The sequence below is a fragment of the Opisthocomus hoazin genome, chromosome 32 (assembly GCF_030867145.1).
Source record: "Opisthocomus hoazin isolate bOpiHoa1 chromosome 32, bOpiHoa1.hap1, whole genome shotgun sequence".
Lineage (NCBI taxonomy): Eukaryota > Metazoa > Chordata > Aves > Opisthocomiformes > Opisthocomidae > Opisthocomus > Opisthocomus hoazin.
Window position 1 is genome coordinate 4452840 of NC_134445.1, and position 57520 is coordinate 4510359.

The 57520-nt window shown below is 69.2% G+C and overlaps 5 protein-coding genes across 5 annotated transcripts in view; 3 read left to right on the forward strand and 2 right to left on the reverse strand.

Moving 5' to 3' along the window:
- Window positions 1–1181, reverse strand: part of DGKA (diacylglycerol kinase alpha) — a 6121-nt gene extending 4940 nt beyond the window's left edge. The window contains 2 exon segments of the mRNA XM_075445730.1: window positions 743–883; window positions 1170–1181. Of these exon segments, the coding sequence (XP_075301845.1) occupies window positions 743–883; window positions 1170–1181 (153 nt within the window).
- A 126-nt stretch (window positions 1182–1307) lies between these two features.
- PYM1 (PYM1 exon junction complex associated factor) lies at window positions 1308–3931 on the forward strand. The gene is made up of 3 exons (XM_075445731.1): window positions 1308–1440; window positions 2179–2272; window positions 3394–3931. Exons 1-3 carry the CDS (start codon window positions 1341–1343, stop codon window positions 3929–3931), a joined length of 732 nt encoding a protein of 243 aa, XP_075301846.1. The 5' UTR covers window positions 1308–1340.
- Window positions 3932–6024: 2093 nt separating this feature from the next.
- DNAJC14 (DnaJ heat shock protein family (Hsp40) member C14) lies at window positions 6025–7791 on the forward strand (the record flags this gene model as incomplete). The annotated part of the gene is made up of 6 exons (XM_075445732.1): window positions 6025–6273; window positions 6353–6459; window positions 6878–6997; window positions 7071–7231; window positions 7319–7421; window positions 7505–7791. Coding segments are annotated over 6 exons (960 nt in total), but the record flags the coding sequence as incomplete, so codon positions are not given.
- Window positions 7792–9364: 1573 nt separating this feature from the next.
- Window positions 9365–37257, forward strand: SARNP (SAP domain containing ribonucleoprotein). Its single transcript, XM_075445736.1, has 11 exons — window positions 9365–9454; window positions 9774–9873; window positions 10072–10118; window positions 11094–11161; window positions 12489–12540; window positions 15059–15132; window positions 15706–15734; window positions 16298–16323; window positions 17996–18064; window positions 35447–35536; window positions 37017–37257. Exons 1-11 carry the CDS (start codon window positions 9419–9421, stop codon window positions 37056–37058), a joined length of 633 nt encoding a protein of 210 aa, XP_075301851.1. The 5' UTR covers window positions 9365–9418; the 3' UTR covers window positions 37059–37257.
- Window positions 37258–48584: 11327 nt separating this feature from the next.
- Window positions 48585–55458, reverse strand: GDF11 (growth differentiation factor 11). The gene is given in 4 exon segments (XM_075445640.1): window positions 48585–49673; window positions 50738–51111; window positions 55017–55314; window positions 55317–55458. Coding segments are annotated over 4 exon segments (1125 nt in total). The 5' UTR covers window positions 55389–55458; the 3' UTR covers window positions 48585–49292.
- Between the last annotated feature and the right edge of the window lie 2062 nt (window positions 55459–57520).

Genomic DNA, 57520 nt, shown 5'->3' on the forward strand with positions numbered 1-57520 from the left:
ACGCCCCCCCCGCCCCCCCCTTTCCCACCTCCCCCCCCCCCGCCGTAGTCTCGTTCGCATCCGGGCTGAGCTTTGAACTCCGGATGGGGAGCGGCACCCACGGGTGACAGTGACGCCCCGGGGTGACCGCGGGGAACGGACCCCCCCCCTTTACCCCCACCCCCAGATTGGGGGGGGGACACACACAACAAGGGACCCCTCCCCATTCTGCACCCCAGATGTAGGGGGGGGGGGGGGAGTCAGGGGCTGCCGCCACCCCACGGGGGGGTGAATGCCGCGGTGGGGGGGGAACACGGCACCCCACGGGGGGGGAGCACCCCGGGGGGGGGGGAATAGCCCAATGGGTGGGGGGAACGCCCCACGGGTGGGGAATTGGGGGGGGGGGCGGGGGAAGCGGGATGTACCCCCCCCCCCCCCGTGGGGAACCCACGGGGCTGAGTCACGCAGGGAGCGGCACCCGCCCGAGGGGGGGGGACACCGGGACACCACCCCCACCCCCACCCCCTCACGGGACATCCCCCCCCTCCCCGCCCCGGTGCCTCCCCCCCGGACCGGGCCACACGGGGACCCCCACGGGAGCGGCACCGGGGCATCCCCGGGGCTTCTTCCTTCCCCTTCCCGGTCCCGCCCGGTCCCGGTGTCCCCCCCCTGGTCCCGGTGTCGCCCCCCTCGGTCCCAGTGTTCCCCCCCTCGGTCCCGGGACCCCCACCCCCCGGTGCCGGTGCCCCCGCCCGGGCCGTACCTGGCGGCTCCCGCGGCTGCTCGCGGCCCGGCCCCGTGACGTCACGGCCCGGCGGGGCGGGGGCGGCACCGAGCGCACGTGCCGCCGGGGAGGGGGGTGTGTGTGGGGGTGTCCCCCCTCCCCGGAAATCCCCGGTGGCGGCTGCGGGGGGGGGGGGGGGGCCGCGGGGTGCCCGGCTCAGCGGGGGGGGTGTGGCGGGGCCCGGCGGGGGGGAGAGGGGGACACGGACCCGCGTCGGGGGGGGGCGGGACACGGCCCTCGAGCGGCGCCGGACCCGGGTCCGGGGGGGGGTCCCGGGCTGGGGGGTGCCCGGGGGCCGCGCTCCCCCCGCGCCGGCGCCGCTTCCCTGCCCCCCCCGCGGTCTCCCGGACAGCGGCTCGGGGGTCCCCGCTGCTCCCCCCGGGGGGTCCCCAGGGCCGGGGGACACCGCGATCGCCATGGCGATGGGACGGGGGGGGGGGGGGGGGGGAGGGGGCGGGGCCAAGTCGGGGGCGTGGCCCAGCCCGATCCGCCCCGCCCCGCCCCGCGGCACCGGGCAGGGCCCACCCGCGCGCCCCCAGCCCCGCGTCGCCATGGCAACCGCTCCCCTCAAAACAAAATGGCCGCCCAGCCACGCCCCCACTTCCGGGGCGGGGCCAGGAGGCCGGAAGTGTGTCGCGCTCGCAAGATGGCGACTCCCTATGTGACTGACGAGACCGGTGAGTGCGGCCCGGCCCGGCCCGGCGGCGCGGGGCGGGCGGCTCCGGCGGGGCAGGGCCCGGCCCCCGGCCTGCTGCGGCCCTCGGGCGGCGCCGGGCCCGCTCCCTGAGGCGCTCTCTGGGCCCCGTCCATCCCCCCGTGCCGGTCGCCGTGGGGCTGGGCCCGCCTCGGTCCCGCGCCCCGGTGTCTGTGGCGTCCCGCGGCCCGCACCCAGCTCCTGGCGTGGGGAGGGCCCCGTGGGGTGGTGGGGGTGTCCTGGGCCCCCCCACCCGTGGGGTGTCCTGGGCTCCCCGGGGGGTGTCTGGCGTGTTCTGGGGTTCCCGTGGGGTGCGTGGGATGTTCTGGGGCCCCGTGGGTGTCTCGGAGCCCTTTTGGGGTACGTGGGGTGTCCCGGGGTCCCCATGGGGCGTATGGGGTGTCCTGGGCCCCCCTGGGGGGTGTCTGGTGTGTTCTGTGGTTCCTGTGGGTTGCGTGGGAAGTTCTGGGGCCCTGTGGGTTGTGTGTGGGGTGTTCGGGGCCCCCCCGTGGGGTGTCCCGGCCCCCCGGTGGGGTGCATGGGGAGTCGTGGGGCATACGGGGTGTCATGGTGCCTTCGTGGGGTGTCTGGCGTGTTCTGGGCTTCCTGTGGGGTGCGTGGGATGTCCTGGGGTCCCGTGGGGCTGTCCTGGAGCCCCCTTGGGGTGTCCCGGGGGTGGGGGGTCCCCCGGCCCCCCCCGACTCGCTGCGCGTGCCCGCAGGGAAGTACATCGCCTCCACGCAGCGCCCGGACGGGACGTGGCGGAAGCAGCGGCGGGTGAGGGAGGGCTACGTCCCACAGGAGGAGGTGCCGGTGTAAGTGGGGGGCTCGGGGGGGCTCTGCGTGGGGGGGAGAGGGGTGGCCGGTGCCCCCAGACCCACCCGTGGCCGGCACCAGGTCTCAGTCTCCTTCCAGGTGCCCGAGCAGCCCGGCCCCTTGCCCCCACCCCTAAGCCACGTCCAGCCGGTACGTACGGCCCCCCTGGGGCGGCCGCGCCGCGACCCCCAGCAGCGGCATCGTCTGCTGGGCACCGGGCTCGGCTGTGGGCCCTGACCCGCACCGGGGGCGGCTGCTCCGCGCGGCAGGGAGGGGAGCAGAGCTGCGGCCCCTCACCCTGGGGCTGCTCCGCGGTGGAGGGTTTGCCGGAGGCACCTGGCATCCCTGGGGTTTGGTGACGGGGTCCTGGGTCAGCACCGGGGTCCTGGGCCCAGAGCAAGACCCTTGGCCCGTGCCGGGGTCCTGGGTACCACACCGAGACCCTCGGCCCGTGCCGGGGTCCTGGGTACCGCACCGAGACCCTCGGCCCACACTGGGGTCCTGCGACCCACAGCGAGACCCTGGGCCCACACCGGGGTCCTGGGTCCCGCAGCGAGACCCTCTGCCCACACTGGGGTCCTGGGTCCCACAGCGAGACCCTGGGCCCACACTGGGGTCCTGGGTCCCACAGCGAGACCCTCGGCCCACACCGGGGTCCTGGGTCCCACAGTGAGACCCTCTGCCCGCGCCGGGGTCCTGGGTACCGCACCGAGACCCTCGGCCCGCGCTGGGGTCCTGGGTACTGCACCAAGACCCTTGGCACCGCACCGGGGTCCTGGGTCCCACAGCGAGACCCTGGGCCCGCGCCGGGGTCCTGGGTCCCACAGCGAGACCCTGGGCCCGCGCCGGGGTCCTGGGTCCCACAGCGAGACCCTGGGCCCGCGCTGGGGTCCTGGGTCCCACAGTGAGACCCTCTGCCCGCGCCGGGGTCCTGGGTACCGCACCGAGACCCTTGGCCTGTGCTGGGGTCCTGGGTACTGCACCAAGACCCTTGGCACCGCACCGGGGTCCTGGGTCCCACAGCGAGACCCTGGGCCCACACCGGGGTCCTGGGTCCCGCAGCGAGACCCTGGGCCTGCGCTGGGGCCCTGCGGACCTCACGCGCGCTCGTTCCGCGCAGGTACGAGAACAAATACGTGAAGTTCTTCCGAAGCAAACCGGAGCTGCCGCCGGGGCTGAGCCTGGAGCCCGCGGCACAGCCCGGCGCGCAGCCCGGCAGGGCGGAGGGCGGTGAGAGCGGACTGTCGAAGGCGGCCAGGAGGAACCTGAAACGCAAGGAGAAGAGGAAGCAGCAGCAGGAGAGGGGCGAGCGGGAGCCCGACGGACTGGCGCAGGCGCTGGAGAAGGTCTCGCTGGGGGGCTGCGGGGAGCCTGACCCCCCCGGGGACAGCCGGGCGGGCGCGTCGCAGCCGGCCTGCGGCCACCGAGCCCCCGCCGAGGGAGAAGCCCCCGCCGCGGGCGAAGCCCCCGCGGCCGAGCGGAGCCGGAAGGTGAAGAGCCTGCGGAAGAAGCTGCGGCAGGTGGAGGAGCTGCAGCGGCGGCTGGACGCGGGGCAGCTGGGGCAGCCGACGCCGGAGCAGCTGGAGAAGCTGGGCCGGAGGCGAGCGCTGGAGGAGGAACTGCGGGGGCTGGAGCGGGGGCTGGAGCGGGACTCGTAGGGGGGGCGGGGGGGCGTGGGCTGAGCCCCCAGCCCGGGGCGGGGGGCAGGGGGGTCTCTCGGGTGGGTTTTGTCCCCCCGGCACGGTTGTTGGCGGCGCTCGGCGTTCCCACCGGTGACTGCGCGCACCTCGGCGCTGCGGCGGGGTTTTGGGGGGGGGGGCAGGGGGGGTCCCCCCTGGGTTTTTATTTTTAAGATCCGCGTGATAATAAAGTTGCCGCCGCGACGTGGCGCCGGGGGCTCGGGTCCGCCTCTCCCTGGGTGGGGGGCTGGGTGACGGCCCCCCCTCCCCTGGGTGACGCCGCGCAGGGACTGAGCTGCAGGCCCCCCGCCCCTGGGAGCAGCCCCCAGGGGGTCCCAGCAGAGGGGGGAGCTGCTGGGGTGCGGGGTTTGGGTAGGGCCTACAAAAACACAGGCGGGGCTCTGGGGTAGGGGGGCTCCTCGGGGGCTGCCCCTGCCCCAGGGACTGCCCCCGCCCCGGGCTCTCCCCTCTGGGGGGCGGGGAGGACCCCGGGTCTGCCCGACCAGCAGGGGGCCCCCCAGCGCCCCTAGGCCCCGACCTCCTAGGCCCCTCCCGGGGGCGGGGCACACGGCTCCTCATTTCCCTATTTAAAGGGGCAGGTGCAGCATGGCCCCTAGAAGACCCTCCCCATGTCCCCCCCACTACCGGCGCAGGGTGGGCTGGGGGACTGGGGCTGCTGGGGGCACTGGGAAGTGTGGGGAGCTGCCAGGGCAGGAAGGGGGAACTGGGAGCTGCTGGAGAGAGTGAGCTGGGGGAACTGGGATTGAGGGGAGCGAGCTGGGAGCACTGGGAGGGGGAACTGGGGCTGGGGGGAGCGAGCTGGGAGCACTGGGAGGGGGAACTGGGGCTGGGGGGAGCGAGCTGGGAGCACTGGGAGGGGGAACTGGGGCTGGGGGGAGCGAGCTGGGAGCACTGGGAGGGGGAACTGGGGCTGGGGGGAGCGAGCTGGGAGCACTGGGAGGGGGAACTGGGATTGGGGGGAGCGAGCTGGAAGCACTGGGAGGGGGAACTGGGGCTGGGGGGAGCGAGCTGGGAGCACTGGGAGGGGGAACTGGGGCTGGGGGGAGCGAGCTGGGAGCACTGGGAGGGGGAACTGGGAGTCACTGGGAGAAAGTGAGCGGGGGGCGCGCGGGGGCTCGGTCCCGCCCCGGGACTCACCGCTCGCTGCCGGTCCCGGGGGGCGGGGCGAGGACGGGGGCTGCGCGCGTGGGGGGGGGGGGTGTCGCGAGGGCGCGGTCCCGGGTGGGCAGCGCCCGCCCTCTCCCCACCCCCCCCCCGAACGCGGGGCACGCGGCGGGGTCAGAGCAGGACGCGCGGGGCCCGCCGGAGGCGCTGCCCCTTTAAGGGGCGGGGCGCAGGGGTGCGCTGACGCTCCGGAGGCAGGCCCCGCCCCGGAAGTGGCAGGCGGCGGCGGGCGGAAGGCGGAAGTGAGCGGGTGAGGGACCCGGGGGTGGGGGGGCGGGAGGCGGCCGGCGACCCCCCCCCCTTCTGTCCCCCCCACCGGCACCGGCGCGGTGAGCCCCGCCCCCGCGGCCCCGCACCCCGCGCGGCCCCGCCCCGCCCCCCGGGGGGAGCCCCGCGCTGACGCCGGTGCCGCCGGCAGGGCCGGGCGCCATGGCCGTCACCTAGGCCCGGGCGGGGCCGCCGCCGCGATGGAGCAGCCCCGGCAGCGGGAGGCGGCCGCGGGAGGCGGCGGGCGGAGCCGGGAGCCCGCGGGGGACGGCGCGGCCTGGGACGGGAGCTGCCGCCGGCCGCCGGGCCCCGCCGCGGCGGAGGACGGGGAGGAGGAGGAGGAGGAAGAGGAAGAGGCGGCGGGGGGGGGGGAGCCGGCCGCCACCCCCAGCCCCGCGGCCGGGCCCCGGGAGCCCGAGGAGGCGGCGGGGAGGGGGCGGCGGGGCCGGGGGCGGCGGCAGCGGCCCCGCTCGGCGGAGGCGGCGGCGGGGGTGCGCGGGGGGCGGCGGCTGCTCCGCGCCTGCTGCCGGCGGGGGCTGCGGGCGCTGCGGGCGCTGCTCTTCCTCCTCCTCCTCCTCCTCCTGCGCGGGCTGGGGCTGGGCCGGCGGCTGGGGGCCGCGGCGCTGGGCCGGCTGGGCGGCGGCGGGGGGGCAGCCGGGCTGCGGGCGCTGCGGGAGCGGCTGCGGCGGCCGGGTCCCCCCTCGCCGCCCCCCCCGGGTCCCCCCCCCGGCGCGGGGGCGGAGGTGCGGCGGCTGCTGGCCATGGCCGAGCTGCCTGAGGAGGAGCTGGACCCCTTCGAGGTGCTGGGCCTGGAGCCGACGGCCCCGGACGCTGAGCTGCGCAGGGCCTACCGGCGGCTGGCCGTGCTGGTGCGTGGGCGCGGGGCGGGGGGGGGCCCGGCCGAGCCCCCCGCCCTGCGCTGAGCCCCCCCCCGCCCCGCCCCCCCAGGTGCACCCCGACAAGAACGAGCACCCGAGGGCCGAGGTGGCGTTCAAGGTGCTGCGGGCGGCCTGGGACATGGTCAGCAGCCCCGAGCGGAGGAAGGAGTGCGAGATGTGAGCGGGCACGGGGGGGTTGGGGGGCCGGGGCCCCCCCGGTGCAGGCTCTGACCCCCCCCCCCCCAGGCTCCAATCCCCTGGCACAGGCTCCGACCCCCCCCTCATGGGTTGTGACCCACTCACACAGGCTCTGCCCCCCCAGCACAGGCTCTGCCCCACCCCCCCACGGGCTCTGACCCCCCTTCATGGGCTCCAGCCCCCTGGCACAGGCTCTGACTCCCCGCCCCGCCCCGCCATGGGCTCTGACTCCCCAGCACAGGCTCTGCCCCACCCCCCCACGGGTTCTGACCCCCCTTCATGGGCTCCAACCCACTTGCACACACTCTGACCGCCACCCTCCTGCTGGCTTCCAACACCCCCCCGCGGGCTCCGACCCCCCCCGTGGGCTCCGACCCCCGTCTCCCCCCTCCTGCAGCAAGCGGACGGCGGCCAGCGAGCTGTCGCGGTCCATGAGCGCGTTCCTGAGCCGGCTGCAGGACGACCTGCGCGACGCCATGAACACCATGCTCTGCAGCAAGTGCCGGGGGAAGCACAGGTGGGGGCTGCGCCGGGGGGGGGGGGCCGCGGGGCGCCGAGGGGGGGGTCGCACACACCCACCCTCGCTGCAGGCGCTTCGAGATGGACCGGGAGCCGCTCAGCGCCCGGTACTGCGCCGCCTGCGGGGCCCTGCACCCCGCCGAGGAGGGCGACTTCTGGGCTGAGTCGAGCCTGCTGGGGCTGAAGATCACCTACTTCGCCATGATGGAGGGCAAGATCTACGACATCACGGGTGGGTGGCACAGCCCCCGCAGCCCCCGCGTGTCCCCACACGCGTCCCCCCGCGCCCTGACCGCCGCCCGCGCCCCTCTCTCGGCAGAGTGGGCCGGCTGCCAGCGCGTGGGCATCGCCCCCGACACCCACCGCGTCCCCTACCACATCTCCTTCGGCGCAAGGAGCGCCGCGCCCGCCGGGCGCCAGAGGTCGGTCCTGGGGGGGGGGTCCCGAGCCCCTCGCGCGGGGCTCTGAGCTCCGAGGGCCCCCCCGACACCCCCTCTCCCCCCAGGAGCGCCGCCAAGGGCAGCCCCGGCTCGGCCGCCGACCTGCAGGACTTCTTCGCCCGCGTCTTCCAGGGGAGCACGGGACCGTGGCTGGGGGGGCCCTGCCCGCCGCCCTCCGCCCCCACCACCGCTCCCGGGGGGGCCCCGAGGGCCGATGGCGCAGCCCCCCGCCCCGAGGCGAAGCCCAAGCGGCGGAAGAAGGCGCGGCGGCCGCTCCAGCGCTGAGCAGGCGCCGCTCGGCTGGGCATGAAAAGGGCTCTTTCGAATAAAAAAAATCTATTTTTCTTTTTTTTTTTAAAAAAAACCCAGAAAGCGAAGCCCTGGTTGCATTCCCGAGTGAGCGGGGGGGGTGGACAGATGGAGGGACGGACAGATGGACAGACAGACCGGCTGCCGGACCCTTCAGGGCCGCTGCCAGCGCCGGGGGGGCCGTGGCCCCCCCCTCCGCGCAGGCGCTGCTGCGGCTCCGTCGCCAGGGTTTGCGTCGCTTCTGCGCGGCTGCTTCCCCACGGCTCGTGCCGAGCCATCACCGCGGCCTCCCCGCGAACGCCAGCCGCGCGGCCGGCACCCCGCGCCGGTTTTGCTGTCCCGCGTTGCTCGAGGGACCCCGGTCCGGTCCCCGAGAGCCGGCGCCAGGAGCAGCTCCTGAATTTCCGCACAAACAGCGGCGGCGGGAGCTGGTCCCGGGGGCGGCTGAACCCCGGGGTCGCTGCGAGCGAGCGGCCGGCGCGGGGCTGCCTTTCGCCGACCTTTCCGTAGCCCCAGCCCGGGGCGGCGGGGCTTTACGCGCCGTTTCAGGGCCGCGTGCCCGGTTTTTACCACTTTTGGTCCATTCAGAGCAGGGTTCACAGGAGCCGGGCTGGTCCGTGCTGGGGGGGGGGGGGTGTGGGGCTGCTCCCAGTCAGTTTTTGGGGGGAAATCCATCAACCGGGAGGGCGGCCGAGGGGGAGGTGGGCACCGGCCCCCTGCCTCGGCCCTCAGTGTGGAGGGAACAGGAGCTGGGCCCCGGCCAGACCGCGGGGATCGAAGGAAGAACCCCCCGGGCAGGGGGGGCAAATCGCCTGCCGTGACCCCCGCCCTGGGACACGCGGGGGGACCGGGGAACGACCACGGACTCCTCCCCAGGCCCCCCGCAGCCCCCAGACCCCCCGCCCAGACCCTCACAGTCCCCGGCCCCCCCCCCCGTCCCAGCTCCCCACAGGCCCCCGCAGCCCCCAGCCCATCGCAGCCCCCAGATCCCCCGCCCAGACCCTCATAGTCCCCGGCCCCCCCCCAGTGCCAGCTCCCCGCAGGCCCCTGCAGCCCCCAGACCCTCACAGCACCCGGCCCCCCCCCCAGTCCCAGGCCCCGCTGCCCAGCCCCCCACAGCCCCCGGCCCCCCGCATCCCCCAGACCCTCATAGTCCCCGGCCCCCCACCCCCGGCCCCCCTGTAGCCCCCGGCCCCCCCCCCCCCAGTCCCAGGCCCCGCCCCGCCGCCCAGGCCCTCGCAGCCCCCGGACCCCCGCACTCCCCGGTCTCCCGGCCCCGCCGCCTCAGCCCCCCGCACTCCCCGATCCCCCGCAGCTCCCGGCCCCGCCGCCTCGGTCCCCCGGAATCCCCCCCCAGGCCCCGGCCCACCCGGCGGCTCCGCACCCGTTGCCAAGGCCCTGCCCACTCCGGGGCTCGTCTCCAGGAAGTCCACGCTCCCGCCTCCCTCTCTCCATTGGCCCTCCCCCCGCAGCGTTGCCCCTCTTCCATTGGTCTCTTCGCCCGTCGCTCGGCCCCGCCCCGCCCCTCCCGCTCCGGCAAGCCAATAGGCAGCGGAAGGCGCGCGCGGTAAGAGCCGGCCAATCGCCAGGAGCGGTGTTTTTGAGAAACGGTTCAGGAAAAGCGGAGCTGATTGGGCGGCGAGGCAGCGGGCTGCAGGGGGGGCGACAAGATGGCGGCGGAAACTGTGGAGCTCCATAAGCTGAAGGTACCGGCCGGGCCGCCGCGGCCTTTCCCTCGTACCCGCCGCCTCCTCCGCCTCACCCGGGCAGCGCAGCGGCTCCCCCCCCTCGTTGCGGGGCCGCGTCCGCGGCCCCGCAACGAGGGGGGGGAGCGGCTGCGCTGCCTGAGGCGCCTGGGCCTAGCGGGCCCCGCCGGTGGGGTTCCCCGGGGCGAAGCCTCAGGGGCAGGCGGGAGCGCGATTGCCTGGGCGTGTTTTTATGTGTGTTTTAAACTTATTTATTAAAAAAAAAAAAGGGGGTTTGTGAGGGTGCGGGCGCTGACGGGGACCCCCTTCTACCCCGCAGCTGGCAGAGCTGAAGCAGGAATGCCTGGCCCGGGGCCTGGAGGCGAAGGGCAACAAGCAGGACCTGATCAACCGGCTGCAGGCCTACCTGGAGGAGCACGGTGGGGCCGGGGGGGCTGGGTGCGCGGGGTGGGGGGGAGACCAGCTGGGCTGCGGGCTGCGCTGGCGCGGAGCTGCAGGGGTGACGGGCGCGGGGCTGAGCTCTTTGCTGCGGGTGTTGGGCTTCCCGCGCGGACTATACCCAGAGATATCGCTGAGGTGATTGGCTGCTCCGCTTACTCTGCTGTTTTGTCCTCCAGCCGAAGAAGAAGCGAATGAGGAAGATGTGCTGGGAGAAGAAATCGAGGTAAATCTCCTCCGGGCAGCGCGGTGGCCGGTGCGGGGCCTCTGGTTTGCCTGGCAGCTTGCGTCCTGGGGACTGAGCAGCACCGGGGCCGCGCCTGTTTTCAAGCACCGGTGTCATTCCTTGCTGGGTCTGAACCCGCTGTCTGGTACGGCAAAGGCTCGCAGCCGCCGCGTGAGCCTGCAGAGCACGCGGTGGAGGTTTCTGACAGGGCGTGGGTGGCTGCCGGCTTGGAGCGGGGCTGTTCTGTCCCCGTTGAGTGTGATTTGCACTGCGTTGCCCCATGTTTCTGTCACGGGCTGAGCAGCAAGCGTGGCTGGAGCGCGGTGCGGTTTGAGAGAGGAGATGTGAGAGGAGGGTGCTGGGGAGCGAGCCTCAAGCAGCAGAGTTTGCTCGGAGGAGGAGATCCGGCCTGGGAAAGCGCTCGGTGCTTAAAGCATCAGCGGGGACCGATTCCTGTGGCTTCCGGGCCTCTGCCGCCCGGCAGGCCCGAGCCCCAGGGGACGCGGCGGCGCTGTCCCAAGTCATTTGGTGAGGCGCGAGGTGGGCCGTACCGGCTCGGCGCTGGCGCCGAGCGCTGCGTCGCTCCGACATTCTCCGCTGTCGCCGCGCGCGGCCTGGAGAGCGTCTCGGGCGAGTCGCTTTCTGCGCCTTGCAGAGCGCGCGTTTTCATCCCTCGCCAGAGGCTCTGGGAAAGCAAACCAAGAGCCTGCGTCCGTCCCAGGCGGCGTTCGGGCCCTGCCGGGTGGGGCCGTGAGCGCGTGGGGTTGCTTCTGGCCGCACACCTTGCCTCAGCGGGCCGAGTTCGGCGCGTAACGCAGGGAGCTTTGGCCGTGAGCAGGCTGAGCTGTGGGCGCGTGCCTTTCGAGCCAGCGAGAGCCCCAGGGACTGGCCGATGTCCCCGCTGCGATGTTGCCCTCGTGCTCAGCCGGCCGCAGTATTCGCTGTCTGACTGCCTCCCGCCTCCTTGACTTGCAGGAAGAAGAGCAGAAGCCGGCAGAGCCGCCCGCCAAAGCAGAGGAGCCTCCTGTAAAATCGCCTGACGTGTAACTATCCGAGCAGAGCAAAGCGATGCCGCGGGGTGCGAGGGCCGGAGGCCGTGAGCTTCGCGCCGCCGCGCTGCGGAGTCTGGGCTGGGGCGGCCGCCGCTCGTGTCGGGGCCGCGCTGTGGCCGGTGCCGTGGCCCTGCGTGGTGCCGCGGTGCTCGGTCGGCCGGCGTGGCCCAGGCGCAGGGGCTGGAGCGAGCCCGGGCTGTGGCCGGCAGCGTGGTCAGGAGGGGGCGTCCGGTGCCCGCCCCGCGCCCCGGCCCCCGCAGAATTGCTTCCTGTGGAAGTGCCATTAAACCATTACTGCCTGCCGGGGCATAAAATGAGAAACCTGTCCAGGAATTGGGAACAAAAGCGCTGCGTTTCCCTAAATGGGAGGCCTTAACGAGGCCGGCTGCGACCCACTGTTTTATGGGAGTCGTTTGGAGGAGCAGGATGCGATTGCGGTTAGCCTGGGAACTTCCGAACTTTGTCTCTTCCCCTTTTGTTTCCCCCTCGAGCCTGGGCTCTATTTTCAGAGCATAAACTCCAGAGCACGCCCACTCCATTATATTTCGGTTCAATCTTTTTTTCTGGTGCCGCAGGCGTCAGCGGCGCGTTGTTCCGGCAGCGCGTGTTGGGGATGGAGCCCACCTCGGGGTGCTGCTGCTGGCCTGGGGGCCGGAGCCGCTGGCTGCCCCGTGAACTCGACCAGAGCAGCCCTCTGCGGCTGGGGGCCCGGAAGGAATAAAGCGCCCCGGGGCTCGCGGTCGAGGCTCTGGGCTGCGGGGGTTGCTGCGCAGAGCCCAAAGGCGGGCAGGGCGTTGTTCCTGGGTGCATAGGCCTCTGGCTGCCGGACCCACCCCGCGGTTTGGGACCCACCCTGCGGTTTGGGACCCACCCGCAGCCCCCGCTAAAGTGGCAGAAGGCTTCCGTCGCCTGAAACAGAGTTACTGGTTCCTGCGAGCCCGCGTAGAGAAGGGGTGAGAGTGGGGCCGCTCCCGTCGCCTTCCCGGCTTGCTTCCCGTTCGGGAGCGCTCGAGGGATCAGTTCGGCTCGCAGGGCAGCCCACGGCTGCGCCTTCGCCGGGTCGCGTGTTTCCTGCCCCCGTTACGCCCCAGACGTCGGCTGTCCGTGGTGCAGGCCTCGCGCTTCCCTGGTGCGCCCGTAGCTGGCTCTAAATGCACCCTGGAAGGGCTGCTGGGTCGCGGCCGCTCCCGTTCGAGCAGCAGGCCCTTGGCTGGGGCGGGGGGTGCTGCCAGGGCCGGGTGACCGGGGGGAGAACCCCGACGCCTGCGACGCGAGCGGGAGCGTCCTGACTCATTTCTCTCTCTCCCAACGCCTCCAGGATTACGGAGAAGAAGGTGGTGAAGATAACGTCGGAAATATCGCAGATGGAGGTAAGGTTCCTTCCGCTGCTTCGTCCCCTGGGGTCGGTTCGTTGGGCGTCTCGTGTGCGTTGCTGGGGCTGCGCTGGGTGCCCGCTGCAAACCTGCTTTGTTTTGCCTTGGGCTTACATTAACGAGCGGTCTCTGGCCGGGGGGTGGCCTGGCAGGGTGCTGGCCCACGGCTCGGGGGACGCTGGAGCTTAGGGGACGTTTCACTGCGTTGTCCGTTAACGCCCGCGTCCGTGCTGCGCGCTGCCGTTGCATTCTGCCACCGGCTGCCGTGGACCCTGGCCCGGCATTTGCAGCCCCGCAGCGCCGAGTGGGGTCGTCCCCGGGCCGTTGTCCCGCCGCAGAGGTGGGCTTTGCCCCGCCGCCCCCCCCGGCTCTGCGGGCTGACAGACCTGACCCGACCCCGCTGCGTGGATCGTGTCTCCCACTGGGGCGAACGCGAGCGGGTCCGCTGCGGGGTTCCCCGGGCCGTGGGGCCGCGTTGCTTCGGCCACGTAGAGCCGCAAAGCTTCGGGAGTGACCGGCTCGGGGGGAGCTGATAGGAGCCGGCCCGTCATCTCGTCTTTATCTTCTCCGGCTTTGTCACTTGCGTTTGCTGGGCTTCCATAAAGCAAACGCGCTCAGAAGCCGCCGATTCCACTGGGAAAACTTGGCGAAACTCTGAGTTTCAGGAATCTGATTGTGGTTCTCTAATCTCCACCCTCCCCCCCACCTCCTCGTGTTCCGTAAGAAAGAAGTCGCTGTGAAAACACGATTCCTGTCTCCCCGCTGCTCACCGCGGCTGGAGAGTTTTAATCTCCTGCTTGGGACGCGATCATTTCCACAGCAACCAGGGTGATGTCGCAAGCGGAGGATTAAGCCCTCAGTGAGGGTGGAATGAGGAGAAACACGGTACCTGGGGCGAGCGGGAGGCATCGCTGGGGGAGCTGTGTGCCCCGTGGGGCAGCGCTGCCTGGGCCCTGGCTGGGTCAGGAGCTCCGTGAGCGAACTCGCCGGAGTTCTGCTCCTGCCCTTTGTTTTTCTCCAAATTCTGCCAAGCCTGTTCGCAGGAAACCCGTGTATTTTTTTTTTTATTTCACGTAAATCAGATAAGTTTGAGCAAAATTATGCCGTAGATGGCTTTTGAAGAGAAAAGGGAATTATTTTCCCGTACAGCGCGTGACTGAACGCGGTTAACGTCGGCCGTTGCAGGTGCTGGGAGTGCAGATGAGTTCAGCGAGCGAGGAGCCAGCTTCCGTGCGGGATAAATGAATGTGAACGGGAGCACGGCCCGGCACTGGGCGTTTGCCGGGGGTTGCTTGCGCCCGGGAGGCGTGGAGGGGGCCGGAGCACCCCGCTGCCGCGGAGCGGAGCGCGTGCCCTGCCCTGGCGTGGCCTGTCCGTGCTCGGGAGCCCTCCCCGGGCGCTGCTGCCGGGGCGTCGCGCGAGGCCGCAGGCTGTGCCCCGAGCCGTGCGCTGCGCTGTCCGTGCTGGTTCTGCTCGGCGCCGTGGACGCTCCTGGGCACGGACGCCGTTAGGAGCGGTGTCCCTGATCCGTCGTCTCGAGACACTTCTGTGTTGATGCAGATGTTTATTGCGCTCCTCGCTGTGCTGTTGGCTAAAGTAAATGTTTCCCTTAAAATAGTATCTGTTTGTCTAACCCTTGAAACACCAAACGCATTTTTGGCTCTTTGTGTAATAATAAAATATTAAACCTTTCCCTTTAGCTCTCCGGGGGATTTAACACTCGTAGGTGCAAACCTTGCGCTCCCAACGTGTCCGAGCGTTCCCGTGCTCCAGGCCGGCAGCGAGGGCAGCGGGCCGAGTCCTCCACGTAGCCACATCCCCTCTTGAACCGCGCTGCGAGTGGCACGCTCGGCCTGCGCGGCAGAGCCAAGGGCCTGAACAGCGGCGGGCGCTGGTGAAAAGGCGCTTGCCAAATAAACAAGTTCCCTGAAAACACCCCCTGCCCCCCCCAGCCCCCTTCCTAGCCGATTTCTGTGGCCTTGTGCTTAGGGTGGAAGGAAAGGAAACGTTGTTTGCCCCTCTCCGTGCAAATTGGCCCAGGCTGGCTGTGCCTGCCGCTGGCCGCCTCCGGGAGCGAGCCGGGCTGCTCCCTTGTGTAGTCCCTGGCAGGAGCACCGCGCCGTCCCTGCGGCACACGGGCTGCCCCGGGCGAGGTCTGCGGTGACGCTGGCATGCCGACACGGCGCGGTGCAGCCTTGCAGCATCTCGAAGCAGGTGCCTGTCGCTGGGACCAGGGAGCTGGCAGGCTCTTCTGCCCCGTCTCCTTTCCTGGGAGCAGTGGAGGAAGGTCATGCCTTTTTTTTTTTTTTTTTTTTGTTAGCGCCTGCGGCATCTTCCTCTGCGGGCGCAGGGGCTGCTCTGCCCCTTTCCGGGCTGCGCTGCTGGCCGGGCAGGGCACACCGGGGCGGTGGCTCCTGCCCGCGGGGTCTGCCTGCCTCTCCCCGTCCGCAGAACCTCCTCCACGCCCTTCAGATCTCCGCTCTTCTCACGCAGTTCCCTCCTCTCTCCCCTCCAGCGCATGCAGAAGAGGGCCGAACGCTTCAACGTGCCCGTGAGCCTGGAGAGCAAGAAGGCAGCGCGGGCAGCTCGGTGAGTCCCCGCTCCCAGCCTGGGAGACGACCTCTGCCCACGTCTGCCGGCTGCGGCAGCGCGAGGTGGGCACGGCGCTGCGGGCGGGCGGCAGGACGCGGCGCGGGGGTCGCCTCCACCCTGAGCACGCGGCGGATGGGTTTGCGGTGGGCTCGCAGACGCGTGCTGCGTGCGCCTGCGGGAGGACCCCCGCCCAGCTGGGGCTGCAGCTGGCTGGACGCGCGCGTTGCTGGTTGCTCGGGCTCAAATCCCGGTGGAATTTCTGGCAGCGCTCAGCGTTGCTCTGGAGAGATGGGAAGGGCACAGCGGTGAGCTGCGGGGATCCGACGAGCCTTCCGGCCCTCGAGGCTGGCGCTGGGGGGAGCCGCCGGGCGCAGAGCGGGCCCAGGAGCTGCCGCAGTGATTACAGCAGCCAGTGACCTGTCCCAGTGACTCCCGCCCCGAACCAGTTTCACGCAGTACGCTCACGCACAGCGTTTGAAGGGGGGGCTCGGGCGTCAGGCTTGGCGTGTCGGCTGCGGCTGGGCTGGTCTCTGCCCAAGACGCTGACTGAGCTCTCTTTGCCTTCGGCAGGTTTGGTCTGGCCACGGTTTCCACTAAAGGTGAGGGGGTGAAGCAAAACCAATCCATGGAGTGACCTTGCCGCAAAGATTTAATTATTCCTGGGGAGAAAAAATTGCCGGTGGGACTCGCTTTGCTTTCACTTCTGTCCCTTTTCCTGACCGCGCCCAGGAGCCCCGAGTGGGAGCTGTAGAATCGGGAAGAGAAGGACCCGTGTTGTTCCCGTGGCAGTTGAGGCGCTTTTCCCAGCTCTCGTCCCTCCGAGCACAGCTGGAGGACACTGGGCAGGCTTCCCCTGGCCTCCTTGCACTGTGCCCAGCCTCCTTCGGCGGCGTGAAGTGCCGGGTTCGATGGCCGGCGCTGTCGTAGCGGGGTGGGACGGCCGCAGTTTTGCGGGTGGGGAAGCCGATTTGACAGCGGAGAGGGAACTGGGCGACTCGCTCTGTCGTGAGCCGAGGCGGCAGCTGGGGGAAGCGGGACCGGTCCTTCCCCAGGCTGCGGTGGGACGGGGCGGGGTGGGGGCTGCGCTGCTCCGGCTTTCCGACATGGTGCAGCTCCTCCTGTTTGTCCTCTAACTGGGCTTTCTTTCTCTTCCTCGTTTCAGGCCTCTCCGCAGACAGCAAACCCACGGTAAGAAATGCTGCTTCTGCTCGAGTTCGGGCTGGCCTGGCCCTCAGCGCGTGGGTGACCGGTGGGAAGGGGCTCCCGCCCGCAGGGCTGCGCCGTCGGAAGGGCACAGGCGCGACGCGCGCGGAGCCGGCACGGCCTCCTGCCTGCGCTGGGCTGGGCGGCTCCGCGTCCCTTCCTCGCAGGACAGCTCGCTCGCGTGAGCTGATTTTGGGATGAAACGCTGAAAGGGACAAAGATGGATTGTTTTTTTTATTTTCTATGTGCCTGATTTCCGTTCTGTGCCTGTCTGCATCACTGGAGATGTGCTTCAGGGCTGGAAGTGGCCAGTGACCTGTAGTAAATTGCTCTGCCTTCGACGGCCGGTGCCGCCTTGCCCGTCTGACCCCCAGGGCTGAGCAGAAGGCCCCGAAGCGCGCGTGGCCAAGCGCTGCCGCGCCGGGCAGCCGGCTCAGCGTTGGCACGCTCGGTTCGGGACGAGCGGGAGCAGAGCTCAGCCGGGAGCTGTCACCAGGCGAGGCTGTGGGTTTCACCGCTGCCAGGGGCGTAAAAGATCTCGCACGAGCATCTGCGAGGCAGAATAGCAGCAGGGTTTCCCCCGCCGAGCTACGCGCGGTGGAAGGCTCATCCTGGAACGTCTGGTCGTCCGGGATCAGTGCCACTGCGCTGGCTGGCGCTGCTCTGGGGCACGAGTCGGGCCGGGCGGCGTGCTGGGGAGCTGCTGAGGACCGGGCTGCATGTGACGCAGTGCTGGAAGGGCAAGAGTGCAGCAATGGCTGCTTAAAACCGTGGCAGTCTGGTAGCAGTGGTGGTTTTTAGGAGCGCTGGCGAGTTTATCTTCCGTCGGCGTTGGGCAGCGTGCTGCGGGGAAGGTGCCAGGGACAGCGGGCTCCCAGGAACAGCCCGAAGCAGCCGCTCCTCAGGGAGGGGGCACAGCCCCGGGGTTTGTCCTCTGGGTGGTCCGAGGGAGCGGAGGGGCCGGCCGGCAGCTCCCGGCTGCGTCGCCTGGGGCTGGCTGTGCCGGGCAGGAGCGGGTGCTGCGGCTGGCTGTGCCGCACAGCACAGAATATCACAGAATAGTAGGGGTTGGAAGGGACCTCTGTGGGTCATCTAGTCCAACCCCCTGCCGAAGCAGGGTCACCCAGAGCAGGGGGCACAGCACCGCGGCCAGGCGGGGCTGGAATATCTCCAGAGAAGGAGACTCCACAGCCTCCCTGGGCAGCCTGGGCCAGGGCTCCGGCACCCTCAGAGGGAAGAAGTTCTTCCTCGGGTTCAGCTGGAACTTCCCAGGCTTCAGTTTGTGCCCGTTGCCCCTTGTCCTGTCGCTGGGCACCACTGAACAGAGTCTGGCCCCGTCCTCCTCACCCCCACCCTGCAGATCACAGAATCACAGAATGGTCGGGGTTGGAAGGGACCTCTGTGGGTCACCCAGTCCAACCCCCCTGCCGAAGCAGGGTCACCCACAGCAGGCTGCACAGGACCTTGTCCAGGCGGGTCTTGAATATCTCCAGAGAAGGAGACTCCACAGCCTCCCTGGGCAGCCAGAGCGCTTCCCCGGGGCCGGTCGCTGTGCGCAGCTCTGTGCCGGGAGGTTGCTCCCTGTCCCCGCAGCTGGGGTGATGGCGATTTCAAAAAAAAAAAAAAAATACATCAATTGTTTCCTGTGTCTTCGTAGGTAAACATGGATAAACTGAAGGAAAGGGCTCAAAGATTCGGGCTGAACGTCTCCTCGCTCTCCAAGAAGGTAAGGTGCCTCGGCCGCAGGACCCTCCGCACCGCCGGGTTAGGCCGGTGCTGCGCCTGGTGGCGTGCCGTCACCGCTCAAAGCCTTCGTGCTGCCGAGGCTTTACACCGTGTTCTCAGCGCAGCGGCACGGGCCCCGCACCCCAGGGGGGTCCTGTCACACAATCACAGAATCACAGAACAGCAGGGGTTGGAAGGGACCTCTGTGGGTCATCTAGTCCAACCCTTCCTTCATCTTCCCCTCTGTTTCTGTGTGGGTGACTCTGGGTGTGGTTTTGGGAGCGCTGTGGCTGCCGGATGGAGGTGTTGAATTTTCAGAGCGTTTGTCCGGATTTTAACCTGGGAAGCGGCAGCGCGGCGCGGGCTGCGGCGCTGGGTTGGTTCCAGGCGTCTGGCTGGCGCTGGGGCGGGAGCCAGGCCTGCGTGGACCGAGGTGACGAGCGCTGGGAAGAGAAGGCCCAGAGCTCCCTGCTAGGAAGTCACTCTTGGACGCGCAATGGAGAGGAGCTGTGCAGGGGGATGGGTTTGGTCTTAAAGCCGTTTGTGTTTTCCAGGGGAGAAACAGAGATGAGCTGAGCGTAACCCCTCGTGTGGTCCTCGTGCCTGCGGCTGGCGTGGCTCAGCCCTCGCGTGCAGGAGCTGGCTGCCGGGGTCTGCCGGCGGGGGGGCGATGGAGCCTCGCTGCGTCTCCTGTGGGGGGGTGAGCGTGTGCCGAGAGCGGTGCCGGGGGGTGAGCGTGTGCCGAGAGCGGTGCCGGGGGGGTGAGCGTGTGCCGAGAGCGGTGCCGGGGGGGTGAGCGTGTGTCGAGAGCCGTGCCGGGGGGTGAGCGTGTGCCGAGAGCGGTGCCGGGGGGGTGAGCGTGTGCCGAGAGCGGTGCCGGGGGGGTGAGCGTGTGCCGAGAGCGGTGCTGGGGAGTGAGCGTGTGCCGAGAGCGGTGCCGGGGGGGTGAGCGTGTGCCGAGAGCGGTGTTGGGGGGTGAGCGTGTGCTGAGAGCGGTGTTGGGGGGTGAGCGTGTGCCGAGAGCGGTGCCGGGGGGTGAGCGTGTGCCGAGAGCGGTGTTGGGGGGGTGAGCGTGTGCCGAGAGCGGTGCCGGGGGGGTAATCCCTTGCCTAAAAGTGTTCTGTAGCAAATGGGGGGGAAGATGAATTCAGCGCGTTTGGGGAAACGGAAGAAAGGATAAATGCGTCGTGCGAGATGAGCACGCCACCCTGCGCGCTTCCCAAGCGCAGCCAGCCTGCTGCTCTGGGTGTCGCGACCCTCGCGCGGCGCCGCTCGGGAACGGCGCTGAGCGAAAAGGCCTCGTCCGGCTGTAAATGCTGGATGACGTCGGCACGGAGAGCTCTCGTCTCGCTGCGGCCCGGGGCCAGGGGAGGCTCGTCTGCTCGCCGTCGCTGCGAAGCGAGGCCCTCTCCTCCTCAGGGGTTGGATTTGACCTTTTTTCCTGCCTGTTTCTCACATAGGAGCGTTCTGCTTTATCCCACCGGCCCTGGGAGCTCACTGGTGTAGAAAATCCCTGGCGTTGGAGGTCGCTGTTCCCCCCCCCTTCCCTCTCCGTCCCTTTGGGGGAGGGGGAGGCGCGTTGGGGCTGGGGGATGCGGGGCGCGGGGTGAGAGGCTGCTCAAACATCATTAACCCTGTCACTGGGCGCTCCCATTTTTCAGCAGGAATATACGCCCTGTCGATCTTTATGGCCGTGGCCTTCCCCGGGCGGGGTGGGGGGGCTGCAGCTTGATGAAGCCGGGCCTTCTGGAAGGAGCGGCCTTCCCAGGCTGCGGCAAAGCCCTGAAGCCCCCGACGCGCGAGGCCGGAGCCCCCCGAGCCGCTCCCTGGCCAACGCCGCTCGCCGTGTGCTAACGAGCCGCTCGCTCCCCGTGGTGCGGCCGGTGGGCAACGCGGTTTGCTGGGGCGCGGTGGCGGGGCTGGCCGCAGCCCCCGCGTTGCCCCGCGCTGGGCTCTCGGTCCCGGCGAGCTCTGCGGAGCGGGGTCCGGCGGCGGGGCTCGCCGCGCCGCGTCGCTTGTTTGTGTGCTCCACCACGAAGCCGAGTTCGTGGGCTTGGAAGTGGCTTCTCCCGCTGAGCGGAACACGCTCCGGCGTTCCTGGGAGGAATATTCCTGGTTGCTGTAATTAGCTGGCAGGATTGTGCTTCCCACCTGGGTGTTCTTTATGGCTTTTCGTTACGGAGGAGCCTGGCAGTTGCGAGTGTTTGCGTGTGTCCTGGCAGGTTTTCATACCCTGCGCCGCAGCGGGAAGTTGACAATACGGCATTGTCTCCCCGGAGCCAGACTTCATTCCCCATCCAGACTGGCGTGGGGAGGGGCAGGGCTGGGGGGGAGGATGGTGGCTGAGGGGCATTTCAGACCCGCCGTGCGCAGGGAGCAGGCGCAGAGCTGCGCTAGTGGCTGTGAACTCATCTGTAGCTTTGAACCCCCCCTTCCCCCTCCGTTAGCCCTCTGGGGCAGAAATCTTTCAAGTTTAAAATCCTCTTCCTCGCTGCCGAAGGGGAGAGCGAGACGCGGCTCGCTGGGGAGAGCGGGCGGGCGGGCGCTCGGCTGTGCTGGAGCAGGAGAGGCAGGTGCTCATTTGTCTGCAGGCAGCACGGGGCCATCAAATTAATTTTTAAAATAAATCAAGCGAGCGTTTATCTCCCTGTAGCACTGACTCTCCCCTCCGAGGCCTCCCGCTCAAGCACACGCGTGCTGACCTGCAGCTACCATCCCTTGACTCCTGTTAGTTGTACTTAACCCCCCGCGCTCGTAAATGTTCCCTCTCTGTAGCAGCTGCTCCCTGTAGCACTCCAGCCCCCCGCGCCCCGAGGGGGGGTGTTTAGCTGCGCGTTTTACGTGCGGGGTTGGAGCTGCTGCGTCGGGGCTGGGGCTCGGGCGCGCTTCTCCGAGGGTGGTTTGCTCTTTACGGAGGAAATGGCCCGGGGAGTCTCCTGCTGAGGAAGAGCTGGCACCAAATGGGCGGCGAGAGCGCTTGGGGTAGCGCAAAAGCTCTGTTTGCCATCAAATACCGTGCCCCATCCGAACAGGTGACTGAAGAATTGGCTTTCACATCTCCTCTTCCACGCGAGGGCTCGAGCTGCCTGACGAGCCGTCGGCTGATGAGCCCTCGGCCGTGCGGAGGCTGGGAGCGGGGAGGTGGAGTGACCGCTCCGAGGTCACCGCGAGCCGGGAGTCCCCGCTCGGAGCCCTCAGCTCCCCGGCGCGTTTCCCGGAGCTGGGGCTGAGACAAAGGAGTTTTGCTGCAGGTCTCGTCCCTCCTCGCTGTCCTTTGTCCTGTCGCCAGCTCGGGGACTTCTCAGGGCAGGGGGGGTTTCTGGGTCCGCCTGTCGGCAGCGAGGCCGAGTGGGGAGCGCGACTCTCGCCCTGCGTCGCCTTGGAGAACTCCCTTTTCCCGTGCCCGGTCGCAGGCCTTCCGTCGTGCAGCCGGAGCGTCGTGGCCGCAGGACGTGCCGAGAGCCCCGTGGGGTCCTGGTCGGAGCCCGTAGCAGCCCAGGAAGCCAACATGTCCCCTCGGTCACAAGGTGCTGGCTCGCCTGGCGAGGAGGAGTTAACGCTGTGGTGTGGCCGTCAGTCAGGACTCGATTGGTGCTGGTTTAATTCCGGTTAATGAGTTACGTGGGGCAGAGGAGCGCCGCGCTGGCCTGCGATCGGCCGGCTGCGTGACGTCCGTGGGGCGGCGGAGGGGAGCAGGGGTCAGCGGACCCGCAGAAGTCTGTGTGTGTACAAAACAGCTAAATGAGGGAGAGAAAACAATTAGCTTAATTGTTCGGCTTCCAGCGAGCTGGTAGTGCCGTGCTGGGGAGGAGTCCGGTGCCCGGCTGGCTGCTCGGCAAACAGCCCCACCGGCAGCGCCGCGGAGGCAGAGGGGGCCGGGGAGCCGTGCTGGTGCGGGCAGAGGAAGGACAAGGCGTTTGTGGGCAGGGGCTGTTTCTGGTGAGCGCCGGGGACGGACGTGTCACGCGTGGTGGCACGTGCCAGCGCTTTGGAGAGGCGCGAGTGGCTGCTGCGGCCAGCTTGTCGTCAAGAAATGCCTTTTGCTGTCACTTTGAAGAGACAGCTCCTGCGTTGCTGGGGAGGGCACGTGCCCCTGAATATTGCTTTTCTTTTTTCCCAGACTTCACTTTTTCTGGCTGTCGTCGGCTCGGTGGCTTTCTGTTGCTGTCTTCTGCCCACCCCTGCTGCGGCAGCGCGGAGGGGAGCCGGCTCCGCGGGGTTGGAACCCAGCGCCTTCCCCTTCTGCGTGCTTGGTCTTCATTCCTCTTTCCCTCTTGCCTTCTCCTGTACCTTCCGTGGGGCGTTGTGGGTGGAACACGTCCAAAAGACGGCCCAGGGGAGCGCCTTCACCGCGCTGTCAGTTCTGGTGTGGCTGCATTCATCCAGAGAAGCTGATCGCTTCGGCCGTGCGTTGACGCACGTCCTTCCTCCAGCACGAGTTCTGCTTTTTGCGTGAGCTCGTGGAGCGCCTGGCGCCCTTGGATCAGCCACGGCGGGGAAGTTCTTCTCCCTCAGAGCCGCATCGCGGTGACGCGGGGCAGGGCAGAGTGCCGGCTGCGGAGGGAGCTGGGCTTGTTCAGCCTGGAGAAGAGAAGGCTGCGAGGGGACCTTATAAATGCCTACAAATATCTGCAGGGTGGGGGTCAGGAGGATGGGGCCAAGCTCTTTTCAGTGGTGCCCAGTGACAGGACAAGGGGCAATTGGCACAAACTGAGGCACAGGAAGCTCCAGCTGAACCCGAGGAAGAACTTCTTCCCTCTGAGGGTGCCGGAGCCCTGGCCCAGGCTGCCCAGGGAGGCTGTGGAGTCTCCTTCTCTGGAGATATTCCAGCCCCGCCTGGCTGCAGTGCTGTGCCCCCTGCTCTGGGTGACCCTGCTTGGGCAGGGGGTTGGGCTGGGTGACCCCCAGAGGTCCCTTCCAACCCCGACCATTCTGTGATTCTGTGGTTCTGTGCAGCAGCAGAGCGGGCAGATCCAGCTGCGAAGTGATGCGAAGGGGAAGGCGCCGGGGTCTGCGGGCGCGGGAGGCCGCGGGGCCGTGCCGACGGGCAGGGCTGGTGGACGGCTCGAAGGAGCCGAGCGGCTTCGTCCCTGGCGTTGCCTTACTGGGCAGATCGGGGCGCAGATAGGCGCCGGCGTCCGTACTGAAAGGTAAAGCTCAGCCCTGGGGAGAGAAGGGGTGGTTTTGGGGCGCTCAGCCTGAGTGCTTTTGCAGGTCAGTGCTGGATGGAGAGCTTCCAGCCGGGCCCTGTAAGGATTTAGAGAAGCCGAGCGCTAATCCTCAAGGATCTGACTGTGCTCTGCCGGGCAGGAGCCCCGTGCTCAGCTCGCTGCGTGCCGCGCCGGCTCTCGGCGTGTGCTGCCGGTGCCTCGCTGCCTCTCCTCCCGCAGCCCTGCGACGCCACGCCGCTCTTTGCCAAGCCGAGCCGCTGAAGGCAGCCCTGTTGGTTTAAGATAATGGGAAGGGACGAGGCGAGGAGTGGTGCTGGCGGTCGTGGACGTTTCGACACAGGGTGCTGTAAGCGAAGCCGCTGCCGCCCCTGCCCGCTCCGGGGTCTCCCGGGGAGGGGGTCTGTGCCGACCGAGCACCCGGCGCCCGCAGCTTCCCCGGGAGGGGCACAGTGCTGCTCTTTGCTGGCCCGATGCACTCTGGCCGAGGGCAATGCAGCAGTCTCCTCTGGGAGGAGGGATGGATTTGTGGTTTCCAGTCCCGATCCCTGGTGATCCAGCTGGCAGATGATGGGATTGTGCAAGGAGATTGAGGTCTTGCATTTCCTAGAAGGCAAATAACGAGTTTTGCCTAACCAGTCTCTTCTTGCAAATAACTCTGGAGTGGTATGTGGGGAAAAGGCACCTCGGTTTGCTGCTGGAAGCAGAAACCTCCCTGAAGCCCTGCGGGGCTCGGGGCGATGTGTGCCCGTAGGCATGAACACCCGCAGTCGCTGCGGGGAGGGGGGACCAGCAGCGCTGGCGTGTTCAACGGCCGCGTGCTGCCGGCTGCCGCGAGCCGGGCTGCGGCCCGATTCCTGTGCCGGGGGCACAGATGGGTTTGGACCGGGAGCATTGGATCGAGGCGCCTTTCGAGGCATCGTCGCCCTTTCTGGGCCGGGCAGATCTTAAAGACTTGAAATACGCCCGAGTTCCCTGGCTCCGCAGTCCCTCTGCCGCTGTCGTGGCCTGGCGCTCGCTGCTCTGCTGAGACTGGGCTCCGGCGCCCGTGGGCAGCAGCGACGTTAATGAGATGCAAAGAGGAGGTGCGAGGAGCCTTGGGGCTGTCGTGGCAAACTACAGGTTGTGCTTTTCGGATCGGAGCGTAATTTTGTGGTTTTGGGATGACCGTGTGCGTGCGGGCACGTAACCGCGCCGCAACGCCAGCGTGGCACTCCCGGGAAGCCCGTCCGGTCGCCTCGGTGGCGTCGCTGGTGCTTCCCGCTGCTCCCCTGAAACTGGGCTGTGCCGGAAGGGCTCAAGTTCAGCCGCGCCGCAGGTAACTCGCTGTGCCCGAGGGCTGGCAAGGGGCAGAGCCAGCGCCTCGGGGCGTCCCACGCTGTGACCCGCGGTCACCTGTGCTCCCAGCTGCTGCTGTTTCCTCCCTGTGGTATTTCCTCCCCAGCATACCCAAAATAATTTCCCCCTCTCCTGCTGCCTCAGCTGCCCACGCTCTTGTAACTCTTGCCCTCAGCTTGCTCCCCTGCTCAGGCAGCCCGGGCGGGGGTCCCGGCTGGTGGCAGCGAGCAGGGGGCTGTGGCAAGCGCTGGGTTGCGGAGTTCCCCACGTGTTTCTTGGCCGTTGTTTTCTCCCATCCGTGCACAGGCGTCACTGCGACCGGGCTCTTCGCGGCCCCCCCGGAGCCTTCTGCCGAGCCCTTGCAGGCAGACGCTCCCGTCCCTCCTGCACGTGCTCTGCTGGGGATTCCAGTCCGTGTCCGCCAGGATTTTCCCGAGTTTTCAGCTCTGGACCTTCTGACTTCGCATTTTACCTGGGGCTTTGCCAGAGCTGGGTTCTCACTTCCCCGCGAATAAGCTCCGCGTCGGGCGAAGGTGAACGGCCCTTCGCTGCGGGCAGTGCCGAGGTGGTGCCCGGGGAGGCTGGGGCGTGGGGGGCCCGGTCGCGGGGGTCTCGGGCCGCAGGGAGCAGCGGAGGGAGGTGCTGTCCCCCGGGCTGTGTCACTGTCCTGCGCTGGAAGCTGCTGCGGCTGGGCCCGTGAGCACGTCGTACGCCCTCGGCGGCTGAGAAGGCCGGGGCTTTCCTCATCTCCTCAGCGCTCGCTGGGTACCGCGTGGTGTTTTCTCTAGCCTTGGCCTCGGCAGGGTGGAAGAACAGCAGCGGGGGAAACTCCCGGGTTTAGAATCATAGAATCACAGAAAGTTTTGGGTCGGAAGGGACCCCTGGAGGTCATCCAGTCCAACCCCCCCGCAGCGAGCAGGGACACCGCTAACGAGATCAGGGTGCTCAGAGCCCTGTCCAACCTGGTCTGGAATGTTTCCAGGGATGGGGCCTCCACTGCCTCTCTGGGCAACCCGTTCCAGTGTTTCACCACCCTCATTGTAAAGAATTTCTTCCTTATATCCAGCCTAAACCTACCCTGTTTTAGTTTAAAACCATTACCCCTCGTCCTGTCACTGTTGTCTCTGCTAAACAGATTGTCCCCATCTTTCCTGTCGGCTCCCTTTAAGTACTGAAAGGCTGCAATCAGGTCTCCCCGCAGCCTCCTCTTCTCCAGGCTGAACAAGCCCAACTCTCTCAGCCTGTCCTCGTAGGAGAGGTGCTCCAGCCCTCAGGTCATTTTTGTAGCCCTCCTTTGGACCCGCTCCAACAGCTCCACGTCCTTCTTGTGCTGAGGGCTCCAGAGCTGAATGCAGGACTCCAGGTGGGGTCTCAGCAGAGCAGAGTAGAGGGACAGAATCACCTCTCTTGCCCTGCTGGCCACGCTTCTCCTGATGCAGCCCAGGACACGGCTGGCCCTCCGGGCTGCCAGCGCACATTGCCGGCTCACGTCCAGCCTTTCCGCACCCCCAAGTCCCGCTCCGCAGAGCTGCTCTCCATCCTTTCATCCCCCAGCCTGTATTGATACCGGGGGTTACCCCGACCCAGGTGTAGGACCTTGCACTTCGTCTCCAGCAGAAATGTCACCCTGGGCCCACCCGCCCTCCGAAGGGGCTGCCGGGCGCGGGGCGTCTGCCGGGGCAGCACCGTCACGGCAGCGCGCTCCCACGCTGCGGCTACACGCGCGCCGCGGCCCTGCCGCAGAGGGAACGCGCTGTCGGGAAGCAGAGAAGTGGTGGCTGCGTGGCGGAGTGCCGTGTTCGCCGTTCCTCCTTCGGCAGCGCTTCCCCCGCCGCCCCAGGCCTCACGCCCGCTTACACACCCCCGCGATGTCATTTCAAAAACAAATGACGCGAGCGCTGCGCGGGGTCAGGGGACTCCTGCTCGCGCCTTGCTCCCGGCGCCGCTGAAAGGGCTCGGCGGCCCCCGCAAACCTTCGGGGAGTGGCGAGGGGCTCGCTCCCGGGGGACCGTGCTGGGGGACTCGCTGACCTCCCTCTGCCCAGTCATCTGGTTCTTCATCGGTCCCCGCTGTGAAACAGAACTTCGCTTTTGTCTGTAACACAAATACATCTTTTCCCCACCCCCCGTTTCCCCCTCTATTATGATTCAATCAATGATGTCATTATGTCCCATTCAGGGGCTCTTGAACCATTTGGCTGCAGGAATTTGGAGGAGCGGAGGGGAAGAATGGCAGAGCCGGCCCTCGCCCCGGCCTTCCAGAGCCCAGGTGAGCCTGCACCGGAGGAACAAAGTCAGGTTCCCCCTCACCCCTCTTCGCCGCGGAGGACAAAACCGCGGCCAGCCCGGCCCCCCTGTGAAACGCCCGGCGGGGCCACAAGCAGCGTCTGCGGGGAGCGAGACCTCGTGCAGCTCTGCCGCGCGTCCCCTCCTTTCTGTTTCGTCCCGGGGATGGAGGTGGCTTCAGCAGCTCCTCCTGTCCCTGGAAGGCTCGCCGGTTTCGCGTCCCCCGGCAGCGCCGGGCTCGGTGGCGATGCGGCACCCAGGCGCGGTTGTGGCTTTTGAGGGAGACTCGCAGCTTCCTCTTTGCTGCTGCACTCGCGGTGCCCACAGCTCTGTTGGAGCATCTCGAAAGGCAAGAGACCCGCGCTCTTGGGCCCAGAAAAGTTTTCCTAGTCTTGCTAACCCGGCCATGGAAAGCCTCGCTCTCTCAGAAACCCCTCTCCGCTGCGGCTGTCGGAGAGCAGAGCTGGTCTTTCCCAGCTCTGCACATTCTGGAAGGTTCTGCAGGGTGCTGATGGGTGCAGGGTTGGGGAGTGCTGCGCTTGGGGGCTCGGAGACCCCTGGGTGTAGACCCCGGACCCCCTCGAACACCCGTTCTGCCGAGGCGTCTGTGGGCGGGCGCCCTGCGGCGATGCTGCCGGCGTCCCCGGGCCTGGCGTTGGCGGAGCAGGCGGGGTCGCGTGTTCCGCTGCCGCAGCTGCGAGCGGTGACGTGCTCCTGCGGGTCAGACCCTCGGGCAGCCGGGCAGGGCCGCGGGGCTCAGAGGAGCTGTTTGGAAACCTGGGCTGCTGAGAGTGCCTGGGGTGGGATGGCGGAATTTCACGGGTAATTTAGTGGCCAATAAACCTTTCCCTGGGCCCCGGCCATTCGGACTCTTCCGAAGGCACAAAAGCGGGTGGGGGGTGTTCATACGGGAGATCTGGCGGGGAGGGGGCGGCCCGTGGCCAGGGCCATCCCTGTTCCGGGAGCCGCTGGGCACCGGGGCTCGTGGCACGCGCGCCGCCGTCCTGCAGGAACCAGTGCACGGATTTAACCGCCGCTCGCGTGCGGGTGGGCAGGTATTTGCGGAGCAGCGGCCCTTTTGCGAGATTTCCCTTCAGGCTCTGCTAGGGTCCAAAGCCTGTAGTGATGCTGGAGAAACGGAATTAAGTGACCATAAAAGATCAAACACGAGGCTCTCGGGGGGCTTTGCCCGCTGCCTTTTGTCTCCTCTGACTGGAGAAGGGCTGGAGCCTCCGTGCGAGTGGCGAGCGTCGCAGCAGAGCCCGGCTCTGGGGTGCTGGGCTGCGTGCGGGCGCCGGCTCTCGGCCTGCGTGTTCCTCGGTGGCCCAGCCGCCCGCCGCTTGGTTTTTCTGCGGCACCTCGCTGCTGGAGGCAGCCCTGGGTGCTCCCGCTGCCGGCTCTGTCGGGCGATGCCGGTGCGAGCGGCTGAGCTCTCCAGCTTGGTTCCCCGTCCCAAATCCGAGCGAGTGACCCCCTGCGCCAGGTCCTCCCGTGCAGGATTCCGCCGTTGCCCTCCCGCTGGCACGCAGGGCTGCTCTGCTCGGCCTGGCCGCTGCTGCCCGGGAGGAGGATGCTCTGTGGGGTGAGGCTGAAGGCGAGGGGCCCAGCCTGGAATCAACGCGGAGCATCCCCTGGCGTTGCCGGCTGCGGGGCCGGGCGGGCTCCAGGCGTGCCCTCGGCTCGAGACAGTTGTGGGGCAGAGAAAAAAGGTTGGGTCTGGGAGAGCGCTGGGAATCCAGCCTTCGCTCTGCTGCTTCCCGGGAGGAGGAACCAGGCGTAAGCGGTGAGAGAAAGCTGGGTCACGGCCTGCGCTGCGCTCCCCTGCTCGGAGCTCGGAGCGTGCAGTCGTCGGTAGGAGAGCACAGTCTGTTTTCCCCGGTCGTGTTTGACCCGACGGGTGCAGGCGCTGCTCCCTGGAGCCGCTGGCACTGCTGGGCACGGGCCGGTCCGTGGGTGCGGGATGGTCTGGGCGCTGTGGGAGCTGCTGGGTGGCAGGAGGGAGCTCTCCGGTCCCTTCCGAGCCCGCCGTGCTTGCTGCGGAAACCCTTGGTCCTGGGCTTGGGGGTGGTGAGCGCTCGCCCGGCTTCCCAGCACGAACAGAGCCCGGAGGGAAAACTGCCTCTGGGTCAACGCAGCCGCGTTCCCCGGGAGAGGGAAGGTGCCTGGCTCTGGGGATCGCCTGTGCCCGCCCCGGCAGCGGGCGCGCTGGCCCCTGACAGTTTGCCTGGCCTCAAACGCGCTGAAGTTTCATCTCCTTCCGCCGGGACCTGGTGAAGCAGCAGCACGGAGACGCTGCGGGCACGGCTCAGCCGGCCGGCGAGGTGTGCCGGGCGCTGGCAGGGCAGGGGTTAACCTTCCCGTGGGCTGTTGCCGTTTTTGCGCTCGTTGGGTTTGAATAGGATGGATTTCTTTTATTTTTTTTTTAAATCTGGGGCTAATGTGCAATTCAAATCGTGTTTAGTCATCGCCCGATTGCCCCTTTTTAATGACAGCTGGACGCTTCGAGGGGGAACTCTCCTGCTCTGCCGAGTGGCTTTAGCTCTGCCGGCCCCCGAGCTGGGCGTTCCGCTCCCAGCCGTGCTCCGGGGGCTCGCCTCAAAGCCCTCCGCGCGGGGCCAGTGAGCTCCAGGACAGAATCACAGAATGGTTGGGGTTGGAAGGGACCTCTGGGGGTCACCCACCCCACCCCCTGCCCAAGCAGGGTCACCCAGAGCAGGGGGCACAGCACCGCGTCCAGCCGGGGCTGGAATATCTCCAGAGAAGGAGACTCCACAGCCTCCCTGGGCAGCCTGGGCCAGGGCTCCGTCACCCTCAGAGGGAAGAAGTTCTTCCTCGGGTTCAGCTGGAGCTTCCTGTGCCTCAGTTTGTGCCCGGTGCCCCTTGTCCTGTCGCTGGGCACCACTGGAAAGAGTCTGGCCCCGTCCTCCTGACCCCCACCCTGCAGATATTTATAAGCATTTATTAGGTCCCCTCGCAGCCTTCTCTTCTCCAGGCTGAACAGAAGAGCCTCTGTAAAGGCCGTGGGGTGGTTAAGGTGCTGCTTGGCGGGTGCGGAGACAAAAAGCCCCTTCGGAGGCCTTGCGGTGCCCCTGGAACGGCTCCTTGGCTCGGCCACGCGGCATTCCTGGCGTGCTTCCGCCAGCCCTGACGTCGAAGCCAAAGAATGCTTTTCAGCTCGGCGCGGGGAGCGGCGCAGGTGCCCTCTTAGCACTTGTCTGTGACTTTCTGCTCTTCCGATGTCGTTTGGGACGAGCGTAAACTGCTCGCTGTGACGGCCCGGGCACCTCGGCACGGGGACGCCGCGGGGCTGCCGGCCGTGTGCCTCCCGCCCAGAAACACCGAGCTGGGCAGGGTCTGCGCCTCCCCGAGCTGTTACCCGAGATCTGCGCTGGAGGAAAGGACCAGGAGCTGGCTTGGGGTTGCCCGTTTCCCTGAGCTTGTGTAGAAACACCTTGCTGAGAAGGTGAGGGAGCGTGAGAAAGCAGCCGGTCGCTGAGCCTGTGCTGCCTGGGCTTCGTTAGTGTGAACAAATCGATCAGAGCTTCTGCGGCGTACGCGATGAGCGGGCGCGGCGTTTCAAACGACGCCTGCTCCTGACGCTTCCCATCCGCTGCTGTCGATCTCCAGAGCCCCGCAGCGCGCTCTGCGCGCGCGAGGCTGGTCCCGGGCGCGGGCGGCGGGTTTTGAGCGGAGGAGGTAAGCCGGGAGGTCGAGCTTCGCTCTGCCTGCAGGTGACTTCGTGGCTGGTTCTGTAACCCAGCAGAGGCAGCGGGGAGCGTGCGGAGCGGCGTGGGCACCGGCTGCCCGGGGCTGTGCTTGAGCGGGGCCGTTGGCAACCCGGCTGCGCTGGATGTCTCCACCGCCTCGCCGCGAGCGGGCGAGCAGGACGGTGCTCTGAATCCCCAGCGGAGCTCCCGGCGCTGGCACTTCGGTGTCTCTCTTCCGCGGAGATAAAGCTGTGTTTGATGTTTCTGAAATGCATGGAGGCCCTTGGATCCGCTCACGTGGTGTGATTTGGTGTGAGCCGTGCCGTTTCGAAGTCCTGGCGGCAGAACAGAGGCTCCTTCTGACACACTGTTTGTGTGAGGGCTGCGATAACGTGCGTCCCTGCCGCCGGTGTCTAATCTAAGCGGGGTCCTCGAGCCGGTGTTAGCTTGGAGAAAGGCCGCGGCTGTCTCCGCTGGCTCAGCCTCGGCGTGCGTCCCCCTGCCGCCGGCTCCAGATCCGGGCTGGGAGCACGCCGTGCCGTTGGAGACGGAAGAGCTGTGCTGGCGTGGGCTGAAAGGGGCAGCTGGAGATCTGCCCTGCCTCTCGCTGGGCTTTCGGAGGAGCGGAGCCTGAAACCCGGCATCGCTCCCCGTTCCTGCGCCCGGCTCCCTGTGCTCTGAGGCCGGGGTCTCCTGTCTGAAAGGCAGCTTTGCGGGGGGAAGGGGTGTGAGGCACACGTGGAATATTTCAATGTAAACCCTGCGCTCCCCCGTCGCTCCCTGGCCCCTGCTGAACGCTTGCTGGTGCACGGGAGCATCGACTCCAGGGCTTAGCAGCGCGCGGAGCCTGCGAGGGGAAGGACGCAGGAGGAATAAATACGTTGCGATGAATTTGAGGAAGGTGGTGGGTGACAGCTGGGCGTCCGAGGATTGGAGCGATTCTGAGAATAAAACCCTCGGCTGCTGTCGTTCACCCTCCGGGTATGAAATTGGAAGCCCGGTTGCCCTTGAGTGTTTCGTAACCTTTACCTTTCGGAGGTCAAGGCCGTGTCATCATTAATCTGCCGTCGCCTGAAAGCCTCGGGGCTCTGCTTTTCATCCTGCCATCCGTCATGCCGCAGCGAGAGACGGGCGAGTGGCCAGAAGGGTCCGGTTCTGCGCGCACGTCGGGGCACGCACCCTGGGAAGCACCGAGGCGGCGATGGCGGAGCCTCCTGCCTGCCTCCCTGCGTTTGCGCTGAGCGTGCTCGGGGCTTCGTCTGCAAACCCAGAGCAGTTTCCTGCTGGGGACGCTTTGATCTGCGGAGCGGGCAGCGCTCTGCCCGTGCAGCGTGAAGCTCGGCCGCGGGGACAGGGGTTTTGTAGCGACGAGGGCTTTGAAAATACCGCCTGGGCGCACCGAGCAAGCCGTTTCCCTGCGCGGCGGGGAGCTGCCCCTCGAAGGCGGCGGTCGCCTGGCCTTTACCTGGCTGTTACTGCGCGCTGGGCCTGGCCAAACCGGGCGGCGAGCTGTGCTCCGACAGCGGCATCGCTGCAGCCGACAGCGGCACGCGTGGAGCCTCCCCCCAGTCCCTTTCCTGGTCTGGCTCCGTGCCGGGGTCTCCTGGAGAGCCGGGCTGGTCCTTCGTCCTTCTCGCTGCCGCGGGCGAGCCTGGCTCACTCCTGCAGCCCCGTTCCATGGCACACACGCGGAGCAAACGCTGTGTGATCCCCGTGTCGCAGAGCTGGTGCTGCCAGCACAGAGGGAGGCGTTAATGGGTGGTGGGGCCTCGCTGGCCTCGGCCTTCGCAGCAGCTCGCTCGGCGGGCAGACCGGAGATGCTCCTGTTGAATCGTTTATTAGAAGCTGGGGGGCCGAGGGCGGCTCTCCGGCTGCTCGCCCTGAGCCCCAAGGGCAGCCGGACGCGTTTGGGTGGTGGGGGATCAGCCCTTGTCCGCCCGCGAGGAGCGGGGCTGGCGGCGGGGTCCTCCCCTCTGTGCGAGCTGGAGGTAACCAGAGACCGCACCGCAACGCCGCTGCTGCGGCTCCGCGTGCCACCGCACGGGTGGGAGACGGGGGGAGACGGGGCGAGCTCTCCCTTGCCGGTGCTCGGAGGTGACCCGCTCTGCTCGGCCCAGGGCAGGGGCAGTGCCAGAGCCCCGCGCGCCGTGGAGACCACGAATTAATGCCTCTGGGCGTTAGCTCTTCCCCCACCAGCGCTGCTGCCTTCTCCTGGGAGAGGGGGAACCATCCCGTCTTTAAACGGATCCTGCTGCCGCTTGGGAATAAGCGATAGGAGCCCGAGGAGAAGCCCTTAAAGCCGGGTGTGCGGCCCCCGGGAGCCCCCCGCTCCGGTCGCGTGCTTCGGGAGCGCAGAAGGGGTTGCTGGAAGCCCGAGGGTGCTCTGGATGCTGCTGGGGCTCGCTGAGAGGCTGTGGGCAGAGGGCAGAGCCCCCTTGCCTCGCGTCCTCCTCAGAGTCGCATCCCGAGGCGGATTCCCGTGGCTTTGGGATGCGGTGACCGGCAGCAGCCCCCTGCGCTCCCGCAGATGACATTTAGGGATCAGAAAGGCTTTGGGCTTGCGTTTCGCACAGATACGCTCGTGTGAACGGTCCCTTGCTGCCGGATCACGGGACTGGCGCTGGCTGCAGGGCTTGGAATCCTTCATAAAAGCTTTTTCTGCCCCCCCCCCCGCCCCCTTTTTTAGACAAACTACAAAACAACCGTCGTCAGCGCGAGTGCGGAGGGAGCAAGCCTAGAAATAGCAAGGTTAGAAAATAAATCTGACATCCTGCCAGAAAGGTCAGCTTTCGCTGCGGAGGCCGGTGCGCCCGTTTGCCCGCCAGAGCAGGGCCCCGGGGCGCTGCCGGGGCTGATGGATGCGCAGATAGCCGCGGCTGGGTAGAGGTAATTTTCCTCAGATGGGTTTCAGCACCCCATGAATCAAAACCTGTCAGCGAGAAGCCGAAGATGGAGTGAAGTTTATTGTACGCGTGTTTGCGTCTGACACCGTCGTGCTAGGGGGTCAAGTGAGCGAGATCGTTAGGCCCGTGTTGATTTAGTGGGACCGTTACGTGCTCTCCCCGCAGGGCTCTGCGGGGCGGGAGGCGTGGGGCTGGCGTTCCGAAAAAATAAATAACCACCTCCCGCTCGGTGCGAGCCTCCCGCGTCCTTTCATTAAAGTCACAGCGCTGCTCTGCCTGGAAGCGGCTCTGGGGCCGTGCCCTTCCTCGGGGGAGCTGAGCCGCGCTGGTTTTTCCGAGCAGTTCAGCTCAGATGCCCAGGTTGGGTTTTCTTTGTGCGGCCGGGGCTTGCGCGTACGTCGCGCTGCTCCAGCGAGCAACTTCTCCTTCGCTGTCCCCGTCGCCATAATCCCTCCCGGCGTCCTTTGTTCACAGCCCTGCATTTCCACTGCTTTGCTGGGACCTGCCCGGGAGCCGCTGCCCCGGCGGAGGAGCTGCGGTGGACGGGGCTGTGGGAGCGGGAGCCTGGAGCCCGGCTGCGTGGCGGGGGAGGGAGCAGGGCCGAGCGCCCGGCGAAGCAACCGGGCAGCCTCGAGCGCCAAGTGGCCCGAAGGAGGGGTGGAGCAGCCAGAGGTGGGAGCAGATCCCCAGAAAACGGGCGCCTCGAGGCTCTTACTGGCGGGGATGGGTTTGGCTGCTGCTGGCGATCAGGGCATCGGCGTGGGTGGTGAGCTTGAGGAGCTGCTGGAGAGAGTCCAGCGCAGGGCTACGAGGATGAGGAGGGGACTGGAGCATCTCTGCTACGAGGAGAGGCTGAGGGAGCTGGGCTTGTTCAGCCTGGAGAAGAGAAGGCTGAGAGGGGACCTCAGAAATGCCTCTAAATATCTGCAGGGTGGGGGTCAGGAGGCCGGGGCCAGACTCTTTCCAGTGGTGCCCAGCGACAGGACAAGGGGCAATGGGCACAAACTGGAGCAGAGGAAGCTCCAGCTGAACCCGAGGAAGAACTTCTTCCCTCTGAGGGTGACAGAGCCCTGGCCCAGGCTGCCCAGAGGGGCTGTGGAGTCTCCTTCTCTGGAGATATTCCAGCCCCCCTGGCCGCGGTGCTGTGCCCCCTGCTCTGGGTGACCCTGCTTGGGCAGGGGGTTGGGTGGGGGATCCCCAGGGGTCCCTGCCAACCCCAACCATGCTGGGATTCTGTGGTTCTGTAAAAAGCCAGCAGGTTTTTAGGAGACCCTCGAGAAGGGGGGGATCGGAAGGCTCTGGGACACTGGGCTCGGGCTGGTGGTGAATGAGGTGAGGCTGGGGACGACGGCGTGACGGCCGAGCCTCCCTCTCCGAAGGAGAACGTTTCCGAGCGAAGCAGCTTGGCGTCCGTACCGCGGGGTGGCTGCCGGCGTCCCGCCGCTCGCTCTGCCGGGGCATCGCGCAGGTCCCGGGGGCAGCTCCTAGCGCTCCCTGAAGCCCGTCCCAGACCCCCTCCAGACCTCAGCGAGGTTCTGGCCGCCGAGGCTGGGTTTCCTTCGCCCGTGCCCCCGGCGCCCGTAGCTGCGACGAGCCTCTGCCCTGTCCTGCCACCCTCCTTCGTGCTCGGGTTGGAGCGTGGGGAAACTCGGAGCGGGGACGATTCGGTGCTGCAGTGCCGGCGGCTGGAGGGGCTGCGGCTGTGTTGGAGGAGGCCGTGCTGGGGGCTGGAAGGTGGGCGCTGCCCTCGTGCCTTGGTGGGTCAGAGCCCCCTCGTTGCCCTCTCCAGCGCGTGCACACGCGTTCCCTGCGGACTTGGCTGAGGTTGAGAAGCCGCCTCCGCTCCCAGCGTCTCGGCTGCCTTGCAGGTGCCCTGGTCGCCGGCAGCGGGAGCGCTGGGGGTAGGAGGAACGTGATTTACCATCGGGCGAGCACCCTGGGGTGTTGCCAACAAAATAAATCTTTATCCTTCTTTGTGCCAGAGTGAAGAAGATGAGAAACTGAAGAAGAGAAAGGAGCGGTTTGGCATCGTAACGAGTTCGGCCGGGGCGGGGGCCACAGAGGACACAGAGGTAAAAGCTCTTCGGGAGCGAGGGGAGCAGCGAGGGCGCTGGGGCCGGCAGCGTGGGTGTGCTGCCTGCTCAGCCCCTGCCAGCCTGATCTGCTGCCGCTTTTCCCCGGCTCCTGCTGGGAACGGGCTGCGCCGGCGCCTGCCGAGCCGCAGCTCCTGCCGAGCCCCAGCTCCTGCTCTCGCAGGGTGGGACGGGTGCTTCGGGAGGGGCGGGGGGCACAGCTGCTGCGCTCCAGCTTCTCCCACCCCGGTTCCCCTCCCCTTGGCTGGAGCCGGCTCGCGCTGCTCCTCGTACTCTGCAGTTCCCCGTGCCCTGGGTTCTCCTCACCCTCTGCTTCCCCGGGCTGCTGCCGTGGGTCCTCGTCAGTGAACCCGCAGACTCCGCGGTGCGCTGAGCGCCGAGGTGCTGACCCTGTTCCCAGCGTTCCTCCTCCACGCTTTGTCCTGTCCTCCGTGGGCCTGGCCCATCTTTTAAATTCGTGAGCGCCTCAGGGCGTTGCTGTCCCCAGGTCACCGCGCAGGCTGTGCTCGGGCGCAGCAGCTCCTGCGCCAAGTTCCTGGGCAGTGCCCAGCCCACCTACGGTGCCACGTAAACACGGAGCAGCCGGCGTCGGGACCCCTCGCGCAGGGGCCGAGGGGACCCCTCCGGGGAGGGGAGCGCTGCCTTCGCGCTCGAACGGCGAAGGCTGGGGCAGGGCGAGCGCTGGGCGCTGCGGGAGTGGGCTGGTTTGGCTCCCGAGAGCACGCTCGACGATTCGGGTGGGTTGAGGGGCTTTTGTGTCTGTGTTTCGGTCGGGCTTCGCTGCGGCAGCGCTGCCGAGCGTGGGCGAGCGAGCCCCTCCGGCCCGCGCGGAGGGGCCGGCTGGGCGAGGGGCTCCGGGCTTTTCCGTTAGGTCACTTGGAGATTGTGCCAGGAACAAAAAGGTCTTTTTACTGGCGTTGTGTGCACTCAACTGCACCTTTCCCCTGGAGATTCTTGATTAGGGCTTCTGTTGCCCCCGGGCTATTTATCCTGCTAAAAATTAAGATTTATATGCCCCTCGTGTATCGGCGTAAAGGCGTATCTGAGAGACGCAGTGGTATACTTAATGTGTTTTAGTGTGTCCCTCTCACCTTCTCCATGAATAGCAGAGTGTTAACCCTTTGCCCTTTTACATTTCCCACCTCCCCACTGCCTGGAAGGGTTTCCAGGCCCCTGAAGCCGGCATTGTTCCCTGCTCAGCCCCTTTGTAGCGCGCTGCCAGCAGCCAGCGAGCCGGCAGCGCTGTGCCTCGGGCGCTCTCTGTCCCTGCCGCCGGAGCTGGGCTCGCGGGGTCCCCGTGGAGGAGCTCTGCCGCTCCCTGCGCGCTCGGGAAGCGGCCGGAGCCGCCGACACCAACCCAGTAACAAATTCCCCCCCCCGGGTCGCGTGTGCGGTTTTGAAGAACTCGTTCCTGTGTTTCTGTTGGCGTTTGATTGTTTCTTGTGATTCCTCTTTCCAGGCAAAGAAGAGGAAAAGAGCAGAGCGCTTCGGGATCGTCTGATGGCGGCCCTGCCCAGCCCAGCCCACGCGCAGCGTGCCCCTCGAGCGCGTGCATACTCCGCTCTCCTTCCCCCCTTCTCTCACTCCCCCTCTGTTTTTAGGTTCTAGTGACGGTAGACAGGGAATCCCCGTAGCTGTATGATTGTGCTTGGTATTTTTTTCAAGTTACAAAGTTTAAAAATGAAGAAAAGTTGAGCAAAGAGCAGCGGCCGTTCTCAGTGCGTCCCCGGCAGCCCCACGCTCCGGCGGTTTCCCAGGCGCCGGCGGGAGGGATGGAGCGTCCCGGCGCCCGGCCGAGTGCCGCTGGGAGACCCCTGTGCCGGGGAGGGACGGGCTCTGCCGGCCGCGCGGCCGGAGCTCAGCTCTGCTGGGTGACGAGGAAGGGGCAGGCTGAGGGCCGGGGGCCGAGCCGGGCGTGCTCTGCCCTCAGCAGTTGTGTCCCTAGCTCGGGGCTCCCTGAGCGAGGGCCGGTTTGCCGCCCGATGCCGCCGGCAGCTCTCCGGCCGCCCCGGTGCTCTGCTCCTCCACCCCGTGGGCACCGGCCCCGCGCTCGGCTCTGCCGTGGTCTCCGCCCCACGGCTGGGACGAGCTCCCCGCGTCTCGAGGGCCCTGCTCTGCGTCTCGGCTCCCGTACCCTGGCTCGGCTGGGGCCTGGCAGCTCGCGCGGGGAGGGCTGGCCTCGATTACGCGGGCCCGCGGTGTCGGGAAGGGAGGTGGCACGCGCGACAGCTGGCGCGCGGGCCTCGTCACGACTGCCTGCCTTCCCCGCGTGAGGCTAATGGGAGCTGTCAGAGCAGGAGCTGCCGATTGACCCCAGATCGAGTCCGCTGTCCTAAAATGAAACGTAGCGCAGCCTTTGCCAGCGCAGCCTGTTCTCACCGCTTCGTTTATCCGCCTGCTCCAGCCCTCGGCAGCTCGTGGCGCGGCACCGGCCGTGGCCGGGTTGCCCCGAGGCCGGCGGCACAGCTCCCTCCCGCAGCGGCAAACCAGCTCAGCCGCTTTCCCCGGGGGCTGCTCGCAGGCCGGCTTCAGCTCGGCCCCTGCCGCGGAGCAGCTGCCGGGCTGCTTCCCCTGGCCGCCCCGGCTGGGGAGGCCTCCGTCCCCGCCGAGCTGCCCGACGGCGCGGGAGAGCCCGGCCGGTGCCTGGGACCTGTCTGAGCGGGGAAGTTCCTGGCAGCTGTGCCGGGACACGGTTCCTTCTGCTGCGTTCGCCGTAACCTTCTCGGTGAAATTACCGGAACGCCAGCGCTGCCGCGGCTGGTGAAGCGCTGCCCGCTGCTGCCGCGTCCCGGGCGGCTCCGCTGCTCCCGGGAGCTGTGGGGAGCGTCCCAGGGCCGAGGAGCTGCGCGGTGCCCGGTCCTCCTGCCCCTGCCCAGGGAGCCGGCTCCGCTCGCAGGCGTTCGCCTCGGCCCCAGGCGTGTGCCGGAACCCGGCTGCGCACAGAGACCGCCCGTCGGCGCGGGTTTTCGGTGGGCGTTGGGGCTGAAATCCCCCTCTCACCGCGGGATCTGACGTCCGAGGATCCGTATTTCCAGCCGTAACCTCTTCCCGGAGAGCTGCTTGCCTCATCCGTGCTTCGTTCCGTGAGATGCCCGCGAGCGGCGGGGGTGCGCGCGCATCGAGCTTTTCGGAGGCTTTCACCCGATTCTGGATAAGCAATAGAGAGATTTTTTTAACGCAGAAGTCTTCAAACCGCTTCTGTCCCGTGCGTGTTTGCAGTCGGACCGCGTCCGCCTGCCCTCGGCGACTCGAAGCGATCCCCGGGGCGCCCGTTTGCTTCCCCCAAGGGCCGCGGGGGCCGGCTCGGTCATCGGGGGCTGTCGGCAGCCGAGCGAGCCGAGGCTCACTTGCTCCTTCCGGATTTCGTGTAATAACGTTATTCTGATCCATTTTTGTTTTGTATGGCAGATTTTGTAAGCTGTGTTTTCTATCTGGCTCGCGGTCGGCGTGCTGGTTGTCTGCTCGAGATGTTTTGCGGCGTGCCAGGGCAAACGCTGCGTTTCGTTCTCGGTTTCATAATAAAACGGCTGCTCCAAGGCAATCCCGGCGCCCGTCAGTTTGACGCACGGCGCGGCCGGGGCCGGGGCGCGCTGCCGGGAGGGAGCGGGCACGGGGGGGACGCGGCCGCTGCCGGCACGGGGGGCTCCGACCGGCGCTCGGGGCTCGTCCCGGCGTCACATTGACCTTGCTGCTTCGCCGCGTGCGGCTCACGTGCCTGCTCCGGGCCCCTCTGTGCCGCGGCCGGGGGTTACAGCGATGGCACGAGCCAGGGGCTCACCTCCCTGGTGAGGCCCCATCTGCAGTGCTGGGTCCAGTTCTGGGCTCCCCAGTTCAAGAAAGATGAGGAGCTACTGGAGAGAGTCCAGCGCAGGGCTACGAGGATGAGGAGGGGACTGGAGCATCTCTGCTACGAGGAGAGGCTGAGGGAGCTGGGCTTGTTCAGCCTGGAGAAGAGAAGGCTGAGAGGGGACCTCAGAAATGCCTCTAAATATCTGCAGGGTGGGGGTCAGGAGGACGGGGCCAGACTCTTTGCAGTGTTGCCCAGCGACAGGACAAGGGGCACCGGGCACAAACTGGAGCAGAGGAAGCTCCAGCTGAACCCGAGGAAGAACTTCTTCCCTCTGAGGGTGACGGAGCCCTGGCCCAGGCTGCCCAGGGAGGCTGTGGAGTCTCCTTCTCTGGAGATATTCCAGCCCCGCCTGGCCGCGGTGCTGTGCCCCCTGCTCTGGGTGACCCTGCTTGGGCAGGGGGTTGGGTGGGGGACCCCAGAGGTCCCTGCCAACCCCAACCATGCCGGGATTCTGTGAGGGTCTGCAGGGCGGTGGCAGCTGGGTCCTGAGCCTGGCGGGCAGAGAGACGCTGGGGGCTGCGCCGGGACGGTGGCACGTGGGACGTCGCACCGAGGGCAGGGTGCCACCACCTTCCCCCAGCCAAGGGCAGAGCCAGGACGCCGGATTTCACCCCCGGCTCCGCTCTCTGGCCCGCGGACCGGAGCGGTGGGGGGGTCCCAGCGCCGCTCTCCTCTGCCCGGGGGTCTGGCGGTGCTGCTGCCCCGGCACATCCCCGCGGGGCCGGTGAAGGGACGGCCGCGTCTTCTGCTCCGTCACCTCCCCGCCGTGGGGGTGAGCTTCCCTTGGCCGTGGCACCAAGAGCGGGATGAGCTCTGCTCCCTCCCTCTCCGTGCGGAGGCACCGGCATCCCCAGCCCGTGCCGGTGTCCCATGCCGGTGTCCCCAGACCATGCCAGTGTCCCCAGCCCGTGCCGGTGTCCTGTGCCGGCGTCCCCAGACCATGCCAGTGTCCCCAGCCCGTGCCGGTGTCCTGTGCCGGCGTCCCCAGACCATGCCAGTGTCCCCAGCCCATGCCAATGTCCCATGCCGACATTCCCAGACCATGCCGGTGTCCCCAGCCCGTGCCAGTGTCCCATGCCAGCATCCCCAACCCGTGCTGATGTCCCCAGCCCGTGCCGGTGTCCCGTGCCAGCATCCCCAGCCAATGCCAGTGTCCCCAGCCTGTGCCGATGTCCCCAGCCTGTGCCGGTGTCCCCAGCCCATGCTGGTGTCCCCAGCCCGTGCCAATGTCCCATGCTGACATCCCCAGCCCGTGCCGGTGTCCCCAGCCCGTGCCGGTGTCCCCAGCCCATGCTGGTGTCCCCAGCCCGTGCCAATGTCCCATGCTGACATCCCCAGCCCGTGCCGGTGTCCCCAGCCCGTGCCGGTGTCCCCAGCCCATGCTGGTGTCCCCAGCCCGTGCCAATGTCCCATGCTGACATCCCCAGCCCGTGCCGGTGTCCCCAGCCCGTGCCGGCAGCGCTGCCCTCGCTCTCCTTCCCCGGGAGGGACCGGGGCCGTTGCGTGGGGGACGCTGCATCCTTCACCCGTGGGCTTTCCCCTCCTGGGCGCAGGGCAGAGTCGTTCCATCGCGCCGCGTGGAAAACACCTCCTGATTTATGTTTCCTCTCCAGGCCGGGGGCTGCTCGTGACTAATTTGGGCTGAATGGGGGAGGAAAAAAAGCAGCGGGCGCACAATGAGCGGGAGAAAGTGTGGGAAAGCGAGCGAAAGAAAAGGCGGGCGGGGGCTCGCGGCGTGAGAGCCGGGGAGGCCGAGCGGTGCCCAAATGCGGCGTGAAGGCACCGTTCAGAGCGGGACGATCGGGGGGGCCGGGAGGGAGAAACGGGGGGGGCTGCACAATGGGGTGAGGGGCACGACGGGGGGACGCACGCCTGGTGCCACCAGGTCCCTCCGTCCGGCTTCGTCCGGCCTCTGCCCCCCGCGTGCTCCGAGGGGGGGTTGGAAACGGTGCCTGTTGAGGTTCGGAAAAATGGGGAGAGGAGGGAGCGGCGCAGGGGATCCCGAGGGGGGACGGCACCGCTGCCCCCCGCCTCGTGCTGGGGTGACGAGCGTGGCCGGTGCCCCTCCGGCTCCGTGCCGCCCTGCCCGCGGCGGGAGCCGGGATGTGCTGGGTCTGCCGCGGGGCTCCGGGGGGCTGGCAGGGGGTCTCCATCGCGGGGCAGGGGGGGGGCTCCTTCTGCTTCTCCCATCTGCAGGTCCAGCGGCCTCGAGCGTCTCCTCCCCGAGGAGCCCGAGCCCCGGCCTCCCCCGCCCCGCAGAGCCGTGTCCCCGCGGCGGGCGCCTGGCCGGGACGCCGAGCTGCGGCTGGGCGCTGCCTCCGTCCCCCGGGACCCTTCCTCCGCCGGCTCCGTAAGGGATGAGCTGCTGGGGGGTCCGGAGCTGGGACCCCTCGAGTCCCGCCTGCGCGCGGCCTGGCCCCCTTTGGGGTCTTCGGGATGGCGTTGGGATCCCGTCCCCGTCCCGCGTCGGAAGTCGAGCGTCAGCGCTGCCAGGGGCTGAGCCGTCCGCTGCCCGGCAGCCTTGTCCCCAGCGCCGCGCACGGCCCCGCGCCGCTGCCTGCGTGCGGGCTCCGCGGCAGCGCGGCGTCCAGCGCGCTCGGACGGGCGCCCGGGTCCTGGCGTCGCCCGCTGATGGTCCGACTGCGGCGCGTGTCGCCTTGTTGGGCGGCCGAGGGGACGGGGCGGGAGCCGTGGCGTGTCCCCGCGCGGCTGTGGGTGGTCGTCCGGATCTCCCCGGCCTAATTTGTGTCGTCCCCCCCCCCCCAAGCCCTGCCCCTGGGTCTCCGAATTAGGTCACCCGGTGGCCGGGGGAGCGGCGATGTGGGGTGCAGCCCCCCCGGCCTCGGGGGAGACGTGACCAGAACAAAAGCGAGCGCTCGTTAAACTCTTGACATCGGCCTCCCAAGCAAACAAACCAACCCCCCCGCGCCCTCCGTTCCTCGGCGGCCCCTCTGGGTGGGCGGCACGGCCTGGCCCCCCCCCCCGCCCCGGCAGACCCCAGGACCCTCGGGGAGGGTGGGCAGAGCCGGGGCCTGGTGGTGCCGGGGATGCTCGGAGCCGTGGCCGGGGCTCCCCGACGGAGCTGGGCGCTGCCCGGTCTCGGGGTGCGGGGTGTCGCTGCCCTCGGGGCGCCGCGTCGGGCTTCACAGCGCCGGCTCCGGTGCTGTCCTGGGGCTCCTGGAGACCCCCGGGAGCTTTATCCGTGGGCAAGCCGAGCCCGGAGCGGGCAGAGCTCGGCCGGTGGAGCGGCTCGGTGCCGCGTCCTCGACCGCGTGGGCTCGAGCTGCCCGCGGTGAGCTCCCGGCTGGCGATGGGGCTGGGGGCTCCGGGGGGACCCTCCGTGGGGCGAGGGGTGCGGGGCAGGGGTGGGTGCTGCTGGGGATGGGGGAAGCGGTGACCTCCCGGCGTGGCCCGGGGGACCTTGGCTCGAGGCCGGACAGAGCAGGACAGCGGGGAAGTGGCCACCGTCCACCGCGCCGGCAGCGGGGCCCGGGACCCGGCCGAGCCCGCGGGGTGACAGCCGGTGCCGTGTCCCTCTGCCCGCTCCTCGGCTGGGCCACAGCGAGCGTCCCCGCTGCCCCGGCCCCGTGGGCAGTGACCCTGCCTGCTGCCCACCCTGTCCCCTCCCGCGCGGCCCTAATTAGCTGCGACATTCTCGGCATAGCTGCAGCCCCTAATGAGGCTCCATAAAGGCTGCCCCTGCCCCGGCTCCTCCGGCACTCGGGGCCACTTGTAAACCTGGGCTTTACAACGGGGCGCGGGGCCGGGGGAAGCGGGGGCCGGCGGGAGGGCGGGGGGCTCGCCCGGGGGGGACGCGGCTCTCGCCATCGCCCGGAGCCGGTGGTCCCATGCGGGGTGTCCCTGGCACGGTCCTGGGGGTCCCCGTTCCTGTCCTGGGGGTCCTCATCCTTGTCCTGGGGGTCCTCATCCCTGTCCCGAAGGTCCCCATCCCTCTCCTGGGTGTCCCTGGCACTGTCCTGGGGGTCCCCGTCCCCTCTCCCAGGGGTCCCCGTCCCTGTCCTGAGGGTCCCCATCCTTGTCCTGGGGGTCCCCATCCCTCTCCCAGGGGTCCCCGACCCTGTCCTGAGGGTCCCCATCCCTCTCCCAGGGGTCCCCATCTCTCTCCCGGGGGTCCCCATCCATGTCCCATGGGTCCCCATCCCTGTCCTGAGGGTCCCCATCCATGTCCTGGGGGTCCTCATCCCTGTCCCAAGGATCCCCATCCCTGTCCCGAGGGTCCCCATCCCTCTCCCAGGGGTCCCCATCCCTGTCCTGAGGGTCCCCATCCCTCTCCCGGGGGTCCACATCCCTGTCCCAGGGGTCCCCGCCCCTCTCCCAGGGGTCCCCGTCCCTGTCCTGGGTGTCCCCGGCACTGTCCTGGGGGTCTCCATCCGTTTCCCAGGGGTCCCCATCCCTGTCCTGTGAGTCCCCATCCCTGTCCCGTGTCCTCCGTCCCCTCGTCGGGGCCAACCCACCCGGGTCTGCTCGGCCTCGCTGCAGCTCAGGGGGGGACGAATGGGCTCGGGATGGCGACCCCCCCTCCGGCTCCGCTCCCGGGACGGGGCCGGGAGGGTTGGGGCGGACGGGGGGGCCGCTGCGTCCTCCCGCGCTGGGTCTCGAGGCGCTGGCGCGGCCGCGGCTGCCGACGCGCGGGGACGGGCGCTGGCGGAGGCGTTTGGGAGGGGAGGGGGCTGCGGTTTGGCCCCAGCTGGGAGATAAAACCGGGAATGTCCTCGGCGTCGGGGCTGCGAGCGGGGCGTCGGGGCGGGTCTCGTCCCCTCTCCTCCGCCCGTCCGCGGTGCGCAGCCAGCGCCGGGGCGTGGGAAAAATGAGAGGCATTAGGAAACATTTCCCGAGCCGGGGTCGCCGGATCAGGCCGGGAGCTCCCGAGGGAGGGGGCGGGAGGGGGGCGGCGGGGTCGAGCGCGGGGGCTGCCGTGACGCAGGGACCCGGCGCGCGAAGCCGGGCGAGCGGCCGAGAGGCCGAGGGCCCATCCTGGGATCGGCCCGCGGGGCGAAGACCCCGAGGAGCAGCGGGGCCCGAGCCCCCCGAGCCCCCCTGAGCCCCCCCGAGCCCCTGCCCGGCCTCATCCGTCTCCGCTCCGGTGGGGACGCGGCGTGGCCCGTCCCGGGGTCTGATGCCAGCCCCGGGATCTGGTGCTGATCCTGGGATTTGGTGCCGACCCTGGGATCTGGTGCCAACCTGGGGATCCAATGCCAACCCTGGGATCCGGTGCCGACCCCAGGGTCTGATGCCGACCCTGGGATCCGGTGCCGTCCCTGGGGTCCAGTGCCAGCCCTGGGATCTGATGCCAACCCCAGGATCCAGCGCCAACCCTGGGATTCGGTGCCAACCCTGGGATCCGATGCCAACCCTGGGATCTGGTGCTGACCCCAGGATCCAGTGCCAGCCCTGCGGTCTGATGCCAACCCTGAGATCCGATGCCAAACCTGGGATCCGGTGCCGACCCCGGGATCCGGTGCTGACCCCAGGGTCTGATGCCGACCCTGGGATCCAGTGCTGACCCCGGGATCCAGTGCCAACCCTGGGATCTGATGCCAACCCTTAGATCCGGTGCCAGCCCTGGGGTCTGATGCCAGCCCTGGAATCCGGTGCCAGCCCTGGGATCCGATGCCGTCCCTGGGATCCGATGCCGACCCCGGGATCCGGTGCCGGTGAGGGGCTGGGTGTGGGCGCGGGGCGGCGAGGCAGCGAGCAGAGTGCAGCGACCCAAGCAAAACTCATTTCTCAGCAGTTTTCGCTCTTTTTTTTTTTTTCTCCTTTTTGGCTATATAAATTTTTTATTGTACAAAAAGTCTAAAAAAAACCCAACCGAGGCCGGCGCCGGGACAGAGCAGTGGTCACGCCGCCGCGCGCGGGAGCCGGACGCGAGTTACAGACCGGATGGCGTTCGTACAACACCGAAGTCGCCGGACGCCCGCTCAGCTTGTCCCCTCCCGGAGCCGCGCGTCCCCCCGTCCCGTCCCCCCGCGCTGGGGGCACCCACTCCCTCCGCTGCCGCTGCCCGGTCGCGGAGGTGGAGGGTGGCGTCGCCGAAAGGGGCTTCGTGACGAGGCCGTGGTGTAACGAGGCGGCGGCTCGGAGAGCGGATCCGGCGTCGCGGGCGGGTCAGGGGGCTTGGCGCGAGGAGCACGCGGAGGTGTCGGCGTCTTCTCCAGGGGAGGCTGCTCCGGACCCCCCGATCCCCGTCCCCTTGGGTCCCCTCCTGCCGAGCCACCGCGGCGTGGCCCGCTCCTCGTGCCCCGCCAGCCCGCGGCCGCGGCCCCGTGCCGGCTCGGCGGCGGCGATCCTGCCCTCGGCTCTTCTTCACCCTCCATAGTGCAAATGGTGCCGCCGCGCCCGGCCGCCTCGCACGCCCGCAGCCCCAGCTCCGCAGGCGCCGTTCGGCGTCGCCACGCGGGCTCCGTCGCGGTGACGCTGGCGCTGGGGCCGAGCTGGCAGCGCGACGCCAACGCGGACGTCGCGGGGGGACGTGGCACCGGCTGCGTTGGCTGGGGGTCCCGGTGCTGCGACGGGAGCGGTGCTGCCGGCGCAGGGACCCCCGGCCGCGGTGCCCGCGAGCCACGGGCCGGCCGGGAGCTCCCACCGCGGGGCGGAGCTGGAAGCTCTGGACCCTTCCGTGGTTTCTTCCGTTAAATAGCTTTTTAAAAATGTCTTTTTAATTTGTTTTTCTTTTTTTATTTTTGCTGTTCAAGTGCTGTGTTTGGTCACACGATTCAAAACCCCCCCCGCCCCCCCCGACCGCCCCCGGCCTTTTGGTCGTGCGGTTTGGCCCCGCCGCGCCCCCCCCGGGGCCCGTCCTGAGCCCCCGCCCTGGCAGACACCCCCCTGCCCCCCCCGGACACCCCTGAACGACAAAACGAGGAACAAAACAACGAACAAACGAACAGAAAAATAACCTAAGACGTTACGCACAGGACCAATACACCGGGTAAATAATAATAATAATAATAATAATAACAATAATAATAACAATAATAATAACAATAATAACAATAATATACTGACGGGGCTGCCACCCGTTGCCACCCTTGGCCAGCCAGCCCAGGGCACTGGTCCCAGTGCCGCCCGCCGCTGGGGGCTGTGGGACCAGTGCCGCCCCAGCACTGGGACCAGTGCCCATGGCTGACTGGTCCCAGTGCCCATGGCTGACTGGTCCCAGGGCCCGGGGCGGCCCCATCCTTTCTTCTTCAGCGCCACCTGCCTGCAACAGCCGCCCTGCGGGGCCGTTGGGGTGGGGGGCTGCGGGTTGGGGGGCTCCGGGGCTCCCCCAAAGCCGGGGGCGGCCGGGGCAGCTGAGCCCCCCCGGCCATGCGCCCCGTGCCGGGCTGGACCCCGCAGCGGCTGCTGCCGCCCTGGCACAGGGGACGATGCCCGGGGGGGGGGACGATGCCCATGGGGGGGGTCCCCACCTGCCTCAGCCACCCCCTGGTTTGAGGCTCTTAAAAACCGGGGGGTCCCCCCAGCCCCGGGCAGCTCCCGTCCCTCCCAGCCCCGAGTCGCTGCCGCTGCCCCCGCGCCGGGCGCGAAGCCCCCGCCGCCGGCCCGGGCCAGGGCCGCGTGCCCCAAGCGCGAGGCCGGCGGCCGCGTCCCGATTCGGGGGGACGGGGTGGGGGGCATCACCCTTTCAGGAGGGCTCCAGCGCGTGGCGATGGTTGGGGCGAGGGGGGCGGGTGGATCCCAGCCGGATCCCAGCCGCCGGAGCGGGATCCGTGGCCGGGCGGCTCAGTGCCCTTTCCGGACCCTTCCGAGCGGCTCCGTGTCCTTTCCCGGCACGTGGCCCCGCTCCCGGCGCCATGGCGGGACGGTTCTTCTCCGTGCCGGCGCGCCCTGGGCCGCGGCCAGTGCGGTTTTGGCAGTGGCGGGGGACGGTGGAGGCCGGGGCCGGACGAGCCCCCCTGGATCCGCGAGCGCTCGGCGGAAGCCAAACGGGCACCGGCAAAACATCTCCGCGAGCGGCATCGCCGGCACCGGCCCCTTCGTCACCGCGCGGCCACACCGGGCGGGGGTCCCGATGCGGGGACGCAGGCGTCACCCCTGGCTGGTGGGTCAGGGGGTCCCCCCCTGCCAGGCGGGGGGCACCCCCCTCCTCCGGCGCGAGGCCCGGTGCTGCCGGGGGACGTGGCCCCCCGAAAGGCACTGAACGGTGGGGAGAGGGGGTGCCCCGGCCCCCGCCCCGGTGGGGGCTGCTGCTGGCTACAGCCAGGCTGGGGAGGGGGCTTTGCAGCGGCGTTGCTGGACCCGGCGTATTGCTGACCTCCACGATGGGGACCCCCGGTGATGGGGACCCCGGCGATGGGGACCCCTGCAATGGGGACCCCCAGCAATGGGGACCCCCGGCGATGGAGACCCCAGCGATGGGGACCCTGGCGATGGGGACCCCTGGCAATGGGGACCCCTGCGATGGGGACCCCCGGCAATGGGGACCCCCAGCGATGGGGACCCTCAGTGATGGGGACCCCGGCCATGAAGCGAGCGCAAGCCGGTGCCTCAGGGCTGAGCCGTGCCCCCCGAGGGTGAGGGCAGCTGGGGGCCGCTCCGGGACCCCCCACCTGCCCCAGCACCCCACTCCTCGGGGGACCCCGGCTTTTCCCGGCCCCTCGCCCTGGTGCTGGGGGCCCTAAGTGCTTCGCTACCCCCGGGTTTGGCACCACCGGGCTCGGTACCCCCCGGGACCGGTACCCCCGGGACGGGCAGCATCGGGGTTCGGTACCCCCCGGCTCTGTACCCCCCGACTCGGTACCCCCGGACCGGCACCATCGGGGTTCGGTACCCCCCGGCTCGATATCCCCGGGTTTGGCACCCCCGGGACCGGTACCCCCGGGCTCGGTACCCCCCGGCTCGGTACCCCCGGGACCGTCCCCGCCGTCGCGGAGCCGGGCCCAGCACCGACCCCCCCGGCCCCCCCCTAAGTGCTTCCCGGGCTGCCCCGGGCCGTGCCCCGCGCGGCCCCGCGGTGCCGTGAGCGCGCAGGGACCGGCGGCCGCGCGCGGGGTAAGTGCTGGGCCCGAGGCTTTGCCCGTTCCCACGCGAAAATCACCCAAAACGGGGCGGGGGGGGGGATGGAGGGGGGAATCTGCCGCGCAAGCGGAATTTCTCCCCGGCCGGAGCCTCCGGTGCCGCCCCCGGGTGACCCCGCCCCCCCCCCCCCCCCCCAGGACCTCCCCCGAGCCCTGCTCCGAGCCCCCCCCGGCTCCGGGCTCCGGTCCCCGCGGCCGGCGGTGCCGTCGAGGCGGGGGGGCCGGGCTGGAGCCGCCCCTCCGGGGGTCGCGGGGGGCCGGGGTTGGGGGGGGCCGGGGCGAGCGGGGCCCTCCCGCAGCCAATATTAATAAATAAATAAATTAAAGCAGGGAGCCGCGTCCCTCCCGGGGGGGGGGGGGGTCCCGCGGGCAGAGCCCCCCGAGCGGGGCCGGGGGCTGCTGGGGCCGGGCCCCCCCGCCCTTGGGTGTCACCTTGGCCCCGTCCCCGCTGCCCCTCCGGAGCACGGGGCGATGGGGGGGTCCCCTCGGCTGGAGAGCCGGGGCGGGAGAGCCGTCCGGTGAGGAGCTGCGGGTGGGTGGGCGGGTGGGGGGCTGGGGGGGGGTCCCGGCCGCCCCTGCCCTCTCCGTCCGGCTGCTTTATTGCACAATGCGTGTCGAAGCGCGGGTCTGGTGCGGCGTTCCTGCGGGGGGGGTGGGGGTGGGGTGTCTCTTCTCTCGCTCTCTCTCATTCCCCGACATCCAACGGAATCGCGACGCTCGTTCTTGGTGGGTTTTCAAAAAAAAAAAAAAAAATAAAATAAAATAAAACCAACCCAACGGAAAGCAGAAGAAAAGAGGAGTCTGGTGGCGGCGGGGGGGGCGGGGGGGCAGCCCCGGCCGGGCTCTACGAGCACCCGCATCGGTCCACCACCATGCCCGGGATCTTGCCGTAGATGATCTGCTGCTTGTCGTTGAAGTAGAGCATGTTGATGGGCGACATCTTGGTGGGGGTGCAGCAGGGCCCGGCCGAGCCGCGCGGGTTGGCCTGCTGCACCAGGTGGGTGTGCGGGTACTTCTGCATGAACATGTACTCGCACTGCCCCGAGCAGTAGTTGGCTTTGTATCGCTTGGGCGCGATGATCCAGTCCCAGCCGAAGGCCTCGAAGTCGACGGTCAGCGGGTAGCGGCAGCAGCGCGACTCGGTCGAGTGCTCGTCGCAGTCCAGCCCCAGGTTCCGCCGCGAGCGCTTGTTGTTCTCCAGCACCCGCAGCTCCATGAAGGGGTGCTTGGGGGGGGGGAAGGGGGGGGGGGCGTCAGGCCTGGGTGCTGACCCAACGCCCCGAGGTCCCGCCATCCCGGCTCCCCAGGTCCCACGGAGCAGCCACCAGCCCCACCGGGATGTCACCTGCCCCATGGAGGTGTCACCAGGCCTGTGAAGGTGTCACCAGCCCTACAGAGCAGCCACCAGCCCCACTGGGATGTCATCCACCCCATGGAGGTGACACCAGGCCCATTGAGGTGTCACCAGCCTCACGGGGATGTCACCAGCCCCATGGGGATGTCACCCACCCCATGGAGCTGACACCAGGCCTGTGAAGGTGTCACCAGCCCTACAGAGCAGCCACCAGCCCCACCAGGATGTCACCCGCCCCATGGAGGTGACACCAGGCCCATTGAGGTGTCACCAGCCTCACGGGGATGTCACCAGCCCCATGGGGATGTCACCCGCCCCATGGAGGTGTCACCAGCCCTACAGAGCTGCTACTAGCCCCACGGAGGTGTCACCAGGGCCATCGAGGTGTCACCAGCCCCATGGAGGTGTCACCACCCCACAGAGCTGTGACCATCCCTGCAGAGCCATAACTGTCCCCACAGAGCTGTCATTGGCCCCACAGGACTGTCACTAGCACTGTGGAGATGTCACCGGCCCATGGAGATGTCACCGGCCCATGGAGATGTCACCAGCCCCATGGAGCTGCCACCAGCCCCATGGAAGTGTTCCCAGGTCCATCAAGGTGTCACCAGCCCTACGGAGCTGCCACTAGCCCCATGGGGAGGTCAACAGCCCATGGAGATGTCACCAGCCCCATCGGGGTGTCATTGTCCCCATGGAGCTGTGACCAGTCCCGTGGAGCTGTCACTGTCCCCACAGAGCCGTGACCACCCCCACAAGCTGCCACCAGCCCCACGTTGCTGCACCCCCACCCGTGCCCATCCCCGTTGCCCCCTCCCTTGCCCTCCAGTTCCCGGGGGCCGTCTGGGACCCCCGCGCCCGCCAAGCACTTGCAGCCACCACAACGCCCCATGAGCTCACCCGGCACCAACCCCTCCCCGCCACGGGCCACCTACCAGCCCCTCGGCGCCGGGTCCCAGCGAGGTGACGGCCAGGTCGTTGCCGTTGGGGTCGAAGGCGTTGATCTCGATGCCCCAGTTGTTGTGCGGCTGCTTGAACCAGTTCTGCAGGACGTGCTTGAAGTCGATGCTCTGCCAGTGGCCCAGGCGGGAGTTGAGGTCGATCTTCAGCGAGCGGATGCGGATGTGGCGGCTGCCTTCCTCCGTCACCGGCTTCAGGCGGAGGATCTGCAGGTAGACGGTGGAGGTGTGCTGCACCGGCCGCAGGTAGACCCACAGCTGCGCCTTCACCACCTTGGTGAACATGATCTTGGGGCTGAAGTTGAAGAAGCAGCAGTGGGGGTTGCCCTCGATCTGCACCGCGGGGTCCGCTGCGGGAGGAAGGAGGCGTCAGGGGCGGCCCCGGGACCCCCCCCCCACCTTCCCCGCGCCGGCGCGGGGGTCGGGGCCGGCTCCACATCGCTCGGTGGGAGTTGAAGGTCGGGGCAGAAGCCGACCCCGGGGGTCACGGCCCCTCCGTGCGCAAGGAGGTCCCCGGCTGCCCCCTGACCCCGTGTCACCCCGTGAGCCCTCGTGGGGGCCAAGCGGGGCGGGGGGCTCCGGCCCTGCAGCACCTGCTCCGGGGCAGCCCCTTCCCAACAGCTCCCGGCACCCAACGCGCCCCGTCCCGCCGTCCCGGGGACGCGGCAAAGCCCCGCGGGGGGCCCGTGGCACCAGGGTGGGTACCGCCGGGCTCCCCGCCAGCGGCTCGGCCGCTCAGAGGACCCCCATCTCCCACCGACCCCAACTCCCACCCCCCCACCCACCCCAGACCCCCCGCGGCGAGGCTTCACCCCGGACCCCCGGCGACGCTCTCGGAGGCGGCGAAGGCGAGTGGCCAGCGTGGGGACGGGGACACCGGCGGGGTGACAACCCCCGGGACCCCCTGCCCCAGCACCCCCCCGCACCGGGGGGCTCCTCGGCCGGCCCCGGTGGCCCTCCCTGCCTGGCAAACATCTGTGTCACATCGAGCGGGGGCTGCCCCCCCCCCCCCCCAGCAGCCCCCTCCCCTCCCCTGCCCCGCACCGGTCAGGTTTAATCGCGCCCAGCTGCGGCGCGGGGCCATTTGCTGCGTGCGAGGCCCCCCGAGCGCACGGGGGTCACGACACCGGGGCGGCCCCCGGGGTGCCCCCCCGCCCCCCCACCGCGCCGCGCATAAACCAAAGTGACAGGGGCTGGGGGGCCGCGGGCCCAGACCCCTCCCAGCAATTTGCTGCGCACAAGCCCCCGATTAAACCCCCGCTCCCCCGGGGTCTGCCTGCGGACCCCCCCTCCCCGCGCTGCTCGAAGCCACGCTGGCCCCCCCCGGCTGCCAGCCCCGGGGCAGCCCGTGCCCCCCAGCCCCTTCCGTGGGGGCTCTGCTGTGGGGAACTCTCCGGTGGGCTCCTCGAGGGGCCGGGGTCCCCTGTGGGCCTGGGAGGGGGGGTCCCACGCCGCGCGGGGCTCCCCGGGTTGTTTTGGTAGGGTCTCCGGGTGACAAATACCGGGGCCGGTGCGGGACCCCCGGAGTGGCCACCGAAGCCCCTCGCCCACAGCACCCGCAGCACCGCTCCCCTCCTCCGGCCCAGCGTCCCGGGGGTCTGCGGCTGCGGGTGCCCGGGGGGGGGGGTGGGGTTGGGGTGTGGGGTGCCGGGGGGGTCCGGGGGGGAGGTTGCCACGCTGCCTGCTCCTGGCACGGGGCTGCGGCGGTGCCAGGATGCTCGTCCCGTCGCTGTGGCAACGGGGGATAAAGGTTACCGGGACATCGGTCACAGCTGAGTATGTGCGGGGAGGGGGGCGGCCCCGAGCCCCCCCCCCGGCTCTTTGTTCCCACCGGGGCCCGGATTTGGGGCTCCCACCTCTGCCCCGTTAACCCCCAGCCTGCCGCAGGGCACCGGAGCCCCCCCCAGCCCCGGCACCCTGAGGACCCCCCCCCCGTTGCCCCCCGGCTTCGCGGTGTCCCCGCGGTGTCCCCGCATCCCACTGACCTTGGGCGGCCCCGGCCGCCCCTCGCCCCGGCCCCCCCCCACCCCATCGCCCCCCGTCGTGCTCCCCCCAGCCCGCGGGTCGCGGGGGTCACGGGAAGCCCCCTCAATGGGTTTAGGACCCAATTAACCCTCCCGGGGTCCTCCCGCAGCCAAAAATCCCGGGGGGGGGGGGGGGGGGGGGGCCGGTGGCTTGGGATTAACGGGGGGGGGGGCGGGAAAGGGGGGCCGGGGGGAACCCGAGAGCTTTATGGCTCTGCTGCCTGTGAAGCCCCTTCCCCTCCTCCTGCTCAGGAACCATAAAACCCCACACGACTGCCGGGGGGGGGCAGCGGGGAGGGAAAAAAAAATCATAATAATAAGGGGGCGGCCTAGGGGGGGGGGGGACAGGCCAGACCCCGCGGGGCATCGGGGGCCGCGGGACCCCCGCAGCGGGGCCCTGCAGGAGGGGCCGCCCTCTGGTATTTATTTTGGGGGCCCCCGAGCTGTTGAGGGGCGGGGGGGGCCGGGGGCAGCGCGTTACCGCGGCGCGGGGAGGAAAACCCCAGCGTGTCGGCAATTTTATGGGTAATAAAATTTCAAAGCCGCCCGAGTCCGTTAATGCCTGGGAAGGAAATTCGGGGGGGGGGGGGGGGGGAAGCGCCTCACACCTCCCTCCCTTCCGCTCGCCCTTCGCACCGGCCCCCCCGGCCCCGCTGCCAGGGGTCCCGCGGCCCCAGGCCCCCCCGGAGCAGGTGGAGCTGGGAAACGCGGAGCACCGGGGGAAACTGAGGCACGGACGGACAGACAGACGGACGGACGGCGGCGTGTCACCGCGCAGCAGAGCCCCCCCGCGCCCCGGCCAGGGACCCCTCGGTGCAGCGGCCATGGCAGGTGCCCGCCTGTCCCAGCACGGCCTGGTGTCACTCTGCTGTCACCCACACCCTACCGTCACCCTGCCACCACCCTGCTGTCACCCTGCCGTCACCCTGCGATCACCCTGAGGTCACCCTGCGATCACCCTGAGGTCACCCTACTGTCACCCTCACCCTGCCGTCACCCTGCCACCACCCTGCTGTCACCCTGCCATCACCCTCACCCTACTGTCACCCTGCCGTCACCCTGCCATCACCTGAGGTCACCCTACTGTCACCCTCACCCTACTGTCACCCTGCCGTCACCCTACCGTCACCCCACCACCACCCTGCTGTCACCCTGCCATCCCCCTCACCCTACCGTCACCCTGAGGTCACCCTACTGTCACCCTCACCCTACTGTCACCCTACCCTCACCCTGCCGTCACCCCGCCATGTGCCACAGCAGGAGGCGAGCGCTGGCACCCACTGCCCAGGAGGTCACCGTGTCATCTGCCCCGTGTCCCGTCTGGTCCCAGTGACGGTGCTGGTGCCAAGTCCCAGCACCCAATGCCAGGTCCCAGTACCCAGTGCTGGGTCCCAGTGCTGGTGAAAAGTCCCAGCACCCAATACCAGGTCCCAGGTCCCAGTGCTGGTGACAAGTCCCAGCACCCAGCGCTGAGTCCCAGCTCCCAGTAGCAGCATCGGTGCTCAGGCCAGTGCCAGGTCCTGGTACCTACTGCCAGTGCCCAGTCCCACAACCCACTGGTGCCGGTGCCGAGTCCCAGTCCCCAGTGCTGACTCCCAAGTCCCCAGTGCCAGGTCCCGGTCCCCAGTGCTGGGTCCCCGTCCCCATTGCCAAGTCCCAGTCCTCATTGCCAAGTCCCAGTCCCCATTGCCGGGTCCCAGTCCCCAGTGCCGGGTCCCAGTCCCCAGTGCCAAGTCCCAGACCCAGTGCCGGGTCCCAGTCCCCAGTGCTGGGTCCAGACCCCAGTGCCGGGTCCCAGACCCCAGTGCTGGGTCCCAGTCCCCAGTGCTGAGCTCTGGCTCCAGTCCCCAGTCCCAGTCCCCAGTCCCAGGTCCCCGCTCCCCGCGGTCGCTCCCAGTGCCATCTCCCTGCTCCCGGTGCCCCGGGCCAGTTCCGGGGTCCCGCCGCGGCGCGGAGCCCCCCCCCGGGGGGACACACGGGGAAGGGGGGTGGGGGGGCCGCGGGCTGCTACCGGGGGGAACGGGGGGGGGACCCGGAGGGGGGCCAGGGGCAGGCGGGGGAGCCCGGGACTGGGAGAAGCGGGGCGGGAGGGTGGGTGAGGAGCGGGGTAGGGGGTTGCGGGGGGGGGGGGAGGTTAGGGGGTTGCGGGAGGGGGGGTTAGGGGGTTGCGGGAGGGGGGGGGGGGGGGAAGCCCGCCGCCGAAGTTGTGGGAACAAAGGCGGTGCACGGACTTTCCTGGGCCATGCTGATGACGGTCTCGGTGGTGGCGTGGTACTCGTCCTCCTCCAGGTACTCGTCGGGGGTCAGCGCGTCCCCCTGGAAGCCGTGGAGGTCCAGGAGCTGCTGGAGCGGCGGGGCCTTGGGCAGGAGCTGCTCCACCACCTCCCGGGTGATGTTGGGCGCTTCCTTCAGCCGCAGCTTGCTCAGGATCTGCGCCTTGATGCTCTCCAAGCGCAGCTCCCGGCTCTGCCGCCGCCACAGGCACACGGGGCAGGGGGGGGTCCGGGGGGGGGGGGGCGGGGGTCGCGCTTCTACCCCGTCACCCCCCCCCCGCCGCCGCTCCCCCCCGCCAGCGCCAGCAGCCACAGCAGCACCGGGGCCATACCGGAAAGCTTCGCCCCCCCGCCCCGCTTCCCACCGCAACGCGCTAAGGGGGGGGGGGGGGGGGGGGGGAAGGGGCTGTCAGGGGGGCGGGGAAGCCCCGGGGTGGGGAGGAGGAGGGCGGTGAAGTTGGCAGATAGGGGAGGGGGGGGGGGAATGAAAAAAAAAAAGGGGGGGGGGGGGGAAAGATGGAAAAAAGCGGCGGCGGCGGCGGCCCCGGGGTTTTATAGCCCGGGAGAAGTGTGTCGTCAGCGGCCTTGATTGGCTGCGGCCGCACAAAAGAGGTTCTGGCACGGCTCGGGCACCCGCCGCCGCCGGCCCCCCGAGCACCCGGGAACGGCCCCGCCGCCGCCGCACCGTGCCCGGTTGGCTCCCAACCCCCCCCCACCCCCGATCCCCAGCCCCTCATCAGCCCCGGTTTACCGGGGCGACGCGGCGGGACCCAACTCCCGGCAAGTGCGGCGGGGGCCCCCGCCGCACTTGCCGGGAGTTGGGTCCCGCCGCGTCGCCCCGGTAAACCGGGGATGCGCGTCCCGGTGCCTCCATCCTCCGCTGTCCTCCCGCCACCCCGCCGTACAACCCCCCGCTCCGCTCACACCCCCCCCCCCCCCGGGTGCCCACCCCATCCCCACCCCGGCCATGTCCCCAACCGCCCCCTCCCCGGTTACTCCCGGTCCCCTCCCCGGTCGCCGTCCCCTCCCGGTCCGCCACCGGGGAGGAATGCTCGGACACCCCCCCCCCTCCCCCCAAAGCTCCCGGGATGGGACGGGGCGTCCCCACCGGTGCCGGCTCCATCAGAACCATGGAGAGGGCAAGGAGGAGGCGCGGGGAACCGGTTGCCGCTCCCGGTGTGGCGGGAGGTGGCGGCGGGTTGCGGCGAGGGGGGGGGGACACCGGGACCGACGCGGGGCGGGGGAAGCGGGTGGGGAGACCCAGACCGGGAGAGGGGGAAGGGGGGGGGCGGTCTCGTTACCCCCCCGCGGTGGGAGCGCGGAGCCAGCTCGTCCCGCCAGGGGGCGCCGCTCCGGAGCGGGCGCGTGCACACCGGCGCCGGTAACACCGGAACGAGGCTCAGCGCCGGGGGGAGAGCGCCCCCCGCGCGGCGCGGGGCGGCACCGCCTCACCGGCAGCCGCCGGGGGGGGGGCGGTCCGAAGGTCCCGAGGTGAGGGGGCGGGGGGGCGACCCCGCCGTTACCGGTCCCGGTGAGGGGGTAGGGGGGGGGGGGGTGTGTCCCGCCGCCGCCCCCCGGTGTCACCCGCGGGGGCGGGAAGCGGAGCCCCGGCACCGGGTCCGTGTGCCGTGCCCCCCCCCCCCCACGCCGGGGCCCGGGGCCGAGGGGGTTAACGCGGAGCCGTGACGTGGCCCCGCCGGCCCCGCCCCGCGCCCCGCCCCGCACGAGCTGTCAGCGGCCCCGGCCCCGGTAACGGCAACGGGAGGGGGGCGGGCGGCTGCCGCGGGGTCTCGGGACCCCCCCGGGGGGGTCGCAGGGGGTGGGGACACCTCCGCGGGGGGGGGGGGGCGCGGGGAGGGCACCCAACGCGCTCGGGGGTCCCCCCACGTGGCGCGGTCCCGGGGCATCGCTACGGGGGGGGGCGCGGCCTCGTGCAGCGGGGACCCCCCTCGCCCCCCCTCCCCAGGCCTGGCCGCTGCCTCCCCCCCGTGGGGACCCCGCAGTGGGCCGCGTCCTTGGCCTCGCACGGCCACGTCTGCATCCCCACGGCCCCGTGTCCCCATCCCACGTCCACGTCCCCACGTCCCCATCCCACAACTACGTCCCCACGTCTGTGTCCCCATCCTCATCCCAAATCCATATCCCTATGCCCGTGTCCCTCATCCGCGTCCCCATGTCCCCACGTCCCCATCCCACACCCCACGTCCCCATGTCCCTGTCCTACACCCACGTCCCCATGCCCTGTGTCCCACATCCTCATCCCACGTCCATATCCCCATGCCCGTGTCCCTCATCCGCATCCCCATGTCCCCACGTCCCCATCCCACACCCACGTCCCCACATCCACGTCCCCATGTCCCCACGTCCCCACACCCACGTCCCCACACCCATGTCCCCACACCCATGTCCCCACATCCCCATCCCCACATCCCCATCCCACGTCCCCACCTCCAGGGACAATA

Coding starts and splice junctions, on each gene's coding strand:
- SARNP (XM_075445736.1), top strand. CDS start 9,419: ATGGCGGCGGAAACTGTGGAGCTCCATAAGCTGAAG. Junction 18,065..35,446: donor TCTCCTCGCTCTCCAAGAAG/GTAAGGTGCCTC, acceptor TCTTTGTGCCAG/AGTGAAGAAGATGAGAAACT. Junction 35,537..37,016: donor GGGCCACAGAGGACACAGAG/GTAAAAGCTCTT, acceptor TCCTCTTTCCAG/GCAAAGAAGAGGAAAAGAGC.
- PYM1 (XM_075445731.1), top strand. CDS start 1,341: ATGGCCGCCCAGCCACGCCCCCACTTCCGGGGCGGGGCCAGGAGGCCG. Junction 1,441..2,178: donor CTATGTGACTGACGAGACCG/GTGAGTGCGGCC, acceptor GCGTGCCCGCAG/GGAAGTACATCGCCTCCACG. Junction 2,273..3,393: donor CCACAGGAGGAGGTGCCGGT/GTAAGTGGGGGG, acceptor CGTTCCGCGCAG/GTACGAGAACAAATACGTGA.